Source organism: Spea bombifrons, chromosome 11 (genome assembly GCF_027358695.1).
Source record: "Spea bombifrons isolate aSpeBom1 chromosome 11, aSpeBom1.2.pri, whole genome shotgun sequence".
NCBI classification, from domain to species: Eukaryota; Metazoa; Chordata; class Amphibia; order Anura; family Pelobatidae; genus Spea; species Spea bombifrons.
The window spans coordinates 24,154,042-24,214,377 of record NC_071097.1 but is presented as its reverse complement, the minus strand read 5'-3'; the positions used below and the strand labels follow the sequence as shown (position 1 = coordinate 24,214,377).

General features: G+C 39.4%; 2 protein-coding genes across 3 annotated transcripts; one reads left to right on the top strand and one right to left on the bottom strand.

Moving 5' to 3' along the window:
• The first annotated feature begins 14,928 nt into the window (after window positions 1-14,928).
• ATAD1 (ATPase family AAA domain containing 1) lies at window positions 14,929-25,713 on the top strand. The gene is made up of 10 exons (XM_053450322.1): window positions 14,929-15,003; window positions 18,078-18,242; window positions 19,296-19,394; window positions 20,177-20,297; window positions 21,491-21,691; window positions 21,870-21,976; window positions 22,260-22,349; window positions 22,852-22,902; window positions 23,283-23,416; window positions 24,108-25,713. Exons 2-10 carry the CDS (start codon window positions 18,081-18,083, stop codon window positions 24,223-24,225), a joined length of 1,083 nt encoding a protein of 360 aa, XP_053306297.1. The 5' UTR covers window positions 14,929-15,003; window positions 18,078-18,080; the 3' UTR covers window positions 24,226-25,713.
• A 2,605-nt stretch (window positions 25,714-28,318) lies between these two features.
• On the bottom strand, window positions 28,319-58,337 carry PAPSS2 (3'-phosphoadenosine 5'-phosphosulfate synthase 2). 2 transcript variants are annotated; one of them, XM_053450029.1, is made up of 13 exons: window positions 58,234-58,337; window positions 42,360-42,477; window positions 40,795-41,030; window positions 39,956-40,094; window positions 38,921-39,039; window positions 38,440-38,553; window positions 38,172-38,283; window positions 37,730-37,771; window positions 35,648-35,853; window positions 34,725-34,860; window positions 32,716-32,984; window positions 30,491-30,720; window positions 28,319-29,476 (listed from the first exon to the last, which is right to left on the bottom strand). In XM_053450029.1, the coding sequence occupies exons 1-13, from the start codon at window positions 58,243-58,245 to the stop codon at window positions 29,335-29,337; spliced, it is 1,875 nt and encodes a 624-aa protein (XP_053306004.1). In that variant the 5' UTR covers window positions 58,246-58,337; the 3' UTR covers window positions 28,319-29,334. The 2 variants fall into 2 exon arrangements, with proteins under 2 accessions (XP_053306004.1, XP_053306005.1); XM_053450030.1 differs by lacking the exon at window positions 37,730-37,771 and having other exon boundaries at window positions 58,234-58,260.
• Window positions 58,338-60,336: the final 1,999 nt, after the last annotated feature.

Here is a 60,336-nt window from a genome sequence, read left to right as displayed (position 1 = left end):
TTCCTCTTGCATGAAAAAAAAAAGTGAGAGGCCTTTCTGTGTCCCTTTAACGGTGGGGGATGGGTCTGTGCATGCAAGCCAGTCAGACCCGTCCTTTTCATTTAAACACAGCATGAATATTATATTGTATATCCTTACACCGACATAACTTATACTGAACAATGAAAATACATCTCAGAAGTAATATATATATATATATATATATATATATATATATATATATATATATATATATATATATATATATCTTCATCAGGGTAGACATATGCCTATCCCACGTAGGTTTAAATTCCCTTACTGTTTTAACCTTTACCACTTCTTCCGGGAAGCCGTTCCACTTACCTGCCATACCGTACAGTATTATCTAGTTTTGAACAAAGGGGAATTATTATTATGCAAATCTATTTACTCTCTTCGAAAGGGGCGTTATATACATTTATAAACTTAGCGTAAGCTCCAATATTTCGAGAGCTCTTTACGGTGTAATTACCCGGAAATTGTCGTAGGTTTTCCCTCAGTGACGGCTGGAAGAAGGCCATCCATTTAAAAAGAGGACTGCGCTGGTTCCAAAATATATATTTATTTTTTTTATTAAAAAGTAACATACTGGCCCAGTTTAATTGAGAGAAGATGCATCTCATGTCCCTTGGTGTCTATTGCATTGCTTGATTTATTGCCCCAGTTGGACGTCTTGCCGAACAGGTCTGTAGAGTTCCAGTTGAGTTGCGGAATAAACTTTGTTGCATTGAATCAAAATACAAGGGTTTCAATTTATTAATGAATATATATGTATATATATATATATATATATATATATATAGTAATTTTATACCATATGTCCCCCAGCGCATTCCGCAGCTCTACTCTATAGGCTACTCATTCCTTAAAGAAATGGACATTCTTCAAACACCGGATATGGGAATCTAAACGAAAGACCCTCCCTGGGAAATGTGGGTCGTTGGAAGACATGGAGATGCCTTTGTTTATTTATTTATTTCTTACCAATCTCTAGCGAGAATGTATACATCTTCGTCGAAGAACTTTATTCAAGTTAAGAAGAAACTTATCAACCAAAGCTGGCAATTTCCGAGAGCCGGGCTCTTTCTCCTTTATCACAAATTCTGTAGCTGCCTTTGTCACAGGGAGCGTGGGATAAAGAATAGTTCATGCTGTAGGTTCCCAACTGTGGATCTATTAACTATGGACCTGTGTTAACAAAATAAAATGCCAGCAGATGTACTTGGCTGATGTCCAGACTCTAGCTGGTGGCCAACAATGTCTCATTCTATGCCAAAACCTGCCCCATTCGTGAGATGTATGATCTCATGAGTACCCTCAACCTGTAGGCCCCGAATCGCCAATGCTGACCCTTCCAGTTCAATAGAAAAATACTTAGCGTTCCAGTAAACTTTTTTTATTCTCTTGATTAAGAGATTAAAAATTAATGATTAAGCAAACTTACGCTGTTGAACTCTTGTTTTACTAGAACCATACAATAATGGAAGCCAAGTTAACGGTTTGCAATCTTAAGAGGGAAACCCAGAAATTAAGCAGCTTTCATTTAGAATGGCCACTTTGAAGCTGGTGAAGGTCTCCTTTAAAACTTTACCAAGCATAGAGTTAGTTTTCATATACACTGTTGGACCAAAAGTATGTGGACACCCCTCCTAATTCATTGCTTACAAATTTATAAAATCAAGCGCGTAGACAGCCATCTCCATAGACACACATTGGCAGTAGAATCGGCCATACTGAAAACTTTTGCCACAAGTCAGTTCATGAAACGTTTGCCCTACTAGATCTGCCCCAATGCACCATAAGTGCTATTATTGTGAAATGAAAGCGCCGAAGAGTCACATCAGCCACAAAGCGATACACCACACACACAGAGTGTGGGCCACCGGGTGCGGAGCTCATTAAAATGGCCTGTCCTTTGTAGCATCACGACAACAGAATTCCACACTCCCTTTGGAAGCAACATCAGCACAAGCTCTGTGCGACGGGAGCTTCATGAAATGGGTTTCCATCACCCAGCAGCTGCACACAATGACTAGAGCGGCGTAAAGCACATCGCCAGTGGAAAGGTGCTATGAAGTGATGCATCACAGTGGAAGCCAACGCTCTACAAGTTTGATGGCCAGATGCAAGGGGAACACTATCTACTGGAGTGCCTACTGTAAAGTATGGGCTCTTAGTTCCAGTGAAGGGTTATAGTAATGCCACAGTATACCAAAACATTTCAGGCAATTATATGCTTCCAACGTTTGTAGCACCACTTTGGGGAAGACCCTTTCCTGTTCCAGCATGACTGCACCCCTGTGCACAAAACAAGGTCCATAAAGAAAAGTTTGGCAATTTTGATGTGGAGGAAATCGAGAGGACTGCACAGCCCTGACCTTAACCCAACTGAGCACCTCTGGGCTAAATTGGAACGCCGATTGTAAGCCAGGTCTTTTCCATTCGATATCAGTGCCTGACCTCTTTTGGCTGAATGGGCACAACTTTCCCCTCTAAACTCTTGCAAAAAGCCAGAAGAGTGAAGGCTGTTATAGCTGCAAGGGGGGTGTAACTCCATATTTATTCCCATAGTTTTGGAATGGCATTTCCAACGAGCTCATATATGTGTGATGGTCAGGCATCCACATACTTTTGGTTATATAGTGTACATGTTCATATACCTGTGTATATGGCTATCCGCTCCTTCATTATGCGTATGTTCTTAAGCTGCCCCTCTGTTTAGATGCTTTCATGTCGCCATCACACTGTCCATTTGCTCATGAAACAGCTTTGCTGGCATTTGGTTTAATCCCTTGCAGAGCAAGCAGAACACCATTGAAAGTAGATACATTGCAGGCATCTTTGTCTACGAATGGGTTAAAAAACGTGTTTCTGCAAAACCATCCATTCTGTTTTATAGATGCGGGGGGCTCATTGTAGTACTTTAACAATATAAATATCAAACTGCTTTGAACCTCTGCATTAAGCAGCACATTATAATGCAATGATGGTCCCATTACTGGTTCTGAGAAGCGTAACTATTTGATTTTACATTCTAAAGGAAAGGGGCGAGTAAGGTGGGCATTATAGTCAGTGTTCATTCCCCTGGGAGGAATGATGGCAGTTGAGATTAATAGAAGAGTTAATCCAGTTTAACCACTATTCAAGTCAGTGGCAATTAATTCCACCTTAGGGTGTGAATACATCAATTGTAAATACAGTGTACACTAGTTACCGATATGTTTCACTCAATCAATGAACCAATCTAGCTGGTCATGCTACCAGCCCAAATAAACTAACGGGTAGCTGTAGGCTGTTTGGGGTGCCTTAGGCAAAAAGTGTATCTTTTTCTTACTTAATGAGGGATTGTATTTAATGCTACCTTAACAAAAAGGAAAATAAAGAGACATCAGCTAAGACGGGCATAGTAGATGTGTTGGTATTCATTAAATAGATTACGGTGGTGTATTATTGTTTTTTTTAAAAGATGCTGTTCAACCTACTGTGCCAAATTAAACAACTAAATGTAATATTATAAATATGATTCCTAGTAATGCGGAATTTCCAGAAATAATTATTTAAAGGAAATGTCCCATGCAGGCTTAACAACAAAGGATGCGTGCTGAAGTATTTTGTAAGGACTTGAATATGCCTTCATTAAAACTATAAGAAAAAATAGATGAGTTACATACCTGGAGGCCACTCAGCTATTATATGCACTAAAGTGTATACGGTGACCGGAGTGTCCCATTAATAAAGTAAACTTTTGTCTCATAAAGGAACCCTTGATTGACGTATAGCATATACTGATACAGTAGGTGGTGGCCTTTGAAACTAAAAGGACTTATTAAAAGTTTCTGTACTTTCAGAGGAAAGAATAATGTGACAGATCTGCATGTGCAACATGCTCCAGAGTGCATTTAATGGTTTCCCTAAGTGAAGAACGGCTTTAAAGAGCATTCTAAATGGAGTGAACCCAATTTATTAATGTAATTATGAAGCTCATATTTCCTGAGTTGGAGTTCAGAAATCCAGGACCAGACTGGGAATTAAAACCAGCCCAGAAAGTACGGAATACAAGCCCCATAGTTCATGGTGCCATTTTTTGGGCACACTGCACATGTTGGGTTCTGACCCCAATATTTTTGGTTTAAAATAAGGACAAATCCTTCATTTCAAAGTACCGTATTGGCACCCTAAATGTTTGGTGCTATTACAGAGAAAACCTTTTTTTTTAAAGAAAAAATACACGAGTGGAATGGTAGAACAGTATTTTATCTAATGAACAGGAATACATGTATTTTAACATTTTTGGTATCTATTATGCAGTAGTCAGCATATGTTATATATAAACAGAAGTTTGAAAACCTAATAACCATTTGAAGGTCCCAATTAATTCACAATGCACCTTACCTATAGATATTCCCCTCTGCTCCCCAGATATGCTTTACGCCCCCTAGAAATGCCACTCTGACCCCCTGATATGCCGCTCCCCCCCAAACTTACCAATGTACCCCCAGACTTACAAATGCGCGCAGACAAGCTCCACCATAGAAGCCCCGGTGGAAGTACCGGCAGCAGAGGTTGTCTACGCACATAGCACAGATGTCCACGACTGCCGGAGAGGAGGATCCTAACCCTGCTGCTTACACAGCAGGGCTAAATAAAAAGAACCCCCCGCACCCGGAACTGCACGTCCAGGGCATCGGGCGATACGAATTGCGCATCCCTCTGCTAAACCCCGGTTATAGGCCGCACACCCCACTTTAAAGACTTAAAGTGGGGGGAAAAAGTGCGGCCTATATTCGGGCAAATACGGTATGTTTGGAAAACACCTTAGTCTTATTGCAAAAAAACGTGTAGCTCTCCTTAAAAAAAAATTACAGCTAAAAATGTAAGAGGGAGGCTGAGGGGAGAGGACGTGTATGAGCTGCATGGATTATAAGAGACTGGCTGTGTGTGTATGTAAGTGGATGGTTTGGTATTGTGTGTGCATGTATATTGAAGTCTATGGTGTTAGAGTCTGCATGTGTGTGTGTATGTATATGTAAGTGAACGTGTAACGTGTTAATGGGTATGTGTATATATATATATATATTTATGTACGTTTATGGTGTTAGAGAGGCTGTATGTGCTGCCCCTGACCATCATATAATTCATTCCAATACCCACCATATTCATACCCCCATCATCATATTCCCTCTCACCATCATTTACATCCCCTACTTTTACCTCATATTAGTATACCTACCATACCACCTACAATCACCCACTCCATCTTCATGCTCCCTAAAGTACCTTTCCCATCATCTCAATACCCTTCCCTTCGCATACCCATTTATACTCATACTATATTCAACAACACCATTCAACACATACAATTTAACACCAGGCTTAACTTTAAACCACAGGGCCCCAGTAAAATTCCTCCCACCTTCACAAGCAACATGGCACACTGTGCCACCTTTGTCCCCAAACAGCTTACTTGTGCCATATTTGCTCCAGTTTGTCTGGCCAATCTTTGCCCCCTAGAGGAATAGCTGTTGTTTTGAAGGCAAATATTGATTTGATTTATATTTATTCTGTTTACTAACTTCGTGTTTTGTTAGATAAAAATATAGATAAACTGAGGTTGCTAAAAAAACAAACTAAAATCATGCTGCCAACATGTTCAGTAGAGCCCACCTTTTTTCATGTTCCCTATTCTGTCTCAAGAACCAAAAAATCCACTTTTTAGTTTTTTCCCCCTTGATTTAATTGCACAAGTTAAGCCACACAATTTATAAATGAATGTGTTTTTTTAATCTATACATTATTTCGTAATAATATATCGCTAGACAGATATTTTTGCTTTCATCTTCACACATGGACGCCATCCTCCACATTATAAGCTAGTTTGAGCAGGGGCCTCCTAATCTTTTGTTTTCAATTATTATGTGGTGTACACATTGTCATGTCTCCTTTGCCTGTTGTACAGTATTGCAGAATATGATGGTGTGATATAAACAAATTAATAATAAAAATAATAATAGACCAAGGGGGACTACAAGCAGTTTATTTAGAGGACTTATATGGTGGTGCCACCTATAGGCCAATAAAACATATAAATTCATATCAAATCAACAATGTCTATAAAATGATATAATTGATTTTTTTAACCTATTTTCACAATTCGTTTCTGGCCATAGGTTGAGTGGAAGATATTTAGTGCGCAAACAATGTTATTTTATTAACATACAAACAAATTAAAACTCCCTGTCCCAAAATAATGTTGGTATTTTGGGACAGGACTTCGTTGGACCTTCATAGGCTCAGCCATAAAGCAAACAACAAAGTATGCTCTGTGAGTAGGGGGTGGCACCGAAATATCACATAACTTCTAGACTGGCTGATAAGATTGAAAGTAAAAATAATGGTTTCTTACTCTACAGTTCTCAGTGTTACGGTGTATTTAACGCAAAGCAATATACATTTTTTGAATGAGACCTCTCATTAATGCTTCAATGACGTTTTGTGAGATTCAGAATTATTTTATGGTATTCAGTGTAAACCTACAGCTTGCTTGTCTTTTTAGTTAGTTTATATTGTTAATCTACTGGGTTTTTTTTTCGCTTCAGAATTGTTTTTTTATTTTGATACGTTACGCTCCAAAAAGGCCCATTGAGTGTGTTTTTTGGTGCTGACCTGTGGAATGGAAGGCAGAATTAAGACCCTCTTATACTCTAAGGGTTAAACCTACATTGGCCCCTATACGTTTGGAGTCCTGTATTCATGAGTGTGGATGGATAAACATGAGAGACCTATTGCCGGGGTCATGACACAGCACATGCTTCATTACAAGACAAGTATAAATAATGTGAAAAGATCCAGGAAGGACAGTGGAATGTAAATATGTTACAGTATCAGTCTTCACCACCATCAACAGCTGAAAGATTGATAAGGCGACTTATTTTAGTGCGTCCATAAAAACTAGGTTTGGCAAGGAAGTAACAGTGCACGGTTACCCGTATTTAAACATGTAAACTGGAAAATAGAAAATATGCTGTTTCATTTACATCAAGAAAAACAGGCAGACTAGATGCACCAAACAGCTGATCTGACGTCAAATTCTCTGTGAATTGAGGTACATACTTCCAGTTTTAGAAAAATGTTGGGCGTATTTGGGCATGAGCTTAAGATATGGCGGTTTTCTGGAATTTATAGATCTCAAGGTTGATTACCAGGCCTCTTGGGGAAATACTTTATTCCTTATTGTGGGTGTGTGGGTGTGTGTGTGTGTGGGGGGGTCATTTGACTACTTCCTGCCCCTGTGTGATGTAATAACAGTTAGCCATACCACATGCACAGCTAGCCCTTTTCCTCATATGAAGCAATAGGGTGCTAGCTATTCCAAAGTATTCACCAAGAAATTAGCAATATAAAATAAATATAGTAATGTGCAGTTTGCCACACACTTAAACAACTATATAATATATGTTTTTATTTTGTGTTTATATATATATATATATATATATATATATATATATATATATATATATACAATCACTCGCCATAAAAAGGGGTTGGGTAACAATCATGTAGAATAGTTACCGGTAATGTTATTTTTGAGAAATATGATGGGAATACAAAATAAATTTGGGGAGCAGAGAGAAACAGGGGAGCAGAGAGAATATTCAATCAGGAATATTCTTAAGCAGTATATGCACATTATTTTGCTGTAGGAATATACTTTTTAAGCATCGTAGTAGCTAAAACACTTTCTAAGCAATAGATAGCAAAAAAAATATTATTAACATTTATTAATATAGCGCCAGCAATTTCCATTTCTTACAATACATATATTTAAGGAATATGACAAATATAAAGCGGGCCCGGCTTACAAGCCTACAGTTACATTACCTACCAGTGTAAATCGGTCCTGTGTATAATGTACATTTTAAGTTAAGTTGTTGGTGGACTAACCTCCATATACGTGACTGGTAGAATAAGTGGCATGGATCCCTAGGATTACTAAATTGTTACTGTAAAATGTCATGGATTAATAGGTGAGTCATAGCATTTAACAAATAGTAACAAAACCATTGTAATGTGTTTATCTTTAATGTTTCCACTAAATAAAGACATTTCACTGCAATCATTTAGCTATTGGATCGGTGCCACTAAAGTAACAGAAGAAGGTGAACGTATTTTGTGTATTAAAGCAAAGTGATGCAGCGGGTACAATGACATTTTACGGGCTGTTCTGGTGTATTGCGCCACCTGCAGTTTTTTATGGGTAAGTCCAAAGTACCAGTCTATATGATGTAAGGTCAAGGCAGACAGAGAGCGTTCAAGAATAATTCAAGAGCATCCATAGGAGGTCACAATTTAAAACTAGACGGTCAAAGACTTTGATGTAATATGACAAATATTAGTTTTTGGAGAGGATATTTGATATATAGAATATCTTTCCAGCAGTAGTGGCATAACCCATGAGAACTGAAGAACATAATTCATGCCATTTCTAATATTCTGAGACTGGTGACCTCGACTCTACTGAAGAGTAAAGTGCCTATCTGACAGTTTTAGGGATCCTTAAATTAAGTTCTTAGCTCGGATGAAGCTGTATTTCATCCTCAAAGCAGAGACAGAACTTCCCTGTTACAGCGCTAAAGTATAGCAATATTATTATATAGTACTCGGAGAGGGCTGTATTGGATAAGCCTCGCATGAACCCATTAGAGATGGCTGCCTTGAGTCACCGAAGGCATATGCAGTTAAAAGTAAATGACTAATAAGGCGGAACGCCATTGTCTAACATCATGTCTTTATAGCCAAGGTATCACTCATACATAAAGGATTAAAATTGTGGTTATAGTTTATTTATTGTGATTACAATAAGTGTATTAAAATAAAACCTTCCAGACAATTATACTGATTGCCAAACTCAAGTTATATTGTACCTCCCAAGTGTCCGTTTTTCCAAGTGATAGGCCCGATATTCCTTGTTTCAGACACATTAGATAGTTTTAATACAACAATTCGGGTCTAGATCATAAGCTCATTTGAACAGGAACTTTCTCATCTTGTGTTTCTGTAGGTCCAAATTGTTATTAATTAGACACTTCAGTGTTTCATGCAGCTTGATCAACAAATAATGATAAACTACTTTGTATTTGCTTTAATACACTGCCTATTGTGCATTGTGGCAGAGTATAAGGATTTGCCCTGGCAGTGTTCTTTTGCACAGACTTTTTTCTTCGCCTAGCACTCTATTATGTATGGAGTTCTTCCAGGAACGCACATAGAGGATGCTATTTAAGAAGTTTGGTGCTTTGTGTGATTTTCTAGGAACTGTCTGTAGGGTGCTAGACTATAATACAAAACAAGTTTGAGATGAACTCACTGAGGACAGATGATGTCCTATGGTGTATTCCCACTCAGGAACAACTTCATTTGTTATTCACTCTCATGCCATTACAAAAGATAAAAATCTCTGTCAGCCTATAAGTCTGATCCCACCACAGATCCAGATCCAAAATGCAAGGCAAATTTCCTATGCACAACAGATGAACATTCCTGCTTCCTTGGAACTCACCAGTGGGGTCCAGTTGGTATCCCTCTAGGGAAAAGAGGGCCAGCAGATCCATGTTTAGACTCCCCTTTATACTTGGGGTGGACCCGAAGAAATGCTTGAAGGGCAAACTACCAGACAAAACAAGTTGGAGACCAACTCACTAAGGACAGACCTCTTGGGGCCAACCACAAGTGAAAAGCTGAGTCCAGACGTGGACCTCTTTGCTCTATTGTGCCTAAAGGGGTACCAACTGGACACTTTGATAATGGCCATGAAGGCTGAAACATACATTTGGGTTTGTTGGTTCATTCATGCAGAGGAAGTTTGAGTTGCATTTCAGTTCTGAAATGTCCTTGTGGTAGGACCAGACTGGTATGTTCATAAATATTTTCCCTCTCTATTGGTCCTCTGTATCTGTATTAGCCTGAGGCGCTCCCAAGCAGGGATGCACTGTAAGATAGACTATTAAGTGTCTTTTCAATGCGTGGGGAGTTCATCTCAAACTTGTTTTCTATTACACTGCCCTAGACTGTTGTAGGCTAATTCTTAGTAGGCTTAAATAGTATTCCATTATCAACGGTGTTGAGGAAAAGCAATGCATTCTCCTGGCCCCCCTTATTCATTTCTCTTGGAAGATGATTTTGCTGTTGCGTCTGTGTACTGTGTTTGATGTCAATGTATAATTGATTGTTTCATGTTTCAGCTGTTGACTGTATACACATGTTATGCCTGTACAAAACTGGTCAAACTGCTGATGTTTGTCTTCTTCACTATGTCCTAGTCTGCCTTCTATATGACATGGATGTACTGTCTTTGAATAAGCTCAAGCATAGGATATTTTTCTTGCATTTGAGACTGACCTCAAGGGTTGAATTAGTCTGATATGCCAATAGAGAACAAGTTCATATTCTTTTCTAGCGTGGTAGGTCCGGGATCACCCTGACTTTCTACTGCAGCTTACCGGGTGTATCTCCATTTACGCTGTAGAGAAATAAGCATATCCTCCGTTGCATTACATATGAAGGAAGAGAATGCACTCCAGATGGTAGGTTTCTTCAGGTGTCAGTTATAGGGCATTGACCCACATACATAATCGACTATGAGAAATTCATATTTATTCATTTATATGTCATATCACGGCACTCATCAGTAAAGATAGTGGATGCAGCGGCGGCAGATGGGGGTTGCTGATGAGGCTATGTTCTCCATAATGGTACAATGTGAGGACTTGAGACAAAGCAAAATATTAAGCACTTTGAGTTAGTTGACCTTGTCTGTATTAGTCTGTATAGCTATTTGAAATGTAAGAAAATAAGTCAGCCGGTTCTTGAAAACGATGGCTATTACTTAGTAAATAACAATGTGCAATATGGTGTTTTCTGTACACTACGGCTTGTTAAACAATATCAAACAAAGCAACATTTCATATTTCAAATCACCTGGTCATAGCTTCATATACAGACTTTCTAAAGCTCTTTCATTGTTTGACTTTTAAGCATAATAATCTTTCTAGAATACCACCCTTTAGATTGTTTAATGAGTCACTGTTTCAGCAGACATTTTTATCTAGATGGAATTGCGCAACCACTGGTTGGCCAAAGGCTCAGATAAGTCTGCTTTTCTGTTATCGACGTGATTTAATGGCAGAGAGGCATTTACCTTGGATAGCTCTTTCCTATAGTTACCACATTTGGCCATGTCAGGCATTTAACCCTTTATTTATCTATGGAGAAATACATTAATCCTTCTCTACAGGAAAACTGAAGTGGTTGAAGAAGGGTTCACAAGAGCATACAAGCAACTGCAAAGATATCTGCACAAAGGGAAGCAGTTCTGATAGTCTTACTAATATATATATATATATATTATTGAAATAATGAGAAGCACAACAGGACTTCCATAAATAAACCCACAAACAAACAATATTGATGCCTCAATAGATTCTGTAGAATTTGTTACAAGTAGTAAAAAAAACGACTCCTTTGCTTTAAAAGGCAATAATTTGAACCTACACAATATTAACATGTATAACATGGGTGGGTTTTAATAATAATAAGCACACATCCCGGAGTTGATTCTGGCCTACTTTAATGGTCCAGTTCCTTAAAACCAGTTTAAGATCGCTAGATTTTAACCTCAGATTCTAATGATTATCTAAAGGAGGTGACCGAACATCTTGATTATTAACATTGCCTTTATCTATTGAAATTTTTTGCACATGTGACGTAGTAAAACAAAAAAGTGTGGAAGGACCCCAGAGATAGTCTCCCTGGCATTTGAGCAGCCAGCACCAGCAGCCCCACTGAAAATCGCCATGGAGGAGATTTAAACATGGCGCCTGTTATTACATCCTGCACCCTCAATGGTAGAAATTGCTAGACATCATAGTACACCCTGCATCGTGAAGGGGGTCAATATGGGTTCTTCTTTAGAAGGGCTGTCAAGAACACTAAACTGTCCTTTTGCGATGTTACGCTGCAGTACAGTCAAGAGTGACTCCTAGTGGTAAAGAGATACTAGATAGTTCATTTTAAATTGATCTAAGCAAGTATCTGGAAAATAACTTGGGGATTTGTTGTAGCACCATAATATAAATGCATCACTAGTTTATTTAAACCAATACAGGTTAAGTTGTTTTACTCTATTGCCTCTATATTTTAACCAACATGCTCCTTTCATCATTTATCTTGTATAGTGCAAAATGTTGCGGCATAGATGGGTCAATGGAGTCTAGAGATACTGCCACTTCTCTCACCAAATGCAGAGCATATTTAATCACTCATGTCCCGTATTCTCCCACATCCTTATATTTCACCCGTGGTTTATAACATCAGTGAGCAGTCATGAAATGCTTTGGACACTTCAATCACATTTGCCTCCATTACAGGTATAAAAGGGCAGAAAGCTGTTGAACCTCCTGGAAATATTAGGCCAGGGCCGCCATTTTAAATATGTAATCTGATAATAATGAATTATGTGAGTTGTGTGTGGAAACTTTGTAGATCATGTAGAGTTCCTCAGTGGGCTGCAGGTCAATAGGCTGGTTGGGAAAATCAGAAATGTGTCTTGTAACTAGGACTTAGGCAGAACAAGCCTCTCTAGTATCGATTGCCTCCTGAAGGAAGGTCATGTGGGGGCAGGTGGGGAATCTATCATAGAATCTATCATAGTGCCACTCATAAGAGCATTAATGGCTAAAAGGCAAGGGATTTATCATTATTATTATTGATTATACAATATAGGACCATTACATCATAAAGCATTGTATAATGGACAAACACAACATAATAATTTGGACTTAGAGAAATAAAAGGTGAGGAGCAGGGCTTCCCCAAGGCAGAGGTAAGTTAGGTTCCCATCTGGGCCTGACACTTAGGAAGGTCTTACAATGCAACTGTTCAGCCCAATTAGTAATTGAGATATGATGGCATTTATCAGGTGCTCCATTCAAGTGGGAGTCCTGCATGCCCCGTTTTTTTTTGTGATGTCTGAGTTAATCATGCTAGCTATGTCGAACAAGAAAAGCTGACAAGTGGTTTCAGGGCAACAGGTAAAAAAGGTCCACAATCTTCTTCTTGTGAGGCTGCACTCCTCCAAAAGGATATGCAGCCCCTTCTCTCCCTTCGAAGAGGAGACCCACGGAAGTCTTCAAGGAGAGATGGTGGCCAAAAGGCTAAACTCCTTTCAAGACAGTTTAGCATAAGCTAAATATTATATTTTCAGTTTTCATTATAAAGACAAAAAAGACAAAATTCGTGGTCTGCTTTGAGTCACATATGCATTTCAATCACGCTACATTGAAGAATAGGCTGAAGCAGGTTAAGTTCATGGCGTGAGCATGTTTGAATGTGTGTCTGGGTATGATAGCATGTGTGTGTCTGGATATGTGATTGTAATACCTGGGGACTCTTTGGCTCCGGCTACCCCGCTTGCAGGATGCAGGTAGGAGGTCCCACTGATGTTGGTTGGGGGTCCTGCTGACATTGCAGGCGGTCTTGCGGACGTCGCGGGACGCATGCCATTTTTTATGAACCTATTATTTCCCTTCCGTGACCAAAAGACCCAGAGAAGCCGCAGGTGGGGGCAACCCATTGTATCCCTTAATCCCCTTACCTGATACATCCCCTGTATACTGATGGGATTTGTGAGGGGATGTGGCTGATGGGATTTGTGATGGGATGTGGCTGATAGGATTGGGGGTTGGGTTCGGTGCACAGTGAATGGAGATTGTATATAAGTTCTGTGTGTTTGTAATAAAGAGAGTTCTGTTTTAACCTCAAAGCAAGTCCTGTCTCATGATTGAGGGAAGTGCTGGTCTGTGACTGCTTTCTTCGGACAGCCACAGCGTGTCCGCTTACTGGGAAAGGGAAGGAGCTGACCAGCGGATGTGTCCAGTCTGGGGCACAGGATGATCCGTCACAACCTCATGCATTTTAAATGACAAAGCTTTTGTGGGCAGTGGGGATCATGGGCCAGTTGGGAGATCAGAGGAGATGTAAAATCGATGGAGCTCACAGACCTCCACTGCAGCTCCTATGTGGCCATCATACGATGCTGTGTAGCTGAGCTCCCATTTCTCTCATTAATTCCATTCTGTAAATTCTCCCATTATACCTTTAATTTCGTATTATATTTTTTTGGTGAACTAATATATCTTCTATGGTGTAGAGTTTTCTGACTGGATCACATCCGCACAAGGTCTTACTATACTTATACTAACAGCGTCACCTACTATAACCAACCCACCTAAAGACTGCTGGATTTTTTTCCCCAAAAGTTGGCAACTATGAAACTGGCCAGAATGACCTCCCTATTCCTGCTACTAATGCCTCTAGCCATACAGGCCAGCACCTTGCTGGCTTTTCTGACGTTTTATTACATTGCCTTCTTACAAGTCTTTGGAAATAAATAAATATATTCTGCTTTGTGATGTCTGCGTCCCAAGTGCATTATGTTACATTCATCAACTTTAAACCATATACATCAGTGAATATGACAAGACAATGGCACCAAAAGTACACGCCAACGCTAAACAGTAGGCGCAAAGAAACCAATAAAATAACAGAAAAAAGCAAAACGATAAATAAACTCAAGTATAATGTTTTGACGACATGTTTAATCTGAAACTAGTCAAATATTGGTGGAACTTTCTAAGATTAATGTTTGGGTTTTTTTCAGAGTAAATTTTCAAACAGGAACAAAAGAATTGGTTTCTACATACAATGGGAAATAATTTGGGCGATAACATAGCTTTACACATTTTATAAAACATCGCCAACTAATATTATCACTGAAATTACTATTGACTTCTGACTGTATCCCTCTTAGTGTGAGGCGGAACGTTTTTGTCGCGTACGCTGTTTCTGCGAGGGAATCATTTTGAGGGCACACCAGTGCGTAGCCGCTGCTTTTGGTTTTCTCTTCCTGGGTTTGACAGTGTCATAAAGCCGGTGAGTGACTCGTGTCCTTATTCGTCTTGCTCTGGTATATTAACGGGCTCCGTATCGGCGTTAACAGTCTTATATGCGGGAGGGCATGTCGGTGTGTGAGCCGGTCCGCAGTGTTCAGCAGGGTTAGCTGGGAGTATGGGAAGGTCACAGGATCACCGGCAGCTCGAGTAGCTGCCATGTGACCGCTAGGACTGCCCGAGCATCGTCGGGGGTACACGATTTAACGCGGAAATACATATTCTCATGTATCAGCACTGCTTTAACTGGGGGTTCCATTGGAAAATAAAGATTTTTTTCTCCTTAAGTATAAAAGACAGGGCTGTATACTGTGATTATCTGCAGATCGGAAGGGTGCCATTGTTGTCAGTCACCACACTGAGCTCATTCTTAGTGCCTAATAAATCCGTCCTCCCATAGACTTTCTTTAGTCGGAATGTCAGGTTGTATGAGACAGAATGTCGCTTACCACAGGGCAGTATGATAAGGAGTAGGGCTGCAACTAACGATTATTTTAATAATCGATTAATCGGCCGATTATTTTTTCGATTAATCGATTAATCGGATAAAAAAAAACAATATGCAAATTTTTCGTTTATTTAAAAGAATTTAATGAACTGGATGTTAAAAAACAACTTAAAATTTACATTAACATTCTTATTTTGTTATGATGTAATAAAAAACAATATTTTCAAAGTACAAGAACCCAAACACAATATTTATGAAACAAAATAACCCCAAACATTCTGAAAAGAGGTGGACTATTACTGTTCAAGAAACTTTGCCCCAGCACTTTGCACTTTGCACCCAGCACTTTGCACCCAGCACTTTGCACCCAGCACTTTGCACCCAGCACTTTGCACCCAGCCCTGGCACTTTGCACCCAGCACTTTGCCCCAGCCCTGGCACTTTGCATCCAGCACTTTGCACCCAGCATTCAGCACTTTGCACCAGCACTTTGCACTTTGCACCCAGCCCTGGCACTTTGCACCCAGCACTTTGCACCCAGCCCTGGCACTTTGCACCCAGCACTGGCACTTTGCACCCAGCACTTTGCACTGTGCCCCTGCACCCAGTCTCTAACTCTGCCCTGCACCCAGCCCTGCCCCCACATTCTGCCCTGCCCCCACACTCACACTCTGCCCTGCACCCACTCTGCCCTGCACCCACACTCACACCCTGCCCTGCATCCCCACCCCCACTCTGCCCTGCACCCAGTCTCCCACTCTGCTCTGCACCCACACTCACACCCTGCATCCCCACCCCCACTCTGCCCTGCACCCAGTCTCCTGCCCTGCACCCCCCACCCCCACTCTGCCCTGCACCCCCACCCCCACTCTGCCCTGCACCCCCACCCCCACTCTGCCCTGCACCCACACTCACGAACCGCTCTGTGCGAATGGAGCCACTCGCACAGAGCGGTTCGCTCTGTGCGAATGGAGCCACTCGCACAGAGCGGTTCGCTCTGTGCGAATGGAGCCACTCGCACAGAGCGGTTCGCTCTGTGCGAATGGAGCCACTCGCACAGAGCGGTTCGCTCTGTGCGAATGGAGCCACTCGCACAGAGCGGTTCGCTCTGTGCGAATGGAGCCACTCGCACAGAGCGGTTCGCTCTGTGCGAATGGAGCCACTCGCACAGAGCGAACCGCTCTGTGCGAATGGAGCCACTCGCACAGAGCGAACCGCTCTGTGCGAATGGAGCCACTCGCACAGAGCGAACCGCTCTGTGCGAGTGGAGCCACTCGCACAGAGCGAACCGCTCTGTGCGAGTGGCTCCATTCGCACAGAGCGATTCGCTCTGTGCGAGTGGCTCTGTGCGATCCGTGCACATAGACATGAAGAATACTTACCTCCGGAACGCGTCACATCCGTCACGTAGCTAGAAGGCGGAGACTGCAGAGCGTGTAGCAGAAGCGGGGAACGCTCGCGGAGGTAAGTAAAAGGAGCCGAGTGCTCCAACAACGAATTGATCACTCGATTAATCGATAACGGAAATCGTTATCGATGATTTCCGTTATCGATTATTATCGATTTTATCGATTCGTTGTTTCAGCTCTAATAAGGAGCTGGGTATTTGTATAGTAAATTGGGCCCCTGAACACTGACATTAGGGGTGGGGGGTTGCCGTGGAGTCTCCGGGTAAAGCCCTGTTTCCCCAGGTCTCCCGTCAGTTCTATCCCGGGCCGGGGAGCGCGTTTGGCCGTGCCCACGTCCCTCTGCACCTAGGTCTGTGTTAACCTAGCCTTGACCCAATGGACGGCCCGTAAAAGCTCCAGGTATTAGTTGTAGACTTTGATGGCCGTGGTTCCTCACTTCTTGGTAGGGAATTGACAAGATCCAGCCCTCTTGTCTGGTCTTTTAGTCCAGGAAGGAAAGTGATTGTGCCTCCTTTTGAAGAAGGTGACCCCCTGAAGAAAGACCCCCAAAAAACTGGTTTTGTTTCATTTTGTTCCATTAGTACTTCTTTATCTGCAGTCCTGCAGGCTGTCCATATTTTTGGTGACTTTCCCTGTTACAACACATTGGTCTGATTCTTTGTGACAATGCTAAAGAAGTCCTCCCTGTGCACTTTTATTAATCCTTGGAGTGATTAACACCGAGCCATTCATATTGTATACCCCAGACAGTGTGATAACGAGTCAGGGTGTTTGTCTAGTAGATGGGGGTAAATTAACTGATTTAGAACACTTAGAATCAGCTAAAATTCCGCTGCCTGAAAACATTATATAATGCAAACTCTAGTGCCGTTTTCTTTTAAATAATATTTTTCAAAATGTAGTTTCTTTGTATCAGTGGGGTTTCCTTTTAAACCAATTGAAGTCTAAAATACCTGGATCTGTAGAGGTTCTTTAAAACATGTTACGGGCATGTCAGCAAGTTTAAAAGGTTTATTCTATCTGAGTTTATAGTATAGTATAGTTGAAAGGCATCCAGTATTATTATTCATCGCTTTATAGAAAGGGGATAAATGATACTATTTAGGTAATACAAGATGCTTCTATACAGCTGTGGCATGTGAATAAAATGGCCAGATACATTCATGTTTGTATTTGTTTTAATTTCTTTTTTGTCTTTAGGAAATGGTTCCTACGGATGCCTTCTCTCGTAGTTTGAGTCGGAATGAAGTCATTGGTCTTATTTTCCGACTGACGATATTTGGAGCCGTTACATATTATACCATAAAATGGATGGTAGACGCTGTTGATCCGACCAGAAAACAGAAAGTCGAAGCCCAGAAACAGGTACGGCTCTTTTTTCTTCATAACTTTAAGGCTATAAAATACAATGAAAGTGTATAGAAATGCAGGATAGCGAGACCACTTCAGATGTAAAGCTTAAAGGGGCAATCAAGCCATCGTATGCACTTAAATGTGTATGATAGCTGAGAGGTCCCTTTAAATGAGTATGTTGCCCCTCTTACAAATGCATGGAGGAGTTCTGCAGAATCCCCCCATACGCATTGGCTCCTTTACTCACCCGTTCAAGCAGTTCGTGACGAGAATCATAAGAGCATAGAGAAGGTGAAGCTGAAGCAAAAAAATACTATAAAAAGCAAAGCTTTTATTACAGCATGTAAATAAAAAAATATGTAACACTCATATTCAGGGTGATAGAAAAACAGAGACCATCTGAGACCCTTGAGCAAATGCAAATCTTATTTGTATTGAAGGTTCTTTTTCCACAACCATTGACGGTCACTTCCTACGGTATGCCTTCTCGCTGTCCTCCACCACTAGGGCAGACAGAAGGCACGCCGCAAGAAATTATTTTGCTTTTATTGATTATCTTTGAGTCACAATTATGGAAATTTTGGTTTTAATATAAGTAAAGTTTGTTTATTGGTTTTCAGAAGAGAAAAAGGGTTACAGAGGCGCTATTATCACACACAAATGTATTTTGTTAAAGGGCTTTTTTATCCCTAATATTCAGTAATAACTTCCAAGCTGCCCCAGCCGCACTGTATGCAGAAAAACGTGATTTTAGCTGATATCAAAAGCCTCCAGTATCACAAATGGTGTCACTTACCCAGTATTTTAGTAACGTTTCCTGTAAATGTTGAGATCTTTCCAAAATGTGTTGGGTTTACAAAGTGAAATAGAACGAGATCAATGTTAATTGGCTCTTTATCTACAGTGGGATCTATGGATAGGTGACCAAAAACATACCTGAAGCAGCATAAAAAGTGTTTAGTTGTCCATATGGTAATATTGTAAGTTTTTCTGGTGTGTGTTGATGCGTGTATTTATCAGACTGTGTTGGGTTGTCCTCGTGAATAATGGTTTGGTGTTCCAAAGGCTGAGAAGCTGATGCGGCAGATTGGCGTGAAGAACGTGAAACTCACAGAATATGAACTGAGCATCGCGGCTCATCTCGTGGACCCGCTCAGTGTGCAGGTAAGGGAAAACAAGTACGGATAAAGTCATTACTACAGATTGATGAACCGGTACAACAGCTGACAACTTTTAGAATACATGACTAGAAGCTGGGCATTACCTTCTAAGGAGTTGTCATGAGTGTGACGTTTTATAGATCATTCTCCAGAGTAAAGATTTGCTACCACCATAGCTATACGCCCTTTGTGTTTTGCAGTTTACCATTTGGTCTCTGTAATTTATTTCTAAAAACTCCAATGAAAACGATCAAATGCATATTTTATTTATTTTATTTTTTATTATCATAAGGTACTTCATTAAGAAAATGCAGTAACAGTAATTTACCAAAAAGAAATAGTGTAAATTAAAAAAGAAATACACATGAATCAACATTGTAATTATTTGTATTCAGTTTGCAATATATTTCCAATAATACGTTATAGCAGGGGTGTCCGACCTGCGCCCCTCCAGCTGCTGCAGGACTACATCTCCCATCCTCCTCAGCCCGCCCCTTAGTTGAAAGAGTATTATGGTAGATGTAGTCCTGCAACAGCTGGAGGGCCGCAGATTGGACACCCCTGCATTATAGTATCCTAGCCCACAACATCTGGAAGCTGTATGAAGTAAGTAAAACTAGGAGTGACTGGGACAATGACGAAATCTTTGCATGTCACCAAAAAAAAAAAAAACCCAACAAACTTGCCCTTTAATCTACTTATTTTGTAGTGTTTTTTTCCATTTTGTTTAAAGTTTGAAATGCAACATTGTAGAAGAAGCTTTACAGTTCCGTTTGTTCCCTGTAGGTAACCTGGAGTGATGTGGCAGGTCTCGATGATGTCATAACAGATCTGAAAAACACCGTAATACTTCCTATAAGAAAGAAACACCTGTTTGCGAATTCCAGACTGCTGCAGCCCCCTAAAGGTATTATTGAAAGCGAAGAGTGCACGCTTCACTCTGTGATGTTAAAGTGTATATATCCAAAATCATAAATAAACAAAAGTATGGCAAAAAGGAAATGCTGCAGCTGTACAGAACAAAGAAACTTGTCAGTACTGACTTCAGAGTCTAAAATCTGTGAGACCTCCGTAGAAAGATCATCTTCTAGTTCTACATGCATTCCCATGTGTGTCACCAGGTGGAGCAGAAACCACCAAAAGGTGTAATACTTTTCATTGAAAATAAAACCTATTGCATTCAGAATATGAAATTCTCTCTCCAGGGTTTGAAAAAACAATATAATGTCCTTCTGAGGAGCATTGGGTTGTCTCTCTCATCTTGCGACTCTATTACTAAAAGGGCATTAGATGTTAGTGAAGACATTATTCATACAGTGTTTTGTGAATTTTGGGGCTTAAAAAAGTTGGATGTTTAGTCATCAGATCTTTCAAGTCTGTCACCTTCAAGAACTCAGTGTTTTCCCACATTTTTCTGCATAAATCTCCTAAATTGCCCGTATGGAATATAGCTATTACACTCAACCAGAGTTTAGTTAAAATTTGAGCTGCCTTCATATACTCTGCAAAATTCTGAAATGATATATTTCTGTCAGTGTCCTGTACAGATAAATTCAATGTGTTTGTGGGTTATGTTTAAATACTTAATGAATACATCCAAATAATTGGAACTCCCCCTCCAAATCAGAAAGCAGTAATCAACGTCCCTTTCCCACAGCACCGGATTCGCGATAGAGAGCAGTTGGATCGGATAAACTCATCTTCCCACTTGCCCCTAAAAAAGATTTGCGTAACTAGGTATGAATCTGGTACCTAGATTTAGAAAAAGAACTGATCCCCAAGTCAAAAATAATTATGTGCTAATAACAATGCTACACACTGAACTAGGATAGCCCTACATAGAACCCTTTAATCTGTTTTAATGTATTTACTGTAGCTGTAGTTTTTTTATTCTTATACCCTACTGTACAGCTTCCAACCAGTTTTTTTCTTGAAAGCTTTATGTGCGTTGAGTATAATTTGTGTTCCAATAAATTCTCATAGCCTGTTATGTTTAATCTTATGAATTATTTCATTACCAAAGCCTTCCATAAGGACCTTCTATTGATTGTTTGAATAAAATACCAACTACATGCTGGTTTTTTTTTTTTTAAATTTCAGGAGTCCTTCTTTATGGCCCTCCAGGGTGCGGTAAAACTCTCATTGCAAAAGCCACAGCCAAAGAAGCCGGATGCCGCTTCATTAATCTCCAGCCGTCCACGCTGACGGACAAGTGGTACGGAGAGTCTCAGAAACTGGCAGCGTCCGTCTTCTCTTTGGCCGTAAAGCTCCAGCCAGCCATAATTTTCATTGATGAAATAGGTAAGGCTCTCTAGAACGTCGCCAAACCTTAGCGATATGCAATAGCTGTATGAACCCACAGAGATGGGAGCATCCTTAATATTCGCTTTGACTGAATATAGTAAAAGCTGATAATTGGGCATTTCCAATTTAATGGATTCCTATTAACCATCACCATAACCTCTTTCTTCCCACACAGATTCTTTCCTCCGAAGCCGTTCTAGCTCCGACCATGAAGCCACGGCCATGATGAAAGCTCAGTTCATGAGTCTCTGGGATGGGTTGGATACAGACCACAGTTGTCAGGTATTGCCTTATTACTGTTATCTGAGGCGAGGAATATTCTTTTTATTCACATAAGAATTGGAACACATTTTCAGATCTACGTTTTATAAACATTTTGTCCTTTCATGCTCTAAAGTCATACTCGCATTAACAGGCATATCTTACACAGAGTAAGCGTAGCTATTTAAGTTATTCTGGGCTTAGGAGACTTGAAACTACTGGAAACTACACATAATTAATTTTTCAAGCATGTCTTATTGAAGTTCCACTGTATTGCATTTTTCACTTTTTGACATTTATTTAGGTTGTTGTCATGGGAGCCACTAACCGACCTCAGGATATCGATGCAGCGATATTACGAAGAATGCCAACCAGATTCCATATCAGTCAACCGGTATGTAACAAAAGAAAAAGCCTTAATAAATGAACAGAAAAACTTAATATCAATGTGGTTTAAAAAAAAAAATCTCAGACTTTGCAGGATGTGAGACGGACCTCGGGAAATGCCAGAATAAAAAAATCTATGTTAGAGATTTCTAAAATGACCCATTTTAATATGAATCTGTGCTGTCAGCATAAATGTGTTCTTTGGGCAAGCTACCTGAGGATGTGTTCACCTGATTATTATGGTTTCGGACATTTTTAGTTAATCTCTTTTGGATTTGAAGCAAATATACAGTAATTTGAACACGCAGTTCTCTATTTAAAATGTCGTTAATTCCCAGAAAATGAATGCAGCCGACATGACTGTGCGTGGACAATGATCCATAGGATGTGTTTTACAGTTTGTTTTATTTTATGGCTAGCTAATATTTTATTATTATTATTATTTTAAGGATTAATTAAGCATTTTTTTTTTATAAAAGTAACTTTTATTTTACTCTTTTTGTTTTCAGTCCCTCGCACAGCGTGAGGCAATTCTTGGTCTGATCCTGAAAAATGAAAATGTAAGCGCGCTTTTACTTTCATACTTTGTCAATTTGTATTTTATGGTTGGCTATCCCTTCAATGCCCGTAATAATTACCTTGATCCACGTGTTTATCCCCACCTGGTGCAATGCGATGGTTATTTATGCATTGGTTATTTAGCTGCCTTCCAAACCTGCCTCCTCTCCGTCCATACTGTTATATGTTAAAGCATAATGCAGGCAATCTTGGGATATTGCTATACCACCACGCTATTCTGCTCAGCCTTGCTAGGGCTAGATACCCTTATTTCATCTCTGTAGTAATCTCAATTACGCTGGACACAGTGGGCCAGGAAAACCTAGATTCTATTTCATTAATGAATAATATGACTTATTTTATGTGTATTCATATGATTTAGGTGGATGAAGACTTGGACCTGATGGAGATTGCCAACCACACCGAAGGATTCTCTGGCAGTGACCTGAAGGAAATGTGTCGCGATGCCGCTCTGCTTTGCGTCCGAGAATATGCAGCCAATTGTTCAGAAGATGGGTATGTGATCTATGCCTTTTTGCATACATGTAGCACATGAGGAAGCCAAGCATTGTTTATACTATTAATCACTAAGTACTATGGCAAGAAGTGAGACAAAATACTCCTCTTACTCTGTAATGTCCGCTGACTGTAATGTTCTGGGCTGAAAAAGAAAGTTCTTTGTCGAGAAGCAGTGATTCCTGTAATTAGGGAATCCCATAAATATTCTGGATGTGTTAATGAAACAAAATATCTAAATACATGCAGTGTATCATGCAGCACGATTTGTGTTTTATTTTTATTGGGTTATTTCCCCCCTCATTAAAATGGCATGCCCTTGCTGATTGCTTTGTTGGGAGGTCATAATCTTAAAGTATTTGAGGTTTAAATGCAATGTAAGGAAGTTTTACTTTACAGAGATGATGGTAGATAAGTGGAACAGGCTCCCAGCAGAAGTGGTAGAGGCTAATGCAGTGAGATGATTTAAAGGTGCATGGTATAGACATAAAGCCATACTGATTTTAAGACAGACCAAGGACTGATTAAGATCTAAGACTCTACATCAATCAGTATTCAGATCTTACCCCATCATCTATGGTTACATAGAGCATCGCTGTTCAGTGGTCCGGTTATGTATCTTCATGCCCCTGCTTTATCTCTATTTGTAAACAGAATAGTGACAAAAGTGCTTTTATTTCTTTCCTTTCAGCTTTTATGAGGACTTTCGACCTATACAAAAGCAGGATTTAATAATGGCCATTGACAAAATGAAGAAATCCAAAAAAGCATCGAACCAGAGCATTCTGATGCACGTCAGTTTGGACTAAGATCGTTTGAACGCACGCGGTCCTAGCTGAATAAGCTAACCAGAAGAGACAACAAGGGAACATCGGGCAGGGGAGAGAGTCTGGCCTTGTGTGCAGTTCCATACTTTTATATGAGCGTAAAACCTCTACTGTTTAGTGATGACGATTCACAACATGAGACGCAGACAGCAATAGCGCTATGTTTGCGCCGGCGCATTAACCATCATGCCACTTATTCAAGGGGTTTTCCACAGAATAGCGTGAATATCTTTTCCCCAAAGTTAATAATCTGAAAACATACGCACTTTATTCTGGGGGGGAAAAAAGAATGCTGTCGGGTGTATATCTTCTGTGTGTATAAAGATGTATGTATTGGTATATTCCTCCATGTTTATAACGAAAAAACAAACCTGTGTATGTTAATATATTATTTTACGAGACTGGAACACCAGTGGGATGATCGTGAAAAGGAAAACCAACACCAGTTACCATTCTACATCATTCACTATTTCCAGTCCCGAGTCAGCTTCATGTATGTACGCAATTCTGATAAAACACAGCCTAACTTATACAATGGGCATTTCTGGTCTGGAATTTTATAAAGCTTATCACGAGCGTTAGGCTTTTTTTGTTATGTTCTTTTTTTTACTTTGCAATAACAGCTTTTTTGGTGTTATGAGTAATTGAAGGTATTTTTGAGTCTGCGTTGATTGCGGACGTTAAGGACATAATAAAGAGTCTGGCTCGTTAGCAAAATCCAATATACCTTCTCACTCTGGGAAGTGTGCGTGATGATGGCATGTATGTGTATGTCTACATAGTCTGTACATATCAACAAAATGACTAAAATGCACATTGAATGTCAACGGCTTCTCCCTGTCCGTCGTCTCGTCTTGCTGAGCGTTTTAAAGGCATGTTTCCTGCGTGTTTAGGATTAGATGACCTCTGATATCCCGTGAGAGAATAAAATCTGTCGCTGTAATTATTGTGTGTGTGGAGGTGTGTAAAAATGGCCCACAAGGTTTGGTTCTGTGAAAACCTTTTAGGCACCCAGTTTTTATCCTTAATCTTCTGTTTTAAATTTTTCTGAAGCAAATATTTTTGTTTGAAAACTGACCTTGGAATTTTTAGTGGCTAGACCCTTGCTGCTGACCTTGTTGAGATGCTGGTTGATTTCACCCACAAGATCTATAGACAATGTTGACAATTGCATTTGGCTACTTACATAAGATAAGAGAAACGAGAGTTTCGGCGGCCCCGTTATGTAGCGATATGTCTCCCGGGGGCTCTTTTTATGGACCCATTTTGGGAGGCTTTTACTGCACTATGTTGGCCATGATCCTGTCCTAAGCGGAAGCTCTATGAGTTTGAGTAACGCAGAATACTGCAAGGTGGTGATCATTTTCAGTTTGAATTTTCCTGTTTTTGTGAATAACATCCACAAGTATATTTTTTTACACTTGTACTACATTTGTTCTTATGGGCTGATTAAACGATTATTGGGAAACAGTAAGTGTAATCTTGCATAATTCTCTGTATCATTTAAAAACGAGATTATAATCTGCCTACCACCCTCATGCTATATGCAATGATTACAGAAATCACAGTTTCTCATCCCACTTAGATTTATAACTTTATTTCTTAGGACACTGTTTTTTGTTATTACATTTTCTGTGTCAAATTCGAGCAGATACCATACTGCTATTACAGCAAGGGAACAATACAAGTTTAACTATATCATTAAAACTAACAATATACAAAACAATAATTTGTACAAACTTAAACAATGCTGGTACAGGTCTAAAAAAGGGTCTGTTTGAGCGTCAGTGACCCATCGGACTTGGCAACTGTTTTCAAGCATAGAAATAAGCGGTCCAGTAATAGATAAATCTATGGAGTGATCTATGAATCGAGTCTTACTCTGACGCTTTAATGTTTCCTGTTGAAAATATTTTAGAGACGCCCAAGGGATGTTCCAGATCATCGGAGAAACATGCCACCTGGGTGGTTATGTTCATATACGCCTGCATTATGATGAATTATGAATGATTTGGGTGTGAAGTTGTAAAAGTTGCCAAACTGTGGCCCTTAATGATTATGGTCAATTAGGTTGAGTAGGTGTGATGTGGTTCGGAAAAGCACTGTACACATGGAACAGTTGATGCAGTAGATTTGAACCTTTATTGTAAAAACATTGCTCTTGGTTTTACAATAGCATTCCTTGCAGTTTTTAAATCTTGTTCTGATGATCGGTAGGCCCAGTTTGACCATGAAGTGAACATTTTACTTGACAGTCTGTGGGTTGACATTGCTACTGGGTGCCCTTTGATGTCCAATATCTTTCCAACCTCCGTTGCTGAATGGTGCGATTAATTGTGGCACAGGTCCATCAAATCATCGCTGCATTTGCAAGGTCCATCAAGCCTTAATGATGCCTGATATCCTACAGAGCGTCAAACCATTAACAAGAGTCCTCATGCAATATATCAAGCCTTGACAAGAGCAGTGGTAGCTACTTAAAGGAAATAATTGAGGTGTCCCTCTTGCTGATACTCAAGTTTTCGCATAATGTGCCCTTTTGCCAAGTATTATGCATCTGTGGGGTTTACTCACTAAAAGGAGAGTTGTGTTTTAGCTCCTTCACTCGACAATACACAATGAAGCGCCCAACCCGTGTGAGTGTTTGCAGCCAGAAAATCTGCAGTCGCCTTTGAATTGATCGTTAATTAATCCCTCCCCAAGCAGTGTTTCTAGATAAGCCTCCTTGAGCGATAGTGACTCAAAAAATGGGCTGATAAAAGACCTTTGTTAATGCTGCTGGTGTCTCAAGGAATCAATTTCTATCGATGGTCCTTTGGAACTCAAGTCACAGACTAAGCTGTTTGTCATTGCAGACATGCCAGTGATTTGGTTAGCAGAAAACATTTTCCATGTTTGTTATCTACTCAAGGCAATTATTTGTCAGCATATCTGTGGTTAATTAATCCAACTAAAGCTCTGTAAAAACCATAGGTGACCCTGTCCCGCGCAGCGACATTAAGGTGTGATTTGCATCCAGTTCTCTGTGTTGTAATTTGCTCAGAACCCTCATGTTCTATGGTATGAATTTAGCATGTACGATAAAGGACTGCGTTTCTATTACACGTTACTTGGACAGCTTTAGTAAGATGTTCTGGCGTGTTTCTTCTCCGAGGACTTGGCTATTCATACTGTTAATGGATCGTTCTTTTTATCTAAACAATCATTCTGAATTCATCCTTTATGGGTTTCTATATCAGTTCATGGACCATATCAGCCTTTTCTCTCCACCACTGTATACATTCTGGCAAAACGTTGCCATACGGCAGGTATAACTTCACAATCGTTATCAGTATTCATGTATTGCTTCGTTTCGGTGGAAAGTGTGCTGTTCTAGATGGTGAAGGGCTTTGTCTTCCCAATTTGCTGTACTTGTTGCTGACTAGAATATATTTTTGTTTTTTTTTGCTATTGATTTTTTTTTTTTTTTGTATTTAACAGATTTGCTATCCAGTTCTAATTTAGGTATAAATAACCTTAGCGATGAAGTTCTGTACATATGTAGCATTTATAGCAGTCCGTACAAAATATACAAAAATGCAAGGCTTGTTAACTGGGGAAATTAGTTCTTGTTGAAATAAATTAGATATTTAAACATGTCATCACTGTATTTGTTTAAATCGAAGAAAATACTTCAGGTTTGAATTCATCCTGCTTAAATCTTTTCCGTCCGAAGGTTTCATGGATTTTATTTACTGCCGATAATGTTCACATCGGCTTTTGGTATGATGGGGTATGAATTGTGCAGTGTGTGACTTTCACATCGTGTTGCAGAGAATTAGTCTTTTTTTCTTGTCACATATTTATATTTTTGTTAAGTAGGCATACATACCGGTAGATTTTATCCAGATTGCTAGTTACAGCACGATTGAAGTTCCTGGCGACTCTTAAGGAGGAAATATTGTTTTCTAGCAATAGCTGTAATTTCCGTTAAATAAAAATATTGAATTATTTAAATAAATTTCTTATGGAACATTTTTTTTATGTGTGGGTTCATGTATTTAACAATAAAAAAAACACAAAACTTGTACAAGCATTCAGAAATATAGAAATATTTATTTAACATTAAATGTTGATAGTAACACCAGCATTACGTTAGACATTGACAAGCAAGTCCAGTCTCATCTTTAATAAATAGCTTTGAAAAACAAAAAGTTTTACGGAATTACCCCAATTACAACGTAATCAACACACTATACAGAGAAGGCAAGTTTTGGTTTGTTTTACAAGAAAAGCAAATCCTTCATGATTATCCAGAAACTATCAGGAACATTTCAACTTTAGCTTCTTCATTTGAAAAAAAAATACTAATTTTGGTCCTCTGCATGTAAATATGCATTTTCCTTTAACTGCAAATATCATTATATAAGAAAAAAACATTTTTATGTAAAATCTCTTTGTAGCGATTGATACAAATTTAGCCATTTACTAAAATAAAAATATATATATATTGGTAGCATAAGCCCTAACGCTAGAATGTATTTACGCTTTATTGTTACAAGCATGATTGCCATAAATAACTGTGAAATTGAAAGGATTTGATGTGAAAAAGAGCTAACTATAAAGACCATGAACTTCAATATGCGTTTCAATGGTGTATAGTAGAGATTACTATAATTTTACAAATTAATAGTAGAGAAAAATGTATTTAAGCCTTAGTTTTCAGAAAGACCAAGTCCTGCACAAGCTCCGAATACACGGACACTCTTATGATTTATTTTTAGACGGGACTGAGTAAGGGAGATATCGTTTTGTTCCCTATGAAAAGCTAAACATTTACAAATGTATATGTTTTTCATAGTAGGTAGTAAAAGTATATATATTTATCACCCAGGATTGACATATTACCTTCAGTATCACAAAGGTTAAGCATCGGATTTTTGTTTGTTTTTTAAAATTGGCGTGCTATGTTTTTGTTTTTTTTTTGTATAAAAAGAGCTAATCAACTATTTAAAAAAAGCTATAAAATATTTGTTTTTTTGTAATTAGGATATAAAATCATTTCTTTTATAAAATAACTAGCTTACAGCTTCAGTATTCTGCGCTTTCAGGTCAATGGTTCTTTTCCAAAGAACAGTAGTAATCGGTCAAGACTTTCCAGGCTTTGGGAGCCATGAAACCATCAGGTGGGTTTTCTCCTTCACGTGCAAGTTTTCTCATCCGGGTTCCAGAGATGAAGTCAAATTCATTGTGCCTAACAAAAAAAACATTATTCTGGTTAATAGGACAGGGGCAGATTTAATGAAATAAAAGAGGAACCCATGTGGCCAACAGCTGTTTCTGTTCTTATTCCATTCCACTTTCTATTTTTCTGTACTGCAGAAAAGTTTTCCGGCTAAGAATAAAATATATCTGGAACTGAATTTAACTTGGACATTTTAATTCTTAAATCTCACGCTATATTTTTTTAATACAAAATTTTGTTTTCTCATTTCCTTTGGAACTCCCCCCTCTAATTGTAAAAAGCGATTTTGTTTCTTCTCTATAAATGCTTAATCTTTAATTACCAGTAATGATGAAAATGATGAACTGAGGGAGGAAATTACAAAACCATTGTTTGGGAAACTTTAAGAAAGGTAATTTCGATGATTGATCTATCCATTTAAAAAGGCTTTAAATCGTAAACCTCTTAATGGCCGGTTTGATTGCGCTGAATTAAGGTAGAATCATTTGAGGCCGTGTTTTCCATGTATTACAGGAAAAGTGAACAATGTATGCATTGTATACAACGCCTGACCACTGTGGCATGTGACATCTAACATACCTTGGTAGAGTATGAGGAAGTCATAACAGGAAAAAATGTAATAATCTTAAAAGGGGATTTTACAGAAGATTTGCGTTCTCACTATGCATTATGAAGGGCCGTCCCCAATGGGATTTTCCAGCAAGAAGAGTTTATGCTGGACATAGTTCTGTATAGTATATACTTTGATGGCAATTCTACATCACTCATTGAAGGAGACATCGTGCAGGGCCAACTCAGACCTTTCTGCAGAAGAAACGTCCCAGGGTCTGCCCTTCAAGTCATTGAGTTAAAAGTTGAAGCTCCTTAAAACTTGTGTTTAATTGAATAAACCAAAGACAGTAAAAGACTTCTGAATAAATCAGGACTAAGGACTATCCTCTTGGATTTGTTATTCGTTTTTTCTCGTTGTATTTATTATGTGACCTGTCTTGGGGCGCTTTGTTTTAAAAGGCTTCATTGTACCTTTCTCTGTCGTAAAACTCCATGGATTTGGTCGTCTTGTTATAAGCAGCCACTCTGAACGGGATGATTTCCACGGAAGTCAGTCCTGGCGCCATGCTGAGTACCTTCCCTCCGTGCGTTGGCTCGTACAGATCCTGTTTGGTTTCGGGATGCGGCATTCCTGCTGGATCGCGGCCGACGATGTAGAAGTTGGACCCTGCAATCATTCGAGCTCTGCAATGCCACTGGACCTGCAGCAAAGCAATGATGGGGCATGTGAGACCATTTCATTTTAATGATGCCAAAAAATAAAACAGAATGGATGTGCAATGGATGTGGCAAGTACTGTGTTTCAAAGCAATGCAAACACAAAACAATGCGGTGTAATCAATGAAAACACGCGGCACACTTTATATGTAGGGAAGTTAAACATTATAGAAACTATAAAACATGTAACAGTAATTCATAAAACTCCTCGCACATCTCTTCTCACTTTGTGGTGTTAATGACCCTTTAACTTTTTTACGATGGTGAAAAAACGAAGGCAGTCGTTGCATTGTGACCTCTCCATCATTAGACAAACAAGCAGGCTTCTGCCTTGGGGACACCCGGACGAGTAAGCGATTCCTCCTGCTAAATTTAAATTACTTGATGTGACCTGTTTTTAATTTGAGCCGTGGCATGACCTGTGTCCAAGCAGGTGGTATGTGATGATTCAGCCGGTGGATATAAGACTGATGGTAAAATAATTCTACGTCTCCAGGTCTTCTGGCCTAAAGTTCATGGAGAATTTCCGAATCTGCCCAGCTGAACGGTTTCTTTGGATCTTTCAGACAGATCTACGTGCCGTCATGTAAGGAGGACACGAATCCTTTGTATTGCTTTCTGATAGTTTAAAAAGCTACCTTGTGCCAACCTTTAGTTTTATATTACTCCTGATAGAAGAAAAGCTTTAGAAAGTTGTGGAGTTTTCTGGCACTAGATGCGTTACAAGAAACGACAAAATAAACCTGGGCCATAAATAGCAAACTTATTAAGGTGACTTTTATAGGCATAGTTCTGCAACCATAAAAACACCATTGTAAAGTTTACAGCCATCAGTTGATTGGCCAGACAAATAGCTTTAAAAACTACTCATCCATTGATTACGATAGATAGATAGATAGATAGATAGATAGATAGATAGATAGATAGATAGATAGATAGATAGATAACTACAAAGGATCTAAGCCTCAAAAAACCCGACCAGCTGTTTAAATGTACCTTCTCGAAACGAGAACTGTCCCACGGATCTGATGTTTTAAATCAAACATGAAACAAATTATTTGTTTAATCACATTTTGGACTGAGCCCAAAACAGATTGGTCTCTAATATAGAGTTGACGAGACTAAGCCAAGCTGCAGGGTTTTAGGTAGACAGCTTGACATGGGTTAACAGGTTAACTCTGAAATGAGGACATGAGGAAATGAAAGGCATCTCCCGTCATCCCCTCCCAAACTCCTGCAGCCCGCGGCAGCTAGACTGCCAGAATCTGGCTCTCTCGGCCTGTAGGGGTTGCCAATATTTGATGTTAGGGAGTGTTTCTTGTGCCAACTGCAAGTAGAGTGCCTTCTGGGAAGCAGACCAGCACTGCCTGCTTACACCCTCTGATTAGAGATTGGACTGTTAGTCTTTATAAAAAATAACACTGAAAAATGTAGATGGGTTACCATTTCCATCAACACCCAGTACCTCCTAAAAAGATATTTCTTGAGCGTGTTTGTGGATTCTCATCAGATAAACAGAAGAATGTCTCTAGTTAGCATTTCATAAAACACACTGACTGGTCCGGCCATCATGGCTACTGGGTGTGGATTGTTGGAATTTCCAGGAGGCGCATGCATCGTTTCTATTGTAAGGAGGCTAACATTGTGTCCTTTGACACTCACCCTAGGTTACCTGAACAAAACAAACCTGACCCCACTGCCAAGGAATGCACTATTTCAAGATAAGCGTCTAGCTTTTGATGTGCAGATGAAGTAGCCTTTTGGGGAAATCCCATTGCAGTAACCATGGAAACCATTACTCACAGAAGTAATGGCTATATATATATATATATATATATATATATATATATATATATATATATATATATATATATATATATAGGGATTTCTTTTATATATGGAGTGTTCTGCATTTTAATGTAATTTGACAGTATTCATAGGTAATTATACTGTACAATAAAAATAAGGAAATAAGTTACCTCAGTGGGCCCTGCATACAGCATTGGAGATGGAAATATGGCAACAATGGTTGACTTTGGATCCAGAACCCCCTCCTCAAGCACTGCGGCATGTTGCTTCATGCGCCAGTCCAATGGTACATCATCATCCTTGGTCCATCCCCCTAATGGGTGAAGCAGAAGCATGGGGCACTTATAGCCCCTGGACAGCAGGTGGCGCCTGGTGTCCTGCATCAGCAAAGCATGGCCATTGTGAACCGGGTTGCGCAACTGAAACGCAAATACGGCATCTGGAAGAGATGGACACAGCAGATTTAATGACCGGCTCAGGTATATTGCACAATTATTGTTCATTCATAAAGACACAAAGCACACATCGTTTACAGTGATGTCTAGACTGGTCACTTATTGCAAGATGCACCCTCTTTTGCATGGCTGCCCATTGTGTCCAATGAAAATGATGCGTACCCCAAATTCTTACCGCATTACGTATTTCATTGGGATTGTATCGGGAACACATAGCACGGTAATTAAGTAATATAGCGATTCACTTATAGCTATATAACTGGCCTTGGAAGAATACGCATATTTTAATTATGTCTGCACCTCCGGGGCATAAAATAGGAGCCCGTGTGTTTTTAAAGCAGGGTGTGTTGGCAAACAATACAGCTGATTAGCGGCTAACGCAACTTACACAAGGTGAACAATGAAAGTAAGGACAGCGTCCTGCTGTGACAAGAATGTAACATTATTTGCCCCCATAATTAAGTTAAATACACATAAATATGTTACCGATTTATGAATTTCAGGAAATAAGACAGACAGAATTTGTCGCCAACGGTCAATAAAACCTGGGTGGATGGGTTGCAGGGTGTCTGGTTTATTACTCTTTTTAAATTAGGCAGAGATGAAGTGCATTTTAAGTAATATTAACTCCGAACTAACCACTAGTAGACCCTTCACATATTAATGCTTACCACATGTTAGTCTGATAATATGCTTAGAGCTGTACAGCACACTTTCCATGTTCATAAAGAGTACCGGGGCAAAATGTTAGGGCATGACGGGCATTAGTTTCCGGATAATACCTTGATGCTTTTTGAACATTTCCCTCTAATTGTGCTTTATAGGTATGGCCCATTGTGTCTCCTTTCGGTAGAGTCACAGTATGCTCGTTTGTTCTGTATTCTGCTGTAAAGCAGCGAGGGCAGACGGTGGAATCGTTCTGGTCTCAGGATAAACATTTGTGTTTTATTACTTTAACTCACGTGAGTTATCAAGGCTGCATCTACATGGAAACTAGAACCAATTAACCAGCAGCTAGGGAGATCCTGCAAAAAGGAACAAGTCTACTGTATCTTTCTTAAAATATGATGGCTCGAAGATTCAGCCGCATCCTTTATAGGTCTTACTTTACAGTAACATGGCAAAGTGGTAATTTATGACCCATTTTGTGCCTCTGAAGACTGCATTTCGGCTCTCACCATTCCAAGAAGTGTTGCTCAAGGAATCCACCAAGGGCTCAGATCCCTGACAGAGTATTAGGTTTCATTCAAATAATATGTAATCACAGACGTCACAAGAAACTGGCGTGCCCTAGTATATCATGCACATCTGGGACCACTTATCATCTTACACACAGGCCGAAATAAAGCATTTCCTTCTGACATAAAATAAACAGTGCGTAGAGGGGCCACTATGGGGCAAGAAAGCCCCAGCAGCAGGCTTATGATAGAGGCCATTTTCACCTCTAGTAACTCTTCGCACTATGGGAAAAATAATGGAGACCATCTTTATTGCTAGCAACTCTTCTGCACTGTTGGAGAATTGATGGAGGCCATGTTCACTGCTAATAACTCTTCTGCACTATGGGACTATTGTGCATTTCTTTGGAAAGTGGGTGTTGGGTGACATGGTAATTATTCCTTGTTGTTACACTCTGGACTCACATGCTCAGTCGTGGTTATTTTGTACAGTCAGGGTTCTGCGTAATTTCCCTTGTATGAGGCTGTCAGGACACACTGTTTTACCTGCATTCATTTCTTTGGCCTTCTGCTTCAGCTCCAGAGGAGTAAGGCGATACTGATCCAAGCCATCACCCCATCTTATTCTTTCCAGGACCTCAAGTTCTCCGCCGACCAACCAATCGCCACATTCCAGCACCATCTTAAAGATGAAAAGGGGTAGCCATAAAAACAAGGTTTACGAAATGTGGATTTTATTTGTGGTGGGGTAGCCTGTGCACTTCGTTTATTTCTGGGTACCCATTTTATATTGAGCAAATACTACTAAAATGCATTACAATTAATATTCTTTTTCCTTTCAAAATGGCAGATGCTGGGAAGCAACTAGTGCAATTTAGTGGCAACTGTTAACAATGTCTGTCCTCTAGAAAGAATGTCATTATCACCTTTCTAAGCCAAGGAATGATGGGGGTAGACAAGTTAAAATCTTCGGGCTGGAAGACCACAGAGTGTTCATTTATCAAGGAATACATTTGTGTGTCCAAAAACCTGTATTCACACCAATTCCTTAGGCAGGGCTGAGCAACCGGAGGCAATGAAACTGACGAAGAACCTCGATTCCCTACATACTTAGTCAGTGTCTGAGGAATGTGGACATTCCTGGAGACATTAGCAAGTTACCAGTTGTAGAACACATTTAGGCTTTGGAGGATCCATCAACATTAGCAATGTGGAGGTTCTCATAAGATTAATAATAGCAAAAATATTATGTTGTCAAAATCAATGACCTAAAACTTCAGTGACATAAGAGGAACCCAGTTTGGTGACATAACATGAACCCAAAATTATCCATCATCTATTTTAGAGATTAATTTCACCAAATATTGACAGAGTTTCTCACACAGTGATGGTATCATTCAAAAAGTACACATATGTTCTATCTTGGTATGTTCTGTCCACCAGTGTATGTTGAGATAAAAAGATTGTACCTTGACATGAGGGTGTTGGGCACAAGTTGTTCCCCAAACACGGGCACATCTCTCTTCCTTTCTGTGCTCATAGAATTCTGGATTTCTTAAGATGGCGACCTTCCTCCCCTGATATTCTAGAGCAAAAGCTTTTGTGTCACTCAGACGTTCCTTGTCTTCAGTGGAAACAGGCAGCACAATAGGAATGCTCAAGTTGATTACTCCTCCTGCAAACACAACTTTACATTAATATCTATAGGGTATAGACAGCAATGGATAAGTGTAAAGAATGAAAGCAGCTGTACAACTATGAAGCTGACTCCACTCGTCTTCGGTTAAGATCTTCAGGCAGAAATACAGGGGTGTTAGAATTAAAGATCGAACTCGAACACGAAAACAAGGAATGGGCTGATTTCATGGAATACTGGGGCATCAATATAATTCCTACCAAAATCTATTCTTAAGTGAAAGATTTACACTCAACTACATCCCCAAGATATATGTATTGCTTCTTCTTCTAAACAATGAGATGGCCCTTGGATCACCGTATGGCAGATATAAGGCTGAAAATAACTGCAATTAAATGGTGGGGCCAGGAACCCTGTCGTCTCTGTGTTGTCTTTTCTATGTCACATTAGTGTCTTGTGGTTCAATGATCCTTATTAACTAGTGTTTGTACTGCTCTATAGTACATAATGCTGAAAAAAAGTGAGAAACATTAAGAAAAATCAGTTATCACATCAAATCTTTGTAATTTACCTAAAATTAAAATGTAAAGGTAATGCAAAATTAATATTTCAATAATAGCATATAAAGTACATCATATAGTGTATGGTATGGAGTCTAGAAATGGCTTTATTAATATTCTGCTCTTTTAATTTGGTTTCCCATGAAATTTAGGCATTTAAGAGCCTTGTCTTAGGGCTAATTTATTACCATTTCACCAACCCCATCAGCCATACCCTTGAAATATAACAGGAAAACATATACAAATATCCTGGACTATTCTCCTAAATTTCAGGACAATGTAGAGATTTTTTGCAATCTCCTCAAACCATTGTGCCAAGCATAGAAATGTTGATAGAAGCCCAGAATCTTTGTATACGTCTATTATTATAATTATTTATCACATAACAATATGAATCTTACTAATAAATAAAAAACAAATTAAAACGTTATGACCATAATTAAAAGTGATGGTACAAATACATCTAAGGGTGGTGTGGATAACCAGTGAATAGGTTTACCAAGGTCAATCTGGATTTGCAGGCACCAACTCTCTTGTGACGCCAAGTTTAGGTTGGTCATTTAGGGAAACCACAACTTTTGAATAGTTCTTACGTTTTTCTCCGTTGCCTACATAACATGTTGGTCCAACAAAGTAGGTAAGGATACTGAGACATTCATCAGATGATGCTAGTTTCTGAACCCTAAAGTAGGGCATCATTTAGCGCCAGCACCTCCTTGGTAAACCTCCCGTACCGAACCACAAGCCTTGTCACCTTTGGATGAATCTGAGCCATAAACCGGATCACAAAGTACAGCGATGGTGCATTTAATATACTGAAGTATGTATCGGAAGACTAAGCACTTTAGCTTAAATATACAGAAGAAGCAAACTTAGACCTTCAGCTACTCAACCACAGAGCATATCACACTTAGCCCAGCTAGCCAAGGATGATAGGGCTTATAGTCTACAGCAGCTTGAGGACCAATAGTAACGAAAACATAGTCTAAAGTATATACAAGTATATTTAATGCCACCACTGTACGGTTGTGCTGATGTTTTTTTTTATATTTTTGGTAGTAAAATTAAACGCCATGTACGTCATCAAATAAATCACGCCATTTATTGTTGGCCGTATTGGATATTTTCAGGATGCAATATTTAGTGGGTTGCACATATAGAATTTTTTGTAATATGCAGCTGCACATTTTCTATACTGGATTGTTTTTCAGCAAATAAAAGTCATTTTTGAAACATTTTCCCACAAGTGCAAACCACTGAAGTCCATTTGTTGATGGTAAATTAGGTGAAGATCGGTTTCTTTTTTTTTTTTAAAGAACTGCGGGATTCGAGTTTATAAAACGAGGGGAACTCACCGAGGTACCTTGACATTGATATATCAGAGTTATGCTTCAAATCTAAAGAAAAGTGCATTTTGATACATCATCACGCAGGCACATACAAAAATATGCATTGTTTACAGACAAAAAACAGATGTTTTAGAAACATTTTTTTACATTGTTCCGCCAAATTTCTTACTCCAGGCACTTTCGCCTCTATGTCGCCCTGCTATGGTAATAAGGGCACTTTTCAAAATCAGCACTAAAACCATGTTTTATCCGTTGCCCCAGGCTGGGGCCCCATACCTATATAATCCCAGGTAACCTTCTTACACAGCATGTACTTTAAATATATTTTTTAATAAAAGAGGGGTAGTTAATAACGAAATTATGTGTTTGTCAGAAAAACAAGGTATTAAAAAACACAGACCTACCACTATTAATAAATAACACAGTATACAGATTAAAGTAACCTTACCGTCTAAAAGGGTATCAAAGTGTAGAACTTGTAAATATTCTCTCTCGCGCATGAAGCCCTTTAGTGGCGTGGCCCAGCCCTCGCTCAGAATTTGTACCCATTGGAGGTCAACCTAGAAAGGAGCAATGTATAATTCACAATCACATAATATGCAGACAGAGATACAAAACTAATGGCGATTTAAAACAATATTAATCAGCAATGAAGAAAATGATCATATTTGACAAACATGTCAAATCTGCAACACAGGGGTCGACAGGACCTTTACCTTGGTGATTTCTACTGAAGGCAATTTATCAGCTTCAATTCTGGCTTCTTTTAACTTATTCTCTGGCACAAACAATTCATGGATGTCCTTTGTGGCTCCAGATGGGACAATAGACTGAAAAAAAATGATGATCCCAATCAATTCATGCTAAGCACAATAAACATATTTTAGTAAAGGTAATATTTATGTAAAGTACAACATTATAAAGCCCGCACTAAAACAGAAAAATATCTGGCAGAGGGGCTGAGCTGGTCCTGTATAATGTATAATTCAATGGGTGAGAAGACTTCTGATTTTACTATGCTTTATGGAGGGTCAACCAGCAGAAGCTCTTCATATGTATTGTGAAGAGAAGGAGCTGAAACGCAACTCATGCAATCTCAAAATATCAAAAATAATCACTGTACTAACAAGTTAGTTACACTGATCGGATTTCTCGGGGCACATTTTGAGTCAAGGCAGTAATGTGAATGCTCCTCACCTGTTCTTGTAAGAGCTCCACTATCTGCTGAATACATTCATTCACACCGTGGACATTGGTCTTCAACACAAGTTCTGGGGCCTCTGGCTTTTCATATTCTGAGTCAATTCCTGTGAATCCTACAAGCAACAAAACGGTCTTGGTAAAGAGAAGAAGAGGTTCTGTCAAATGTATCGACTCAAAGGGCTATCAGACATTGATACTGCGTTACAAACACACTGCTGCAAAACCAAGAATGAAAAAAAATGGGGGAGCTGGAGTATCTTCTTGACACAGAGACAAAAAGTAACATAACAATTGACAATTTAAAACTAAATACAATGAGTTGTAAAGGCAGAACTTTTTTGCTCTTAAGTAAAAAACCTGGATTTCAAGTTTTTTTTTGCTTAATGGTAGGACTACCATTATTTAAATATTTGTCATAGAAAAACACAAATGAAAACATTGATTTTTGATAGTTTTCTATTAAAGTCTTGTTTTTGTTTCTCCAATGTTACCAGAAGGCAGTTCAAGAGTTGTTGAACCGGTGTTTCCAGAGAAACATCTTAATGCTTCTAGATCTCCTTTAGCCACAAGTTCCTCCCAAGTATACAATATCATGTCACAAGAGTATTAACCCAGGATAATAGTCCGTGAGAAAGCATTAAATGGGTCATAAACCATAACTTTGATGAAAAGATAATTCATGGACAGTCATGTAGAAACAGTACAAGTTATTGCATTCATTTACAAAATAATTAGATTACAAAATGCATAATAGCGGGGGCTTCTGAACATTTTTCTCACAATGGCCATGGAAAACTAGATGGAATTCTTCACCAAGTCTAGTACCAGATCAGCCCCAGAAATCCTTCAATGCCATACCTACCAACGACAAATTAAGACCCCTGACACTAATGTCTTGATGGTAATTTGTTCTATAATGCAGCTACAATACATCTATGGCAGTCCCAAAGCAAGCGGCCCGCATAAAACATTCTGTCTTGTAATGATAGAAAAAACACAGAACTGCTGAGTAGCCAATTAGGGTCTTACCTTTGATTTCACCAGCCCTGGCTTTTTTGTATAGCCCTTTAACATCTCTGCTTTCACAAATATTTAACGGGGCATCTACGAAGATCTCAAAAAATGGAAGTCCTGCAGCTTCATGTATCTTACGTGCATCTTCACGATCCTGTCAACCCACAAAAATTAGAACTGCAAATGAGACTAATAAACGAAAAGCAATTTCTTCAGGAATAGGGTTTTTAACAGAGAGAATAATACAATGTAAAGGGTATGGCCAGTATTTATTATTATACACATCATTTAACAGAAAGATAATAAAGTAAAGTTTAATCTTTTATCTAGAGCTATTCCTAATATTTTAGGAATCTCCACAAATTCCAAAAGTAGGTTTGATTTCTGTTTTTTTTTTCATTTACCAGAATGAAAATGTAATAAAATAAATAATACTCCTTCACAGTATAAAATCAGGCACAAATGTCATATTCTGTTAAAGTTATCAGCAATGCTCATCACATGTCTATCAAAAAAATATCTAGGTTATGTTCTCGTATTATAGAAACATTACACATTCTTGCTGATAATGTAATCAGATCTCTAGATGTTTAATCTATGGCCTGTTTCACGCAACATGTGAGGCAGAACTTTCCAGCAATTCTGTGATAACAACGTGCGCTGAAAGCAAATGAGCAAGACCTCACGATGAAGTATATCTTTGTTCTCTTCTGTTATAACTCCAAGTCTATCCCTGGACTCTCTTAAAAGCCACAGAAGAAAGGTTCCTGAGCTAAAATTCTTCTTGGAACCGTTTGGATCTCTGCGGATCTGCGCAATTATCCTAACGTGACTGCTAAGCCAATAAATGTTACCTTCATGTACGGTGAGATGAAGCTAGTGATGCAGACAAGTCCAGCATCTGCAAACAGCTTGGCGACCTCGGCGATACGTCGGATGTTCTCCTCTCGGTCCTCAGAACTAAAACCAAGATTTTTATTCAACCCATGACGGATGTTATCTCCATCAAGGGAGTAGCATGGAATGGCATGTGACACCAGATATTCTTCAAGAGCAAAACCGAGGGTTGTTTTACCAGCACCTGACAAACCTGTAACAAGAAACAAACATGAATTCAAGTTAATACCCTTCCTCATCACAATGACGCCATTCCCCATAAGAACATGATATAAGCACTACATTGCAAAGAAAGGGTTAAAACGAATGTTATTACATTTCCATTTGCTTAGTGGGAGGATGCAGCTTATCCTTACCCTGTTGCGTAACCTACATGGTTACTAGATAAGGCTTCCTAGAAAAACGCAACATAAAACAAGTAAAAGATCAGACAGAATCACAAGCAGCTTCCTCTTCACTCTTATTATTTTATTAATGTGTCTCCTGACGCAGAGGAATACGCATATACTTATTATAAAGACATTGGGTGTTGGCAATAACAGCAATCTTACCCGGTAGCTTGAGCAACAGAACCGTTTAGCTGTCCAAGTTAATTATTTATGCTGTTGGCATTAAGTGTGTTGCCAATGTATATTAAATCCGCACAGGAATATTAAAACGGCTATGGGTGCTATGATGTCATTGTAGCCCAGCAGTAGTAAAGTGTACCCCTATGCCTAAACCTGCAGTAAAATGCTAGGCTTTTGAGGCCATGCTGGAATAGATTATATCGGCTTCTGTCCAGACACAAAGGCTCTGGATTTCTAAATGTATGACTTGAAATCTAGATGTATAAGCATCAAATCAATCAAATAAGGTAGAGTCAGATTAGAACCTTTTGGCCCATCTAGTCTGAAGCAGAGACTCAGACCTTAGTCAGTTCTTGGTCTTGTCTTAGATTCAGGATAGCAGATGTAGTGTTACAAAGTATTGTTACAAGTTAGAAATTAGTAAATTAGTTTCCGATAAAATGAATTTGCAATATAATGGGATTATTTTGTGGAAATACCACCAAACATACAAAAAAGACAGTTACACTAAACACATAAAGAGGAAGTATTTATACTCAGCACATTGAGCATGGACACAAATATAAGGAGTCGTTTAGATTGTTGCCTCTCTAACCTCTGTTTCATGAATTCAGCATTAATAGAATATAAATTTAAAAATATATATCTTTGCGCTTAACTGCATACTATAATCAACATTTTTAGTCAAACCGCAAACAAATCAACACATAAGTTCCAATGTCGCTGACTAGTGTGGGGTACTATGTAATTTCCCATTGTGTGCTTACTCACCCCCACCTGATTCTGTATTTTCGTTTCGTAACACTACTCCATGTATTATTGGACATTTCCAGATATCAACCTCGTAGATTACAAATGTTGGAAGTAAACATTAGTTACTTTTTTAAATACATATTTTTTTTCTTGCGGCATAAAATTATAGCCATGGTAGTTTATAGATCTGTAAATCGTACCTGTAAGCCAAACCGTGCAGCCTCGGAAGCCTCCTCTGGTGCCCACAACTTGTCCTCTTTTACTTCTGCTGACATGGTGGGACTGATAAACCACATTTGTGGACTTCTGTACCTGACCCTGGAGAAAAGAGAATGTAATGCTTGTTAGAAATCCCTTTCCATTGTTGTATGTTCAGCAGTACCTCCTCTTAGCCCAACTATAAATGATACACACGTTTGAGAAAATGCCAGTTTGGGAATAAATATACCAGAAATGACATCAGGAAATAAACCAGGAGATCACTTCTATTCAGGAAAACAAAGTATGTATATAATATATTAATATATTGCTTTGAATCCTAATGTATATCAGATGAGCTATGTTTGTAAAGATATTGATAATAAAATGTTATCTATAAGAGAAAGAAAAACACGTAGTATACAAGATAATAATAATATGATCCTAAATAAACTGCTATCTGATCTATAGTGCCCTCGAGATGCTGACCCTACAGAACACAAAACACCAAGAGCACTAACCCAGAGCTCAATGTTCTTTTATGAGTTTATTGACCCGTCCTGGCAACGCGCATGTTATAAAAACTGTTCCATCATGCTTCAATATACCAGAACTATAGAATCAGAATGTTTATCAATAAACATACAAACACTTAATATACTGGTTTTTAACAAGGTGCTGACTGATTCTCCAGAACTTCAGAATCATAGGTGGTGGACCAAGTATTGGCAGACATGTGGTCAATAATTAAAGTATTCAATAATTATTAGATAATAATTATATATAATTAAAATGGTCTATGCCAGGGATTGATGAACAGTAAATTTATTTTTTTTTCTTCTAGATTTGGAATACTCTGTCATAAAGAGTTGGAAGAGGCAATGTTTTCTTAAAAAAAATCTTAATTGAAGAAATATTAAGGTTAGACTGATTAGAAGCAACTTAAACGATTAACGTTTTCTTTTCCATAAGTTACACATTCAGGACACTGACATGAAGTTCACTGCCCCGATGATACAGAGTACAAGACGTAAACGATGATGGTGTTTCAGAGATGAACCCTGAACTTTACACCAAGATTAAGGTGCGGCGGTAGAACATCTGTGTCCCAGTTGGTGACATTGACGTGAACAGCCATTCACCTGAAACACCAAGAGTCACTCTCAATGCTCCGCAGATCTCTTCCAATAACCCTGATCTACATACTCTGTCGAGGGGTTAAAGGTCCTTAAATTCGTCAGCGCAGTTTATTGCAGTAGTGAGACTTTCCCCAAGTGCAAATATGCAAAGTGCAGTGTTAGTGCGCCTGAACTTTTTCAATCACTATTTTATTATATGTGTATTTTATTTCTATTTATTATTGTTGTTTGACGTTTTAGAAAGAAAAGACAATTATAGAGCTGCTTTATTTACTCAACCTTTCACGCGTTATTGGTTAACTTAATTAGGAGCACTGCAGGTATAATGTATCCAATGAACCATTAATATGAACATTTTTTATTGAAAACAATACAAATTGAAGCAATGGGGCATGGGCAGTAGCTGGACAGCCCAATTTAATTGTTTGTTCAGGGACTTTGTGAGAATGAATGAATGGTAAATGGTGTGCAGGTGTGAAATTAATCCTCAATGACGCACCTTGGCTAAAGAACAAAGTGGCCCTGGTTCACGATTGGTGGGATTTGAGTGTTTATGTACGTATGTACTGCCGTACGTGTTTTTAGCTTCAAGCTGCGGGGGAAAAAACTGAAATAACCTGCAGAACACCAATGGCAGGTTACATGCCCGAGGGCGATCAGTAGGATAACGTATATATCTTCATAGCAAGTTTGTCACATATAGCTATATCCACGGGCTCCCTGGGTCTGACCTCATTTCTGAAAATTGCATGACATTTCAATATATATATATTGTGACAAACCCTGTAGCGCGAGAGCCATAAATGTCAGCACAGTCCTCCAGGGCAATACAGCTCAGAAACACTGGCGTCTCTCTAACTATACTATGCTGGCCCAGGCTGATCGGCCTAAACACCAACTAAATAGACCTCCGAGCCAGACCCAGCTAAACCAGACTCTGGAAAACCTCCCCCAGACAGCACACGGGTCCAGGCCTCACTTGGCTCAGGGATGGTCGTCTTCGGGGGCCTCTCCTTGTCCTGGGAGCTCAGGGGAACTTCTTCCCACAACAGTCTCTTTGATCGTCAGGCTCCAGGGGTTTTTAATACCCAGCACCTGATGCAGCCCCCATAGGAACCCCAGACCGGATCCTGCAGACCTCTAGTTGCTTACTTATTCTACACGGCCATCTTAGCCTTTCCTGTGGAGTATACCTGGTGGGGTAAGTCATAACCTTATTCCAAGTAAATTTCATTTAAAGAGACAGTCCATGCAGCCCCACCAATGCTTTTTAAAGTTTCTGTAAGTAAGTCAACATTGGTTCCCCTACAATGTAACCCCGGGGTACAGTCAACTTTCATTCATTTTAATTCCAGTCTGAGACAGACGTTCACTCATGGAGTCAGGGGTGTAAGTGCTGACTAATATCCCTATTTCCAGAACTAAAACAAGAAAAGTGAACCCCAAACACAACCCAGCAACACAAATACACTCAACAATATCCATTTACACGTCTACATAACAGGATAACAGAAGCAGCCTGTGGGCTCCCAGCATTTCAGCAGACAATGGCTGCTTTTATCAAGGATATGGATCCCACCGGCAGCCATACGCAGAGTAACTAGGGAACAGTTGCTTGCTTCCAATTGCGTTTTCCATTCATTTGAGAAGCATTGAGAGGCTTTCCTGCTGAGACAAAACCCACGTTTCAGGAAAGTTTCTCTAACTATCATAACTTTGCAGGGTTTACAATTATAGTGTTGTAGGTTCTGTCTAGAAAGAACCTACAAATTGGGCCTACTTGGTTGTATCTTTTTTTTCTGGGTTATAGAGGGAAAATCTCCATTAGTACATCCAACTGCAGCCCAGATACAAATTTCCCGCTCCTCTTCGAGGCTAGTAATAGTTCTTCTTTTATATAGCCAACGTAGTTATTTTTCATATGAATATGAATATGACCTATAATTCTACTCAGTCTATATTTGTTTTGTACATAATAATAAAAGGACTGATCGACGAATATTGTGTTCGACGAGGTGGATGATAAATTGGCATATAGGTTAAAACGGAGCAGAAAAAACAGGTTAAGGATAATTATGCTAGACTGAGTATCTCTTATGCATTATATTATCAGTTCCAATGATAACAACCAAAGTACTCGTAATCCACTCTTTTTATCTTTTTGTTCTGATTTTTGAATTTGACCTAAAGTTTATTGATCTGTTGTGAAAATGAATCATAAAACGCTCACTTTCTTTCTGGTTACATTTTGATTTATAGGCATCTCCAGCTAAAAGCAGGTGTGGTCTTTCCAGAATCCTATTTCTCAACGCCATCAGTCATTCGAATTATATTTTACCGTATGTAAATTGGCGCATGCATTCTTTACTGTCTCATTCTCTTCGTCACATTTACTTCCTCCCCAGAGTGCCTAAACTGGAACCAGGAAGCATTAGCATGTAAATCTTGGGATTCTATGCAAGCAGAACATTGGTGTTCAGGTACATGCGCTTGGTTGGTGCTACTCCCTTACATTCCAATGGGAGTTCTACTGAGCATGTGCAAGGAGCGTACTGACAAATGCCCCCTGCTTTCAGTAGTGACCGCTGGGGGCGGAGTTAAATTATCCAATAATAAAGAATACCTGCGCTCATTTGAATAATAGTAAAATGAACCGAATCAATGCAAGATGGGCTCCAATATGCATGTAATGTGAAAATAGGACCAGAGTTACTCTTATTTGTTTATAGCCCTATGGGACGCAACTCACATGCCAGTTAGCTTACAATCAATGACACAAGCGTCCAAGAATCCCTGTTTGCGTGATGGAATTTTAGAAAACACCTAGATTTCCAGATCTCTGAATACAGGCGCTTGCAGAACTTTCTGTAACACTGATCTAAAGCTAAAAAAGAGCTAAAAGAAAAACGTCTTTACTACTGACGGATGCCTTCTGAGCCTTAGGAGCTGAGCCTCCTAGGGATCCATATTCATAAGTCATAAATCGGCTCATTTTTGTATAATAAATACCTACAGTGTTACTGTTAAAGTATACATGAATTATAATCATTATACGGTATATATTTACATACACATTATCATTTATTATTCTAAGTTTTAAAACAACACCCAAATTTAAATGTTCTACATCAATTAACTGAAACTGAGCAATTCTTTCGGAATGTAGGGGTTAAAATGAGTTATTTGTAACTATCGCTGCGGAATTCCAAATATCTGCTCTTACAATGCATTCGGAAGGACTGTCAATACAGCTCCGTAAACAGGCGAAAGTTCTAGAACAAAGTTGTAAATTCAAAATACTACAACTGAGATCAATACAAGACTAGGCATGATGTTTAAAGATCTGAAATGATCTGGAGTGACTATTATCCTTGTATGTTGTACAGGCAAACAATGTATATTACCATCACCGGTAAAGCCATAAAGAAATATCTCCCCAATATCGCGTTAACATTAAACTGCATGTTCGTGAAATCTGTAATAATGTTACCAATTATTTTTTTTTGCGCTGTACACTCAAATGGCAACTTGAGTACTTTTGCTACACAATTCGCTTTGTTACAAGGCCTGCGACTACAGCTACTTCTGCATTTAAAGGTGCTGTTCCACTAACGCACAACATTAACCACGCTCTCTAGTGTACTGAGCAAATAAACCTTTCTCTGAAGGTTTAGTTGCGTAACCGCAACACAAATACTTTTAGCAAACATTTTTTTATTTCAATGGCAACAACCTCTCAGTACCTGCAGTTGCGTCAACTGAAAAGGGATCTAGGAAGAATTTGGAGTTTAGTTATAAAAGTTTACATTTCGGCAGAATAGGCTCTTTTAAGACACTTTGCAGCTACTCATTACTCCTCATCTTCCATCTCTTCTGGACTGTGAATCATTCAAAGAATCAGAGCATTTTTATGAATGCAGCGTGCGTAGAGAGTAGACCCCCCTAGGAAAAGTTTCTAAAAACCAAATGAACTCTGCAAGACCTTTTGTTACTGGGAAGCACAAATCCATTCATTCATTATTTAGCTTTTGGGAAAATTCACGGGCAAAAATAACTCCACAAAATCTGTATCTCTGTAGTGAAAAAAAAAACCTTCTCTCACACCAGAGTTTTTAATATTAAGTGCTTTAATAAACCTAAATTATTGAGCTTCTACACGCATGGGGCACAGTCTGAGTCACTCAAACAGAATTTTCACGCTGATACGCTTTTCTGTACATCGGTTACAGCGGGGAAAGTTTAACAGCATTTCACCTGACAATAAAACCATCGCCTGGATTATATTTGATTCAATTCAGCTTCCCTTTTATAATAGCGGCTAAAACCGAGAAAGTAATTACATGAAAAGCTAACTAGATCTGCTGTATTAATGTTTATTATACCCGATAATCCGCCACCGAAGCCCATGACAGCATGCAATCCCACCGAAGGGTTAATAGCTAGTATGACGGAAGGATTCTTCCAATAAAACACATGAAAAGCTCCTATACATCCTGTATACGAGGAAAAACCTGGTTATAATTATCTTTGGGCATTTGAGAATGGGCTCGTGCTATGGCTGTGTTCGAATCACTTTAATGTTGGCGTGGCTCGCACGTGGGGTATACTTATCGCAACTTTCCAAGAATATATCACCCATGCTGAAAATTCACTATTTTGTAGCATTTTAGCACGAGTCGCATGCAATATACTGCACCCGGGATTCCTAGATACATAGACGGGATATAAGAACCCACCCTGTCTGCCCATTTTATCCTGATGTAAAGACTCAGACCTTAATCGGTCGTTGGTCCCTCGATGAAGATTCAGGAGCCATAAGCTTATCCCATGCATCCACTTCTGATGGGAGGCTGTTCCACGCATCTATCATCCAAAGCAATATAACCACCATACAATCACACTATACAGCCAACTTTTTGTATGCAAATAGAGTCATCAAGCTTGATCCATGCATTTTGGGCACCTGACACCCAGTTTCTCTTGCGCAAATGCCCTTTCAGTCTGTCCTAGATCCAGTTTTAGCTTCACATGAATATTCATCAATGTTTCATGTATGTCATTAAAATATTTATAGTGGCAACCTAGAAATGCGTGAACACCCCTATACATATGTAAAATATATGTGGGATAATCATTTATGAGATAATTATAGCTTTCCGCACGTGGGCTCCGTAACTGGAATCCATACAGCTGACGTACTGCAAACCAAATGGTGATTATTATGTTATGATCAGGGTGACATCTAATAAACAGATCAGTAAATAAAGCAGTAATTATTATTACATATATTATACACGAAAGTTACAATGTATAAAAAAATAAATACACAAAATGTCATGGGGCATACAGAATTTACCCAAACTGTGATTGCTATAAAACATTGAATGTATTTTAATATACATTGGTAATTTCAAACTTCCTTTTTTTCTAACATTGTCTAAAAAAGCTCTATTAACACCTTACATGCCACAGCGAGTAACAAATACACTGTGCATATAGATTTAAATGTCCAATGGCTACTAAAAGCTTTAAGCTGGCTCTTAGATTCTGCAAATGTTCGGAATATGTATTGGCTACCGTGGATTCAGCTTGAAACCGGTACACGTCAGGCTGGTGATGATGTGGCAGGAGGAAGTAGAAAGGGGGTCTCCGCTTTCCTCCCTAGAACAAGCCGTGTTTGTTTGTCTGTCTCATTCATAAAACACAGAGGCGTCATGTCCTAACTTTCCCCCGGCACCAAAAATATACACTCTCCATTTCGCTTGGCTGCCTATCATCTATTCATGCAATGAGCAATTAAAAGGAGCGTTTAAGAAAACGAAATAACGCTAACATTTTAGTGATTTACAGGAAAGAAGAAGTCCTTTCACTGCCTCTATGTTAGCCAGCTTCTGTGCAGATAGCCTTTTTCGGCATATTTAATTACAGACTCTCGGGACTTCTGTGTAGGTTGGTTTCCTCTTACAGCTCAAAACGGTAACTCATATAACTCATAACCTGGCATTAAATTATTATTATTATCTTTTATTTATATAGCGCCAACAATTTACGCAACACTTCTTACAATACATACATTCAAGGGGTAAACTAACGATCTTCTCGTATTTAGTAAGAATTCAGTAGAGACAGTTATATGCACCGAATAACCACAAATAATGTATCGTGCATATATCAGGTCCAACATGATGTTTTCCTTATCCCCACTACTACCGCCTTGCTTGAAGATGTATAGCTAAGAACAGACTATTTCATAAACAAAACAACTATCACCGTATCACACTAATGGAGCTCAGGATACAGTATGCCAAACCCTTTACCCTCTATTCGTATCAGCAATGTGCTACTTAAAGTACTCTACAAAGAAGCAAAGGAGACCCACTTCCGAAATATACTATGACTCTTGAGGATGGCTCATAGCGTCGAGACTATGCAGCTAGTTGCTGGCGGAATTCCATTTTTAGAATGCTAGGCATTGGATGGATCACTGGAGTTTATTTTTTTGGGTGGGGGGCTGTGCATTTTTAGCTGCCACCTTTCCTTGAAGGCTTCAGAAGATTCCCTCTTCAGTGAGGGACCTAGAAGAGCCAGCCCTCCCTCTGGCTAAGGAGGGAAGGGACCACATATTCCCAAGGCAATCCCAGAATAAGATTGGGAACCCTGGTCCACTGTGGCTGCAATGTCACCTCGGCAAGTAGCGCCAGCACCCTTTCTTTATGGTACATCAGGAAGCGCAACCTCAACCTTCAAAAAACAAAAGAACGCTGGGATGTTGGGTTCCTCCTAAAGAGAAGATTTGTCTTGTACTTCCCATTCATGTCTCATCTTGTCTCTGATTAAATTGTGTTTTGTGTCTTTATATATCATATGAGGTTTGGAGAGATTATCGTCTTTAACCTTTAATACCAAAAAAGAGTTGTGCGACACTTTATGGAATTATTATTAATAATGTGTCTTTACAAGCTTCCCAGCTCATGTCATGATGTGCGGCATACACAGAGCTCACTGAAATATATTTACGCTCGTTAAAGGAAACACCTTATCTATTTCACCCTTTGAACAGAACGTAGAGATAATCTGGTAGTATTTACAGCGTGTGCTACACATGTGATTTATACACACGGGTAGAAAAGGCTACGTAGTATATCTTTTTTCCTTAAATACAAATTTGACTTACAGAAACATCAGGTAAGGAGGGCCCTGCTCAGACAAGCTTACAATCTACTTTACTGTATTAGCCTTTACTACATCCACTGGAAGGCAATTACAGGTATCAACTGCCCGTTTGAAGTATAATGACTCCTAATTCCTGTGACTGAAATAATATGTCACATTTTTAGTTCTCATCGGCATGCTGTGTGTTTCAAAATGCCAGAAAGACGAAAAAACGCAGCATTCCATCAACAGGGTTCTTAAAAAGGTAACAATAGCCAGACAACGTGTAGCTAACGATCATCAAAGAGCTAAACATTTCCGTGGAGGAGAATGGAGCCCGTCTTTTTGCCTTAATGTTTGTTAGACGGTCTGAGTAATACACGGGAGAGACAGTTTACCCAACCAAGGCAGAGTAGACCAGTGGCTAGAATTTAGTAACAAACAGACCTATTCAAGAAAGGATAGACTGGCAGGGTTCCAGGCGGGGTTTCTAGCGCTGGTTTTTTCGAGCGAGAACTCAATGGTCCTTTTTGTAAGCACTCCGTGAAGGCCTCGCTGTAAACGTGAACCGAGCTCCTTGATAGACAAGCTAGAGGAGTGTGGAGGGAATTCTACCCTCGGATTTGGGTCTAAACAATGGGTCAGTGTCCATGGAAATAAACCTCGCTGTGTGAGCTCTTTTCACACTGCTTAATCTCAATGCCTCTAATACACTCCCAGCTCCCGTACCGCAGTTGGACAAGAAGAAATTGCCCAACTGCTGCTGGATCCCATTACTTAATACATAAACACACGTATGCAGTAAAATGGGAGATACGATGGCATAGCTGAGTTCTTTTATAGTCACATCTGCTGAGGAGCGTCTTAGAAGTTAAGGGGAGAGGGCAGGACCTTTAGAAGAAGGGAGCTGCTAAAGTCCTAAAAGCTAAGTCTTCAGGGATCCAGGTCTCAATGTAGCAGTTACAATGCTAAATTATATATATATATATATATATATATATATATATATATATATATATATACATAATATGCAATTATGTCACAGCTAGAAAGATCCTTGTTTTCTGTGAAACAGCTCAGTGACCCCAAACTTTTGAGCGCTAGTGTATGTACCTACAGAATTTATTAATGTTAAGCCCACTAGAGTACCCCATTACACGGGCATATTTAATGAAAACGATACGCTTGGCAAACAGAATATTGTAATCTATGTGACGGGGCAGAATATTAGAATCATGAATACATACTGACCTCTCTGTATCACTTCCTACACAGCAAATAATTAATTTAAAGACTAAAACAAAAAAAAACAAAAAACAGAAGGAAATGGGACAGTTACCAAAGTATTAAGTACCCCACCACCTACCTAAAGGGGCTCTTTTTTATTATAAAAAAAATATAATCAATAAGGAATCTGAATGTAAAAAAAAATCTGTTGCTTTCCACCGAATAGACATCATCACAGAGCAAAGACAGTTTCCACCCACATTTATGTCCTGTGGCCACTTGTTACATCATGACAGATGTGGTTTTTCTGCCCCTTTTTGTGCTCATCAATGTTATGGTGAAAATTACATTTTCTCCCAGCTCTGTTCAGAAGTTATTAAATCCTTGGACTCTTTACAATAGACAGTGGCGTGTTTACATGATTATGAATAATCCCATCTGTCAACTGATGAAACAGGCTGGGAACAATATATGTGAATATTTGATCTGGAGTTTAGATATAGGCAGTGTATGTGCTAGTAACTATCCATAAAGATTTTTAAAGCCATTCACAACCTTTCCACTGTTTATAGAGTTTAAAAGTTAACTTTATTACCCGGGAAGGAGTAGTCATTCACTCTGTACTGTGCCAGATGTGACGGTGACACCCTTGGATGACATCATCAACACCCAAATGACACAGCATTCAACGTGGCATGATGCAATATAAGATACTCTTCTTGGCACATCTGCGTCCATAAGGCTTCCTACTTCTGCTCAAAATGATGGTTTCCTATTTCTTTGCCCCAAACCCTTAAGATAAAAGTTCTTTTATAAAAGATGAAGATTAAATCTAGAATGCAGTTCATTCATTGGAAGGCCGCTGTATAAACCATTCATTCCTGAATTCTTCTGCTAATCACTGTATAATCCCTTGAATTTCAATTCGCTTCTGAAACAAACAGGGTCAAGATACCATTCGCTTCAAGAGCAGAATTTCTAAGCCTATTTATAAAATGAAGTACAATTAAGCAAACTGGAAATAACTCTATTCAATAGTTTGCTTTAATGAAGGGACAGTCTAATCCAAAATTTCATTAAACAATGGTATGCTGGTATCCAAGCAAATACTCCCATGCTTTGTCCTTGACGCTTCAAGAACCCCCCCCCCCAGGTTAAGTGATGTGTCTGCTCTCCATAGCCCTACACACAAGTTATACTTACACCCCTGTATATCATAGAAACGAGCTATGAAATAAAATCTAGTGGCGGATAACCCACTAGAACAGAAGGGTTAAATCACTTATAATGGGAAAGTATATTTTACAACAGATGATCTCCCGACATACCTCTTGGCCACAGATTAGTGGGAGACATGACGTACTGGGAGGCTCGCAGTCTTACACAGATCTTCCTCGCAACGTGAGAAATATGGTTAGGTGGGGAGACCAATTCACGAGAAGTAATGGAAAGTTGTATGCGTCCTCTGTGCTCCTTTTTATTTAATTGCACAAGAGACAGTGAGCCTTTCACGGAGAACATGTCCAATACTGGCATAAATGTCCTGAGTAGCCAACTTCTTACCAAGTATCTTTGTATGCTTAAAATTATTTGAAATAAAGTAGAATGTTTTTATACTGATGATTTAAATTTGGGTTCTTAGCCAAATCTGAATGCAGGTAGGTAAAAAAAAGAAAGAATAACATTAGAGGAAAGTGGCATGATAGACACTTTTAGTAGAAAGCCATGCTCTTCTGTTAGATGGAATGAAATGTGAGGGGCCACCAAGTAGCTACAAGTTTGCCACGGTAAAGCACATGATAAGGTTCACCCAGACCTCTAACTCACCAGACACGGAGGCTCCCAACGAGCACTCTCCCAGACTTGGACAAGGACCCAAGAATGGAAGGGAAAGAAGGTGTTCTAGACGGCTCTATTTTCACTCCTCATTTGAATTAGGCTAAGCCAAAGGTCAGACTAAAGCCTGGCTTGAGCCCAAATCGGGTGGGTGCAAGGACATGTCTTCTAGGAGCAGCTCTAAAGGCTAATGCCATCCACAACATATGATAAAGCTGTCCAGAGTTACAAATTCTGAATACATGCTTCTCTTTAGATAGGGACCAAGCACACTATAGGCAAACTTGGGTTTCGGTAATCTAAAGCACATAATCCCAGATAACTCTAAGCATACTGCAAATTAGCATCTTGTTAAGAATAGAATGTTCTCTCCTCATCTATACCTTATAACCAACAGTCTCACCTCTATCAGCCGCTGTCATCTGAGCCGCCTAACAGAGTCATTGTTATGTTATGGAAAACAAATAACAAAGATAACAACCACTGTTAAGTGTCCCAAAACCCAATAGAGAAACGTGTAGCTATTCCTCTGACTCCCTGCTGTTCGGAGTAGGAAGCATGGTCCCAAATTGGCGCTACAGTCATAAGGATGGAATTTGGAATACAGTATCTTCCTTTTCTTTAAATGGTGAAAAGCTTGCATTACCTGAAGTTATAATTCTACAGAAACAAGTAATAAGATATCCCACGTGTACAACGTTGGGTGAATCATTAACTGATCTCTGACGCTACTAAACTGATCCTTACAACATGACATTGGCTTTGACCTTGAGTCACTTTATCTGTGATCCACACTTTGGCATTGCAGTGAAGTCAGGGCATGCAAGCAAACCACAAAAAATCACCAACTCTAATATGCATTTGGCTATTTCCCCATACCCCCCCCCCAGCTGTTTGCCAAGCAAGAGGTATTTGGTTGAACACATCTTCTGCTACATGGTATACTCGGTGGCTGTCATCTCCAGCGTTGGCTTAGGAGGTTTAAGAAGCCAATCAGCAGCACAAAACACCAGACCACAGAGAAGGCATCCCACTGCAGCTCTACAGCTTCAGCTTCTCCTAAAGGGAAGTCATTTTGGGGCAGGTTTCATAAATGCATATAAAAGCACTTACGAAGTACTTTAATAAGCATTCTTTCTTCAAGAGGCTGTCTGGGACACAGGCAAATTTTATTAGTGCCTCAATCAATTTGGAAGTGTGGTCACACCTTCACAATACAGTAGTTACAACTATATTATCCTCAAGCTATGTTACAGTAATGGAAAATTCGACTGCCAGGATAAACATGATGTAGCGGCAGACTGCACAACCCACACCATCAATATGGGTACACTGAAAGAACACGTTAAAAAGTCAAAATATATATTTTTTTAATTCTATACCTTCTGTGCCTCCTTAATTAATGATAATTAACACTATAAATCAAATCCTTCAGCTGCATTGAGTGATACAATAAAGAATGACATCTCTCAGAACAGAAGCTAAGTTTGATTAGTATTAAGTACCGATGGTTTTAGTAATCTCTACTGAAGCAACCTAGAAAAAATTCAAGGACACAAAGACGTGTGTTTATACACCAGTACACCAGTACTTATACTTACAAAATAATATAATACATATACTTATATAATAACCCATCATTTGTAAGTAGGCTCCAAGCAATTCCAAGGGAGTAATTACTGGAGGTATTTTTGGGGTAAAGGTTACCTGATTAATATAATTTATTAATAGTGGAACCCAGCTGGAGGATGAAGAAACCACTTGGAGTCAGTGGCGACTCTAGAAACAATATATAGGGGGGGCACACAAGATACCACAGTCAAACTGGGGGGGGCATTAATAATTTCCACTGAAAAAACATATATATATATATATATATATATTGCCAAAAGTAATGTGCTATGGAATGATACTTTTGTTATTGGACTAACATAATACATGATCATTCAACATGGGAAGCCTGAAGCCACAATTTAGTACGACTTATTCTTGAAATAAATATTATAGAGTAAATAACACAATACCTTAACTTTTCCACTAAATGATTTCAGGGCCTTGAACGTTTTGTCCCCTGAGGTCACTACAACTTCAGGAGGGCGTTTTATCTCTGGATAAGTATAAATTAAATAATTCCTATTGTAAGTTAAGTGCCAGGAAACAGAATACCAAACACACACACCAACACAGGCTCTGTCACACTGACACCCAGACACTGATACCCAAACACACACACCAGGACAGGCTCACACCAGGACAGGCTCTGCCAGACCAACACCCAAACACACACACACCAGGACAGGCTCTGCCACACCAACATCCAAACACACACCAGGACAGGCTCTGCCACACCAACACCTATACACACACACACACCTGGACAGGCCCTGCTACACTAATAACCAAAAGCATCTACATCAGGATGGATTTTTCATTTATACCCCCTTAGTGTTTTTGCCCCTTGTCTATTGATGCCCCAGCCAGCACCCTTTTACTATAGATTAATGTGGTGCCTCCACACCCTTGTATGATTGCCTCCAGCCACCACTATTTGTATTAATGCCCCCAGCAAGCCCCTCCCTTTACTACTGATTTATGTGATAGCCCCATCACATATATGTGTTGACTTTGTTTGAATAAAGAGAAGTTGTTAACATTATATATATATATATATATATATATATATATATATATATATATATATATATTAATATATTACCCCCTGCTGCCCATATATATTAATATTAGCCCCAGTTGCCGATATATATACATATTAGTCCCTGCCGCCGATAGCAGGTATAGATCAACACATTAACACTTGCCCCTGTAGCGACGCCACTGCTTGGAGTTTTGCATAAAGTGCAAGTGCAGCCACAAATGGTGGAATCACTGTAGTAACTAAATTGAACTTTCCTGAAGACTGCCTCACTTTTACCACTTGCACCAGAATTTTTCGTTAAGCATAACTTCAAATGTTCGAGATTTCTATTCATGACCCCAAATGCTCTAAAGATCCCTATTCATAACCCCAAATGCTCTAGAGATCCCTATTCATAACCCCAAATGCTCTAGAGATCCCTATTCATAACCCCAAATGCTCTAGAGATCCCTATTCATAACCTCAAATGCTCTAGAGATCCCTATTCATAACCCCAAATGTTCTAGAGATCCTTATTTATAACCCCAAATGCTCTAGAGATCCCTATTGATAACCCCAAATGCTCCAGGCATCCAGCTGTACCTCTTATATTCCTCTGTTGAGGAACGCAGTCTGCATATTTTTGGATTAATTAATCCATTAATCTCCTTTCACTTTTTTCACCTCATACCCGTCTGGGCTGTCAGAAGAAACTCAGCTTCCCGGGGAACACTAATGCCCCATGCGATTGGAGATGGGAAAAATAAAAACTGGATTTTTCTTTAAAAAAAAAAAATTTCCAAAACCAGAAATCATTTATTAGAAAAACATTGGTTGTAAAATCTATTCCTTGAGTTACTTTATACTATTAGTTCAGATTCCTTTAAATCCATGTAAAGATCAAACATGTATCTTAACTTGAGTACTTTTAGTGCAAACACCCTTGAAAGTGAATTTCACATCTTGTCTGCCCTCTTTGTCAACAACGTGACAGGTAGCGATATTTACTTTAACCTGGACTAAAACTGTCAAACATCTAAAAGTGTCCAAGTACTGAGCTCAATGTAACATTTGGGATTCTGGATATCAGCAATATTACTTAAAAAAAAGAAATAAGTTTACCAAGAGCATATCAAACAGAAAAATAGGTAATTTTTTTTACATTATGCCTAGTTTTTAATTTTTTCTCCCATTTCACTGATCGTTGAAGATTATCATATATATATATATATGCTGTAGTATAAACAACCTATATATGCTGTAAGAAAAATAAATTACTGAACCTTAACCAAAAATCATAATCTAAACCAGTAAGATAAAAGGAATAACAAATAAAAATTAAATATCAAAAAATAACAAATGTAACAAGTATTTAAGTCAACAAAACATCTATTAAAGTATTCTGCATAGTGAATTAATAGTTTAGTAAAACATGATATAGCATTAAATATTTACAGATTTATAACACCTATCTACATCCTTATATCTGGCATACAAAGGGTTAGAAGTGGTGCTCAGGGTATCATTAGAATTAACACTATAATGACACTTGTGGAGAAGCTCATACCCTTCCCATAAGTACTTTACAGGAGTTTTGGAAGCTTCTTAGAGAGAATCTTAGAGGAATCTCTTGGGATCACACAGTGTCTGAGGAAGCAGCAGGGAGGTCATCAGATGCTAAAAGAACTCCTGGGACGCAAAGCTGTCAATCCTTGGTCCGCCGCACAACTCACAGCCAGCTTTACAAAGAGTTCTGCAGCAGCTGAGGCGATCCCCACCTTCTGCCTGGATCTCAGTCCCAGGGAGCTCCCAGGGGCCAGCTGGGGAGTTAGGGGATCGCTGCCTGGGAGAGATGCTAGAATGGGAGAGAATGAGGGAGTCTCGTACCGTTTTGGACATGATGGCAGGAGCGGATCTGGAGTCGGCGCCGGTACTCGGAGACCTGTGCGAGGATCCAGCCGGGGCAGCGGGACGAGGTATTAAAGGCGAGGGAGACACGTAGCTAACTCCCCGGACCAGCCTCTCGCCTCCCCTGTCCCCGCCCCTCGTTTAACCATTTCAGGTCAATGCCCTGGAACTCGGAGACAGGGTGACAGCGGAGAGGTCTCTGGCACACTCTGCGAATCGGCATCAAGAAGGGGCGGGGCCTGAAACTGGACTCCGTTTAACACACACACTGCGCTCCTCCCTGCCCGGCATTCTTCCGCCCCCCTCGGAATTCTTGAACTCCCTTGACTTTTTCTCATTGTCTTTTATTCGAGTTTTTACCCTCTAGGTCGTTTCGTTGTGATGAGAGTCCCAAAAGGTAAATGCCCGATCGGTGCAGAGCCGGCATGTCGATCATATACTCGGCACGCTACGAACTCGGAATCACCCAGACATCTGGAGTCACGTACAAGGCGATGACCTCATCCCTCAGATGTCTAGAGACCATTATTGCAAAACGATTGCAGGCAAGGGTTAAACAGTTTAAGGTTTATTTCCTCGATGGGGAAATTTTACTCCATTTCCTGCACAGCTGATGTCCTCTCTGACATAACAAATACCGGGACTACAACTCCCAGCGGGAGAGTTGGTGATTTGCCCTGGATTAGGATAGTGAGAGTCGCGTCCTGTTGCAGTCAGTGAATTATATATATTGTTATAAAGGCAGGAGTGACTTTGTATGTATTTGCAGGTAGAGGCATATATAAAAAATACCTATGGCGTGCTGGCAGAGCATGATGTGAGTTGTAGGCTATAGCCAGAAGCTATAGTAGAATGGCTTCGCCTCTGTAACATAAGGTAGGAAATTTGCCTATTCACTGTTTTTAGGATAATAGTGCTGGGAAATGTATCCTGGCATCAGATGCATTTAGCTTTATAGTCACTTGTGAACATGGCGGGGTTGATTGCGCCTGTGTCAGGTCACAGTGCACCACGGGCCCTCTTTTTTTGTCTTCTGGATCCCCACATAGTGATAGATGGCCCCCTCCTTCCCTCCTTGGCCAAAAGACCAGTAGGAGGGTTGAATGTCCTCCCTGGATGACCTCCGAAGAGAAGGAACCGTTGACATCTAGCAGAACCTTTCTAATTTTTCTCTAAAGCCTGAGGTATAATACGATAAAAGAAATGGCGATAAAAATCCTCCGTTGTTGCTTTGCCTGTGGAATTAATAGCTTCGGTGATACCTGGTAGAAAATCTATCTGCAGCAGACCAGTCTTTCATACTTGGGGGAGTGGAGGGCTCAGTAGTAGTCGGTGACCACATTTTGACCTCCTTCCACTGGCATACCTTGGGTATATCGCACCTACATCAGGGGGAGTGAAGAGGAGATTCCTGAAACAAGAGAATTACGCTTCTCAATTTTCCAGATTCTCTGGAGCAGAATACAGATTGTTCTTTAGATTCCTTCCCAGTTTGTCTTTTCAGGATTTATTCACTGCATGCACTTCGCTCTTCATTTACAGCACCATTGATGCACACTTATTCTGAAGTCAGAGGTGTTGTGTTTACATTCATAGAGTAAGAAGTGGAGTGGTAGTGCTTGAGTAAGGTCACAGTGGAAACAGGGTCCCCAATGCCCTGCACCTCTTCCCCCTTCTTTCATTTTGTAGAACTTCTTGGTCCAACTCAAAATAGGGGAACGACCGAGTCTTCAAGGGGAGGTGATGGCCAAAAGACCACCTCTCCTACCAGAAAATTACTAAAAAATCTACAGCTGGACTGCAGCATTTCCAGTGAATGAAAACAGTATCAAACATATCCAATGAAAAAAAGCAAATGCACAAAAAAAAGTAAAAAGTGCAACATGCAAACATGTAATTATCAAAACTCCATCACCTGCCAACCACAAGCCAGACCGGTGATACCAGTCCCATTAACAAGTGAGTGCATCATGGTATATGCCTCACTGAGATATCACCATTATGGGCACTCAGACCAAATCTGGGGGCTCCAAACCATTGTCGGTGTTAAGGCGAGAGGACCAAAGTTAGCCCTTCTCATAG

Excerpts from the sequence above, each read along its gene's own strand:
- ATAD1 (XM_053450322.1), top strand. The coding sequence starts at position 18,081 with ATGGTTCCTACGGATGCCTTCTCTCGTAGTTTGAGTCGGAATGAAGTC. Across the intron at positions 21,977-22,259 it reads ATACAGACCACAGTTGTCAG|GTTGTTGTCATGGGAGCCAC; the intron begins GTATTGCCTTAT and ends ACATTTATTTAG. Across the intron at positions 22,350-22,851 it reads GATTCCATATCAGTCAACCG|TCCCTCGCACAGCGTGAGGC; the intron begins GTATGTAACAAA and ends TTTTGTTTTCAG.
- PAPSS2 (XM_053450029.1), bottom strand. Across the intron at positions 39,040-39,955 it reads CAGGGCTGGTGAAATCAAAG|GATTCACAGGAATTGACTCA; the intron begins GTAAGACCCTAA and ends TGTTGCTTGTAG. Across the intron at positions 38,284-38,439 it reads CTTCAGTAGAAATCACCAAG|GTTGACCTCCAATGGGTACA; the intron begins GTAAAGGTCCTG and ends GCTCCTTTCTAG.